This window comes from Panthera onca, chromosome A2 (assembly GCF_046562875.1).
Source record: "Panthera onca isolate mPanOnc1 chromosome A2, mPanOnc1 haplotype 2, whole genome shotgun sequence".
NCBI classification, from domain to species: domain Eukaryota; kingdom Metazoa; phylum Chordata; class Mammalia; order Carnivora; family Felidae; genus Panthera; species Panthera onca.
In genome coordinates, this window is record NC_138340.1 from 119,226,952 (window position 1) to 119,299,040 (window position 72,089).

A 72,089-nucleotide genomic window follows, 5' to 3' on the forward strand; every position below is an offset into this window, starting at 1 on the left:
ATTTCTAGAAATATAATAAGTGGGTCAGAAAGTATATACATTTTAGAATTTAATGGTTATTGTCAAATTGGTAGAACCCCTTTACAAGGGCTTTGGCAGTAGCCATTAAAATAAAAGATGCATACACTTGTTTTTTACATGGCAGAATATTTAATGTCTGTAGATGTGCCTCACCCTCCCATTCTTGTTGTGATTCAACAGCCTCCCCAAACTGGCAGTACCAGAGAAAACATGGGCACTTTTTCTCAGCAATATTAAGGCGCTGGTTCTCTTGACTTGGAAATGATTGCAGGTGAGATCATTCCACAGCATGCCTCAGGCCCCTCTGCTCAAGGAAAGTAGCCCCCCCAGTTCTACAGGACTCCTGAGGTCTTCTGTTCTTCTGCAGCCTGGCATTGGGAGCGGTGCCACCGGGGATAGTGGTAGGCTTGGGCACTGCAGAAGTAGTCCCCATGTACAGCGAAGAGCATCATGGAGGTAAAGATCTTGTAGCCAATGTCAGCAGGTTGCTTGGCAGTTGATATGTTGTCCCCACCTAGGACTCAGCTCTGGACATGAGAGTGGGCACCATGTGCCCAACACAGCACAGATCCACTCCACTGAGCCAGATACATATATAAATTCGAGTTAGTTAACATCGTGTAATAATGATTTCAGGAATAGAATTTAGTGATTCATCACTTACATGTAATACCCAGAGCTCTTCCCAACAGTGCCCTCCTTAATGCCCCACGCCCATTTAGCCTGTCTCCCCACCCAACACCCCACCAGCAACCTTCAGTTTGTTCTTTGTATTTAAGAGTCTCTGAGGGTTTGTCTCCCTCTCTGTTTTTATATTATTTTTTGTTTCCCTTCCCCTATATTCATCTGTTTTGTTTCTTAAATTCCACATATGTGTGAAGTCATATGATATTTGTCTTTCTCTGACTGCCTTATTTCACTTGGCATAATTTACTCTGGTTCCATCCACATTGTTGCAAATGGCAAGATTTCGTTCTTTTTGATCACCGTGTAATATTCCATTGTATATATGTATACCACATCTTCTTTACCCATTCATCAGCCAATGGACATGTGGGCTCTTTCCATACTTCAGCTATCGTTGATAGGATGCATACACTTTTTAAACATCATAGTCAAATGGATTGTTTTTCCTTATCCTCTTCCATTAAAATAAAAAATGCATGCATTTTTTATATCATAGTCAAATAGATTTTTTTTCCTTATACCACTCCAGTTGCTCAAAATTATACTATATTTTAGATTGATTAACAGACTGCGGCTTTATGTGAGTTTTGTTTGTTTTCCTGGAGTTTCTAATTGCCTTGCTTTCTATTTTTTTTTTTCCTTTGTGAAATGGAACATGCCTTCTTCACCACATCCAAATATCTTCCAACACCTTATTTATTCTATGTGTAGCATAGAATTTATTCCTTTTTAATTACATTTTTTAGTATATATTTTTTTTAGTTTCCACTGAATAGTTGCTCTAATTTGGAAAAACTTATTTCTAGATGTGCAACATTAGCAGTCATTTCGGATATCTGTTGACTAAAGACTGAGTAGTTCCATGTTTTCTGTATTCTAGGTCATTTTCTTTCTGATTTCCCTCTTTGTTTTTTCTCAGGTACAATGAGTAACTTCTCATGAAAGGGAGCTCTGAGTCCTTGAATATCTTTATCTTGTTTTATTGCTCACTTGACAGTTTGACTCCAAGTTTCGAACTCCAGAACGTCTCTGAGATTCCACTAGACAGATTTACTCCTCCTGCCACTGATTGTATCTGGGTTGTGGCTTCCCTCCCTCTGTTTAATCCATCACATTGTTCCATCTCTTTTCTGACTTCCATAAATTAACAAAACAAAACAAAACAAAACTGTCATCCGTTGGTGAGTCTCATCCTACTCTCTTCATTCTTGTGGTTTTATTTCCTTTTTTGATTTTTATTCCTTTACTATCATATGAATTGCATCCAGATCAAACAGTGCAGTTTGCCATTCAAATGGGAAGCTGCTCCCTAACCCTTCTGATTTTTTTAGAGCCTCAAAATAATTGCGTTGGTTGTTATCATGGACAAGGATTCACCTGTCTACTTTTTCCACGAGAAAGTAGCCCGTGGTGAAATCTAACCACTTGTGTAGTCATGTAAAATTGAACTATATGGGTGGGAATAAAATGTCATCTTTTGGAAATATTAAGCACTTAGCATTTCACAATTGTTTTAAAGTATTACCACAGGAGCACCTGGGTGGTTCAGTCGGTTAAGTGTCCAACTGTGGCTCAAGTCACGATCTCGTGGTTTGTGAGTTTGAGCCCCCCGTCGGGGTCTGCACTGACAGTGCAGAGCCTGCTTGGGATTCTCTCTGTCTCCCTTTCTCTCTGCCCTTTCCCTGCTCTCTCACTCTCTGTCTTTCTCTCTCAAAATAAATAAATAAACTTAAAAAAATAAATAAAGTATTACCATAGACGTTATAGGAATCTACTTGCCTATTTACTATCAAAACATTCAAGGAAATAACTGAATGAGTATTCCTTTTAAGCATTAGTAACAGCCTGACCTTTTTGTAGCATTGATAGTGTATGATTCGGGATGAAGTCATATTAGTCTGGAACTAAGTGGGCGAGTGGAATGAAATGATGCATTATTTATATTTTGTTATTATTAGCAATCCATTATAAACATATAACCTATGAGCAGTGGTGTGCTAGTAAATATTTAACAGCCAACTCTTCAGGGGTAAAAAAAAATACGTATAAATATGTTTATTATAAATGTGTATAATATAAAGGATGCATGGCATACAATTTATAAATAACAATAAAATCATAAATAACAAAAACTTTTATTGTAACTTCCACATAGCCAATGGGTTCATAGAGAATGCTTTTGTTGAGTTTTGCTAAATTTTTGTATCTGCAGCCAACCTATGGTTACGGTTGGACTATGATTTGGCAAATGGAGTTGCATCTCAATCTGCTCTTTTCCTAATAAATCTATTGTCATTAGATCTGACCCATGTCATCAATTGTTCATTACAGCTTTGCTTAACAACTGGCTTGCAGAATTATTGCAAATGTAACAATCAGCTCTTGCAAATTGGCACAAGTCAACTCCAGTACACCACTCCCTATGACCTCCACTTCTCTGACCTAGGGATCAAAATGAGGACCCATCTACATTTGTTATCCAAATAATACTTCTGGGATATTGTGAAAATATCTTTCTTCTCCGTAATGCCTGCTCTCTAACCATTCTCCATCTCCTACCACAAGAAATCCATACCTCAGGGACTGGATGGTTAGCCCTACCTAAAGACCTCCAGAAGAGAAAACTAGAAATTCAGCTGGTTGATCAAGGTGGCATATTGGGCTCAGGCTAGGCTGTTGCTGGTGTCACAGCCACATGGTGGCACTATTGAAACACAGGTATCACAGCTGCCTCAGTACCCCTCCATACACCCATCCCATCCCCCAGCTTGCTCCCAGCCTTGCAAAACTTGACAGTGAACCAGCCTACATCTCCTCTAAAAACCTAGCATCCCTCTCCCCTTGCAGACATACTTCCCTTCAGCACAGGAAATTCCATCCATGCAAGCAAGAGCAAGCCTGTTGGCATGCTGCCTGCCTAAAAGTGACATAACAGGCCTTTCCTGTTTCATCCATCCCAGCCACTTCTACTTGTTGACCACTGGTTCTTAGACCCTGTCATCTATATGTCACGGGGAGCCTCCCTGTCTCAGATTTACCTGTGATGTAAGTAAATATTTGAATACCAGTCCAGGGCCTGGGAAAGCTCGTGCCCTTTTTATAATTTATATGTCCTTACTTGTGTCTTTCTACCTTTCACTGTCCACTGTATATCCACGTAGGCTGCTAGGTTCTGGTCTATATTAGACCCCAGTGGAAAAATTCCATTCTTTATCATCTTCCAGAAGAAACTGAACAAAACTGAGGACTTTTGTATTTGGGCAACGTCATCGAAGTGATCCCAATTTATATGAATTGGCCGGCCATGGGCATGTGCCTACCATGGACCAGTGTATGGTCAGGAGGATGGGATAGTATAACCAACTAGACCTATACCACATGCCAACTTCTATGATGGAGGAGTGTAAGTGGCCGCCCAAACTGTGAGAAGTGAGGGAAATGGAAATTTCCTCCAGAGGAAATGGGGAAATAGTACCCGAAGAGGAAAGACAGCAGTGCCGAGAAAAACAAAAGCAGCAAACATCTACTACCAGTAGAGACCCGGCCCTTCCTCCGGACTAGTTCTTTCTTTTTGGATGTTTTTACAATTCCTGGAGAATAACAGAGAAAGTTACACTCTGTGGGAAAGAATTGTAAAATGGAAACTTACTTAACATAGAGGAATCCCGAAGGATGTCCTTCGAAGCATTCCTTTGACATACTAGCTTTTCTTTTACGAAGCTTAAATTTTCGTACACTTGGCATTCTCTAAGTCGGGCACAATTTTTGCATGCTTTCAACCCCTCTGACCTGTGGCAGTACTTTAAGTTTTTGCTTAACGTGATAGGATAACTTAGAACCTTCAGTGGAAACATCAAATCAAAAGATGACTCGTGCTGCTTAGGCAGAGGCAAAAAATAATAATTAAATAATCTCATTGCCGTTTCCTCGCTGCCACTATTCTAGCTTTATAATGTTGTGTCTCATAGGCTTTTTCATCTCTAGAAATTCTGTGTCCAAATATGAGACTTAGGCCTTGGAATGCGAACTATTCCGATAATGGGAAGCATTAAAATAGTTCCCTTTGACCTAGTGAGTTTGTGGAATACCTACGGCTGTTTGAGTGTCTCACCACTGGAAGGCTACCTTGTAGGTTGTATCTTTGTAGCACAGACACTTCTCTTCCAAAACAGACTGTGCTCTGGGTACTCATACTCCTGGCATAGATGAAGAGTCTCCTTTTAAAAACACATGGCCGGGGGCGCCTGGGTGGCTCAGTCGGTTAAGCGTCCGACTTCAGCTCAGGTCACGATCTTGCGGTCCGTGAGTTCGAGCCCCGCTTCGGGCTCTGGGCTGATGGCTCGGAGCCTGGAGCCTGCTTCCGATTCTGTGTCTCCCTCTCTCTCTGCCCCTCCCTGTTCATGATCTGTCTCTCTCTGTCTCAAAAATAAATAAACGTTAAAAACACATGGCTGGGCACCTGAGTGGCTCAGTTGTTGAGAGTCAGACTCTTGGGTTTGGCTCAGGTCATGATCTCGCGATTTCATGGGTTCGGGCCCCATGTGGGGCTCTCTGCTGACAGCACAGAGCCTGTTTGGGATCCTCGGTCTCCCTCTCCCTCTACCCTTCCTCCACTTTCCCTGTCTGTTTCTTTCAAAAATAAAAAAAACTTAAAAAAAACACCCATACACACATGGCGGGGCACCTGGGTGGCTCAGACAGTTAAGCATCTGGCTCCTGATTTCGGCTCAGGTCATGATCTCATGGTTGTGAGATCCACCAAGAGTCCTGCGTGGAGCTCTGAGCTGGGCACTGGGCATGGAGCCTTGCTTAATTAAGATTTTCTCTCTCCCTCTCCTTTTGCCCCTCCCCGTGCTCTCTCCCTTTCTGTCTCAAAATAAATAAACTTTAAAAAGATGGCGCTTAGATTGTTTTAATGCAATTTCCAGATTCTCACCTTCCATTTGTCTCTTTCCTCAACAGACCTCCTCCAGAGGCCTGCCAGATCTTTCCATGTTCAATTCACCCATTTCCCACCTCACAGAAGACATAGTTCTCTTCCAACTTGAGTCTTATCTTGGCGCATTGCTCTGGGCTCTAAAAACTCTGGGAGGAACCTCCAAGTGGATAACAAAACTTGTACTGCCTCTGAGGGGGCAACCTCCCAGGAAAAAGCCCTAAAGTCTTACTTTATCTAGGCAACAAACTCTTGGCAAGTCTCCACGCCTTCTCTATCTCTCCTCTGTCTCTGTCACGGTGAAATTAAGATTCAAAATGATATCTTCCCAATCATTTAAATATTATAATGATAGACAGTAAGTCTGGTTTAGCTGATTGGTTTGACCACAAAGACTGGCTTCAAAAGCGATACATAGTGGCCCCTGGGGAGCTTAGTTGGTTGAGCGTCCAGCTCTTGGTTCTGCTCAGGTCATGATCTCACGTTTTTGTGAGTTCGAGCTGCCAGCACAGAGCCTGCCTGGGATTCTCTCTCCCTCTCTCTCTGTCCCTCCCCTGCTCACACTGTCTCTCTCTCTCTCTCTCAAAAAGAAATAAACTTAAAAAAAGTGATATGTATCTATGACTTATCCTCAAAAATTATATATATGTAAATAACTATAGGAATATATATATAATAAATATATAAAGAAATAAAATATATACACAAATAAATATAGAAAATGACATTTCATAAACTGAACGAGTGAAACCGACAGTTCCAACGACATGATAAAAAGCAAAAGTGTATATTCAAATTACAACACACCAGGAAGTACATTCTTCACAGTGACTTAAACCTAAGGTAAATATGTTTAGATATCAATGTAAAATGTTGAAGGGACCCTATATTTTTCAAAATTCTTTCAGGCTTACATATGCAAAGAATTTTGAAGATCTGTGGTCTAAAGCACCAGGAAACTACCTCAGCAATTTAAACTCTTCATTAGGAAAATATAACCATATAACTTATAGCTATAATTAACTATGAAAAATGTCCTGTTTAAAGAAGGATGTAAAAGAATTAACATCTTAGTAAAAATTCATACTTAACTAAGCTAACATTTTTCTTATGTTGACTTAATTTTTTTTACTCTTGAGTCTAATCAAATGTGGGTTTCACCCTGTTAAATATAGAATTTGGCCAGAGGACATACTAAAGCTTTCCATCCACCATCTTTCAGCCTGTTTGTTTATGCTCGGTGGGAAGTGACTAGTGCTTAAACTCTATTTTCCTGATGTTTAAGCCTATGAAGCCTATATTTGAACCCCCACAAGACCAAAACTTTCCAATTACAGTTCTCCTGGTGGTGGTCCTCCCCACACACTAAATATCAAAAGAGAAAATAGCAATTTTTCCAGTCTCTGGTAGATCCCATGCCTTTTTTGACCCTATGGAAAAGAAAATTCCAAGAGCGCTGCTAACTTTTACCTTCCCTCTCCTATCTCTGTGGCTTAGATATCCTTAGGGTCGTTTAACACAACACGATGCAAAATTAATTACTGAGGTTTGATTCTATTAAATTGCCAGATGGGTTTACTGACCCAGAGCCAAACTGGTTTTTCTACGAACTCGAATTTTCCTCTCTGTTTCTAATAACTGAAAGACGTTGAAACATATAAAGACATTGTAAATCCTTAGCAGCACAGTTTTCTCTACAAATGTACCCTCTTACCCATTAATTAGCTGCCAAGTGAGAGCAAAATTTAGCCAAGGACAGAGAGATCCCTGAGAGCAGGAGAGAGAGAGGAGGCGAGGTGGTTACAAAGGGCAAAGGGAGCTGTTTGGAGACAGAGTGAGTGTTCCAGGGACACGCTTCTTATTGCCCAAGCTTGCCTCTGGCCTGGCCAGTCCTGGAGGACAAGGCCTTCTTTAGTCACCACATTTAGCCTGGTGTAACCTTGGTTTGGGGAGAAATAGTCATTTCTTAATATGCATTTGGAGCTGAAGGTTTCCTTTAATTTTATTTTTCTTTGTTTAATTTTTGTTTTCTAGCTGCATTGTGGGCAGAGCCCTTAAAAAAGTAATAAATGGGCCCAACTGTATCTCTGGGTACAAAGATCCAGCTTTCAGAAAGATACTCTCGTTATAGGATTTGAGGGGTTTTCTCCTGGTTTCACAATACATTCAATGTTATGGCTGTTTCATCTACATTTTGCAATTGCATCCTGTAAAGATTTTCCTGTCCACTTATTTGGGGAATAAAAACTCCATCAAGTTTTTTTTGGTTTTTTTTTTTTCAAGAAAATAATCCCCAGGGGCACCTGGGTGGCTCAGTCGATTAAGCATCCGACTGCGGCTCAAGTCATGATCTCATCGTGAGCTCAAGCCCCGCGTCGGGCTCTGTGCTGACAGCTTGGAGCCTGGAGCCTGCTTCAGATTCTGTGTCTCCCTATCTCTCTGCTCCTCCCCTGTTCACGCTCTGTCTCTCTCTCTCAAAAAATAAATAAACGTTAAAAAAAAAAAAGAAAGAAAGAAAAGAAAAGAATCCCCAAAGGGTAATTACGTGTTTCCTGTGGTAACAGGAACATTTTCTAGTCTCATCAGCAGAGACTGAAAAGCACAGTGAATAATTGCCAATGATGACAAAGCCATAAATAAGCAACGTTAAGAAGGTGTGGATTCATTATCAGTAGATGATGCGATGGTGAACTTGTTATGGAGAAGAAACAACTTAATTATTCATGTGATATGTTTTAAAATGATAAGAGAACCACTGGTTTGTCGAGTAACTCTTCGCCAGCTCAGATTAAATGAAGATTTAAGCGCAGTTAAGTGCCTGCACGTTCACTTGAGAGTAGGCAGAATCTTTTAACAATCTCATACGAATAAGAACACGGAGGTCACTGAGAACTTGCTGAGACTTTGTCTACACAAAGCATCAAACTGGTCCGTTTTGAGACAACAACTTGCAGATCTGTTTTCAGTATCACGAAGGAATAACCTTCATTTTTAAATATCGGCATGGTCTATTTTGTAACTCCTCTGCGGCCCTAAAAAGATTCCCTCAATTCCTCCATAGGCACTGCTGTTGGTACTGCAGTTACTATTAAAAGCTTCTGTTTTCCCTAGACTTTTAAGGTTAAACTAATAAATATTGAATTATATTCTGACTTACTTCTTCAAGGTACCAAATCTAGTTTCCTTTTAAAGAATGAGAGGATAACGCACCAAAAAGCAAATTGCAAACCCACAGAATTGACGAGCCACTTTAGTACGATATAAGAGGAAATGTGGAATAAGAAAGTAGAGGCAAAAGAAAACGAATGTCTGGGGAATAGATCTTGTTTGGAACACAAATTCAAAGCATTTCCTTTGATGAACTTCTGATCAAGATTGGCCGAGTGAGTTTGCTCAGAAGGAACATCTCCGTACAAACCACTTCCTGCCCTCCACAACATGATAGAATGTTGAGCAAATTCTGCTGAAAGTCACCACCAAGCACCAAAATGAGATGGGTAAAATGGAATACAAAATATAAAATGGTGTGCCTCTATGTAAGTGTAGAGAAATAAGAAAAATGGTAAAGTTAAATTTATATGTTTTGTGTCGAGAGAGGTTCACGGTATGTTAAGTAAAAAACAATTTATGCAGTAATGTGTGTAATAGGATTCAATTTCACAGAAAGCAGGTAAACTTAAAAATCAGTCAATTTCTCTTTTCCTTTTCTGCGTGTGTGTGTGTGTGTGTGTGTGTGTGTGTGTGTGATGAACAAATTGCATAGGTTTGACTGTAGTATGTAATTTGCGGAAAGATACTTGCCACTCTTCTAACATGTTTACCCTAGACAGATAGCAGGGATGGAACAGCAGGTGAAATCAGTTTTTTCTTTATAAAACGTTGTATTCTTTCAGTTGTTACAACCAGCCTGTATCATTTGTATAATTTGGAAACCTCCAAACTAAGGAAACTGTAGAAAATTACACAGGCTCTGTTTTACATAGTTCCTAGTTCAGGATTCCATTTGTAAATTTTCTAATTACAAAAGTAATCGATATTCATTTTAGGAAGTCTGAAAAATATAGAAAATCACACACACAAACAGAGAATAAATCTCATCAATAATCCCAAACCCTAAACATAAACATTATGAATACTTTTACATAATTATTGTTGGTCTTTTTTTTCTATGTGTGTCTATGTGTTTGTGTATTTTTTTTAAAGTTGCATACTGTGCATGACCCACCTTTTAGAAACCTAACAAAAGTACGTTCTCCCAATAATCAAATCCTTTAGCAGTGATTTAGTGGCCACAATATACTACAAGTGTCGCTTAGGACTAGATTCAACTATAACAAAATGATTGATTTTTAATTTTTTTTTAACGTTTTTATTTATTTTTGAGACAGAGAGAGACAGAGCATGAACGGGGAGGGGCAGAGAGAGAGAGACACACACAGAATCGGAAGCAGGCTCCAGGCTCTGAGCCATCAGCCCAGAGCCCGACATGGGGCTCGAACTCATGGACCGCGAGATCGTGACCTGAGCTGAAGTCGGACGCTTAACTGACTGAGCCACCCAGGCGCCCCTGATTGATTGATTTTTAAATGTGTACACTTTTCTCCTGTTTGTTTGTCATAACCCAGGTTTTTAAAATTTTTTTTAAGTTTATTTATTTATTTATTTAGAGAGCAAGAGAGCACGAGCAGAGAGAGAGGATCCCAAGCAGTTCCCACACCATCAGTGCAGAGGCCAATGCAAGGCTCGAACCCACAAATCATGAGATCGTGACCTGAGCTGAAATCAAGAGTCAGATTCTTAACTGACTGAGCCCCCCCAGGCGCCCCCAAAATAACAGTGACTTAAACACAAAAGTGGGGGGGGCCACCTGGCTGTCTCAGTTGGTAAAGCATGCAACCCTTGATGTTGGGGATGTAAATTAGACCCCCATGTTGGGTGGGGATTACTTAAAAATAAAATCTTTAAAAATAAATAAATAAACACAAAAGTAGGCAGATCACAGATGTGGATTGGCTCCAAGAAGTCAAAACTGGCTACATAATTGCAAGGGCTGGTGCAAAATGAAGATGTGGATCCTCTGGTTTAAAAACTAGAAGTTCCATTAAAAAGACTAAAATACAGCCTGGGTGGCTCAGTCGGTTAAGCGGCCGACTTCGGCTCAGGTTATGATCTCGCGGTCTGTGAGTTCGAGCCCCGCGTCGGGCTCTGTGCTGACAGCTCAGAGCCTGGAGCCTGTTTCAGATTCTGTGTCTCCCTCTCTCTGTGACCCTCCCCCGTTCATGCTCTGTCTCTCTCTGTCTCAAAAATAAATAAACGTTAAAAAAAATAAAAATAAAAATAAAAATAAAATAAATAAAAAGACTAAAATACAAAGATTCTTCTTTTTCTTTTTTAGGGCACCTGACTGGCTCAGTCAAGGAAGCATGCAACTCTTGATCTCGGGTTGTGAGTTCAAGCCCCACATTGGGCATAGAGATTATTTTAGAAAAAAATAAAAATAAAAAGCTTTTTTCAAAAACAAGATTCTTAGGGTGCCTGGGTGGCTTAGTTGGCTGGGCGTCCGACTTCAGCTCAGGTCATGATCTCATGGTTTGTGGGTTCGAGCCCCACGTTGGGCCCTGTGCTGACAGCTCAGAGCCTGGAGCCTCCTTCAGATTCTCTGTCTCCCTTTCTCTCTGCTCCTCGCCCACTCATCCTCTGTTTCTGTCTCACAAAAATAAACACTAAAAAATTTTTTTAAAAAGATTCTTATTGGGGCGCCTGGGTGGCTCAGTCGGTTAAGCGTCCGACTTCAGCTCAGGTCACGATCTCGCGGTCCGTGAGTTCGAGCCCCGCGTCGGGCTCTGGGCTGATGGCTCAGAGCCTGGAGCCTGCTTCCGATTCTGTGTCTCCCTCTCTCTCTGCCCCTCCCCCGTTCATGCTCTGTCTCTCTCTGTCTCAAAAATAAAAAAACGTTAAAAAAAAAAAATTTAAAAAAAAAAAAAGATTCTTATTTACTTCTGATAACTCCCTCTTGACTTGTTATGGTGTTTTTTAATTTTCTACATAATGGCATTCTGAGTAACAAAATAGAGAAAAATTTAAATTGCTTGTATGAATTTTACCTTTCGTCTTTATATTGAGCAATGCCAGTTTTAATTTTTTTTTTTAATGTTTATTTCTGAGAGAGAGAGAGACAGAGCATGAGTGGGGGGAGGAGCAGAGAGAGAGAGACAGAATCCAAAGCAGGTTCCGGGCTCTCCGAGCTGTCAGCACACAGCCGGATGCGGGGCTCGAACTCATGAACTGCGAGATCATGGCCTGAGCCGAAGTCGGATGCCCGACCTACTGAGCCACCCAGGCGCCCCGAGCAATGCCAGTTTTAAATGCAAACATAAGAACACTTAAGTTGTATGTGGAATCACCGAAATCACATAATGCATATATCATAATCTGTGCAAGTATTTGTACTTTGTTCTTACCAGGACAGTGACAACATTGCACAAAATCAAATCAACTGGTTTTCTTTCACTTCTTGAAACACACACCTCCTACCAACACTTTCTACCTTCAACTCACTGATGAGTAAGAAGGACTGAAAGGAAAAGGAACTATGGGTTGCCTATCTGTCTTCCTTTTCCTTTTCTGTCATCATTTCCAGGGGAAGTTGTTGACCACTGCAGGGAAGTAATAAGAGTCAGAAATGATATAGCAGCATTCCTTGATTGTCATGTCTCTAGGAATGCCATTGTCGTCTTTCCGCATAGAAAGTTCTGGTTCAAATGAAAGTGTAGCCTCTCAGGGATGTCTGAGACCCAGCTTAATCAGTTCTAGATGTAACAATCTTTCCTTCAACTCACTGAGTCTTGGTGAACTCCTGGCTCATTGTGGGACCACAGGAATTCTGAGCTCTTGGGGCTGTATGCAAACAGTGCAACAAGGAACAGGAAACAAGCATATGGCACCCACCATCTTCTCACCACGCACACGCTCCGTTGCTCTCTCAGACATCAGTTAAAAAACACAACTTCAGGGGCGCCTGGGTGGCGCAGTCGGTTAAGCGTCCGACTTCAGCCAGGTCACGATCTTGCAGTCTGTGAGTTCGAGCCCCGCGTCAGGCATCTGGGCTGGCTGATGGCTCGGAGCCTGGAGCCTGTTTCCGATTCTGTGTCTCCCTCTCTCTGCCCCTCCCCCATTCATGCTCTGTCTCTCTCTGTCCCAAAAATAAATAAAAAAACGTTGAAAAAAAAAAAAAAAAACACAACTTCAGGGATGCCTGGGTGCCTCGGTCAGTTAAGCGCCCAACTCTTGATTTCAGCTCAGGTCATGACTGCATGGTTCATGAGTCTGAACCTTGAGTCAGGCTCTGTGCCCACAGCCTGCTTCGGATTCTCGGTGTCCCTCTCCTTGCTCCTTCCCCACTTGCGCACATGCGATGTCTCTCTCTCTCTGAAAAGTAAATATTTGGGGCACCTGGGTGGCTCAGTCGGTTAAGCCTCCGATGCTTGGTTTCAGCTCAGGTCATGATCTTGCAGCTTTGTGGGTTCAAGCCTCGCGTCAGGCTCGGCGCTGGCAGCACAGAGGCTGCTTCGGATTCTCTCTCTCTCCCTCTCTCTGCCCCTCCCCCACCTGCGCGCGCGCGCGCGCTCTCTCTCTCTCTCTCTCTCTCTCAATATAAATAAACTTTAAAAATAAAAAAGAGAATCTCAGTAGACCATCACTCCATTTAAATAAATAAATGCGTGTTAAATAAATAAATAAATGTTAAAAAATTTAAAAAGAGATAAAGAGGGGCGCCTGGGTGGCTCAGTCGGTTAAGTGTCCAACTTTGGCTCAGGTCACGATCTCGCGGTCCGTGAGTTCGAGCCCCGCGTCAGGTGAAAGATTGTTAGATTTCAGATTCTGTGTCTCCCTCTCTCTCTCTGACCCTCCCCCGTTCATGCTCTCTCTCTGTCTCAAAAATAAATAACCGTTAGGGGCGCCTGGGTGGCTCAGTCGGTTAAGCGTCCGACTTCGGCTCAGGTCATGATCTCACAGTCTGTGGGTTCGAGCCCCGCATCAGGCTCTGTGCTGACAGCTCAGAGCCTGGAGCCTGTTTCAGATTCTGTGTCTCCTTCTCTCTGTGACCCTCCCCCGTTCATGCTCTGTCTCTCTCTGTCTCAAAAATAAATAAACGTTAAAAAAAAAAAATTAAAAAAAAAAATAACCGTTAACAAAAATTTTTTTTGAAAAGATAAAGAAAGAAAACACAACTTCAAAAACAGAATTATTAAGAATTTTAAGATAGGGACAATAGAGCATTAAGCTAAGCCGGGCTCCTTTCATGCCCATGAAGGTGGCATGTTCAGCCAAGTCTTCAAGGATGCGGACTCCTTTTACCTTTCTCCTCCTTAAGGCTCTGTGTGTGTAGGGTTTCCACCCTCAAGGTCATCTCATGACCTGAGTAGTCCGCTGGAGTTCAGCATGGGCAGAAAAGAGAAAGGGAGAACTGCAAAAAGCCAACTCTCCAGGCTGAATCAATGCCCTTAAGGGACCTTCTCAGAAGCCCAGCTCTGCTTATCTTTTTTTAGCCAGAGCCTAGTCCTGAGGCTATGCTAACTCTAAGGGCTGCTGGAAAATGGAGTCTCTGTTGGATACTCCACCACTCTGAATGAAATCAGGCTATTACTAAAAAATAAAGATTAACTGATATGGATAAGCTACTAATTGTCTCTGCCACGCCACCATAAAGATGTAATTTATTTCATCAAGGCTTAATTTTTATTTATGGGGATCGTTTCTGATTTTTCACCATGATCAACGTCATTTACAAACTTTAAAATTGTATATTACTCTAAATTTAAACTCATTCCTAGATAGCTAGCACATTTCTTTGGAAGAACCTTCCCGTTATTAAATCGAACTGAACAATATGTACTTAATTAAACTTGCAATGGTAACAAGAGCAGGTTCGGGTTTGTTTTGGTTTTTTTTTTTTAACACACAAAAAGGAACAATTAAACGTTTATATTGATATTTGTCCTGACATAAACACTGCATGTAGCAAGGAATAGCCAGCTAAAGATAAAGATGTGGGAGCCCCTGGGTGGCTCACTTGGTTAAGCGAGCTGACAGCTCAGAGCCTGGAGCCTGCTTGGGATTCTGTGTCTCCTCTCTCTGCCCCTCCCCCGCTTGTGTGTGTGTGCACGCTCCCTCTCTCCCTCAAAAGTAAATAAATATTTTTTTTAGAAAAAGATAAAGACACGTTAAATGATGTGGCTTTTATGATCCTCTAATCCTGCACAGAATCATTAATTTATGAATGTCTAGGGGCGCCTGGGTGGCTCAGTCAGTTAAGCATCTGACTTCGCTCAGGTCATGATCTTGCAGTCCAGTCCGTGAGTTCGAGCCCCGCGTCGGGCTCTGTGCTGACCGCTCAGAGCCTGGAGCTTGCTTTGGATTCTGTGTCTCCCTCTCTCTCTGACCCTCCCCCGTTCATGTTCTGTCTCTGTCTCAAAAATAAATAAACGTTAAAAAAATTTTTTTTAAATTTATGAATGTCTAGATGACACAAAGCAAAAATGATATAAGCAGGTCCTGAAGGTTGCTGATCTTTTTGGAGAACACTTACTGCTACCTGAATCAATCTGCTGTCAATATCTGCATTCGTTGTATCATCTTTATGCTAACACTATCGTTAATATCTATCTCCAATATTGAACATCAGGATGCTTTCTACCATCTTTTTTTAATGTTACCTAATTTCTAATATTGAGTACGTGATTGTGTAGTGTCATCTTGCTTTAATGTTATCTGCTTGAAGCACACCAGAATACCAAACCTAAGTGAGAAGGCGCTGTTACTCATTTTCACATTAGCATTAGCATAGCATATAATCAGGCTGTTCTTTCATTGGTGAAAACTCGTTGTTGTTTTTTTTTTTTTTTTTTTTTGTTCCGTGCTGGTAACTCAAGACTAAAATAACTTGAAAGTTCTTAGCTCATTTGTTTGTCACATCTTTGCCAAGCTTATCAAATGATTTCCAGATGAAATGAAAAAGATTTTTTTGGCCTCCAAAACACTTTTATTTGAAGTAAATAACTATGAAAGAATTTACTTATTCTATTTTTTAACCAATTCTTAAATAACAAGAACTTGTAATATATTAAAACAGAATGGCCTCTGCATATTCAGATCCTAATGTGAAGTTTTCCTGAATGAATTTGGGTACAATTAGGTTTCAGAAATGGAACCATTAAAATCTGAGTATTATGAGCAAACTATTATTTATAGAGTATGGTTCTACATACTCTAACATTTTGTCCTTTACATATAAATATCTGGGTACATGCACCATCTGAGTGTATAAAATTAAACTACCCGAACACCTTTAAAAAATTAGAGTAAAATGTAAAAAATGGCTATAAAAAGAAATTCATTAGAGATTTCAAAATATCCGTAAGTGCTAAATAAGGTTTCCAGAAATCGGTGATTATGCTGAAACGTGTCACAAGGGGAACTGTTAACAAGTGTTACTTTGCCAATGGTAGGAAGATTGCCAACCTTTAATTGGCTTTAAAGTTGGTGTTCTATCAATGGTGTATTGTAAAAGGCAATAATGCCCACATTTATGATCTAAGTCTGAAATGGGAACTCTAGATTTGACTAACTGTGGCACTATACGCTAGTCCTTCTAATTAAAAATATTCAAATGCCTGCCTTTTCAATTTGATCAGGATGTTTATTATCATGTTTTTAACAACAGCAACGAAACAAAAGATGTTTGTCCATACTTTACAATACACAATAACCAGTCAACTACCCACCCCCCTTGTTATGCTATGCATTACCTATTTTGTTCTAATGAAAATAGCTCTAATGAGAATAGCTCTTTCTAAGGCTATTGGGAAGGTGGGATTCTCCTGAATGGAACAAAAATCTGGCATGGCACCATTCTTTGGATTCTGTAGGGAGGGTGTCCTCATTAATAAATGCAAATGAGAGATCATATTCTCTCTAATAAGCGGATTCAATAATACTCTGCCCATTGGCTTCTGGATTTCTTTTTTCCTTTTTCTTTTCCTTTTTTTTTTAAGATTTATTTATTTTTGAGAGAGGGCAAGCAGGGAATGGGAAGTAGAGAGGAGGACAGAAGATATGAGGCGGACTCCATGCTGACAGCATGAGGTCACAAGAGAGGCTCAATGTGGGGCTCGAACTCACAAGCTGTGAGATCATGACCTGAGCTGAAGTCGGACGCTCAGCTGGCTGAGCCACTTAGGTGCCCCTCTGGATTTCTAAGTGTGAATTCCTAACTGTCTGCTAGGACAGTGCGACAGAACTCCTGAATAACAAGGTGAACAAACAAATGCAAAGTCAATTTCCAGTCAAACCAGTAGGAGGGGAAACCCCAACAGAAAGATCACTTTCAATATGCATGAGGTTTCAGAGGGCTGGAAAAAGATCCAGAGAGGATTTCACTGAGCAGCTGACATTCAGTCTTCAGCTGACTAACCGGGCAGTTTTGTCCTGCTGACTTGAATAGCTTTGTGAATTAGGGAGAGTTTGCAGCTTTTCTGACTCTTGCAGGTTACTGATTCATCAGACTGCCTTTCTATACCAGCCACTTGTTTTCCACTCTCTAATCTTCCTCCTACCCCATGTGACAGCGCACACTCCATATTTTAGCTCCTTGGCCATAAGAAACCAGCAAGGCACATTCAGTGACCATAGCTACAAGGCCCCTGTGGCAGATACTGTTGGCTGCTTTCCCAAGGTCATACCTCCTCTCCCGCCTTCCTCGCTGGCAGGACCGCCTCCCACAGTAGGGGCAGACAATGCCGAGTAGTTGCATTCTCAGCCTCTCTTGTGACCTTAGTCCTGGCCTGTGACATAAGGGCAAGTCGGTTGGGAATTTCTGGGAAAGAAAAGAAAGAAGTTTCTCCATACTTCCCTCCCCAGTCTTTCTGGTTTTGCTGTGATTGCATAGAAGGGGTGAAGCTTGAATGTCAGAGGACCATCTTGTGACAGTGGTCAAGAAATTGCACGGGTACCTGGGTGGCTCAGTCAGCTAAGTGTCTGACTTCAGCTTAGGTCATGATCTTGCTGTTTGTGAGTTCAAGCCCCACATCAGGCTTTGTGCTGGTGGGGCGGAGCCTGCCTGGGATTCTCTCTCCCCCTCCCTCTCTGACCCTTCCCCATTGTGCTCTTTTTCTCAAAGTAGAAATTTAAAAATGTATATATTAAAAAAAATTTTTTTAATTAAAAAAAAAAAAAAGAAATGCAGAAAAGCCAGCTTAGAGCTCTTTGAACTTCTGTTTTGTGACAAAAATAAGTTATTTTTTAATGTTTATTTTATTTTTAAGAGAGAGACAGAGCGAGCACGAGTAGGGGAGGGGCAGAGAGAGAAGGAGACACAAAACCCAAAGCAGGCTCCAGACTCTGAGCTGTCAGCACAGAGCCTGACTCGGGGCTTGCATCCACCAACCGTGAGATCATAACCTGAGCCAAAGTCAGACACTCAGCCGACTGATCCACCCAGGTGCCCCTAAAAATAAGTTGTGTTTAAAGCCACTTTAATTTTTATTTATTTTTTTACTTCCACCCAAAAGCACCTTTACTAATTTCTTTTTACTATTTTTTTTAATTTATATTTTATTTTATATTTAAGTAAACTCTATACCCAACCTGGTGCTTGAACTCATGACCCGAGATCAAGAGTCACTGGCTTCACTGACTGAGCCAGCCAGGTGCCCCTAATATTTATTCTTAATATCAATATAGCTTGCCAACGTGAACAGATTCTGTGATGATTCGAATTGCCTTTCAGACAGTTCATGGTATCTACTTGGTTATTTCTCAATCTAGTTTCTTTGATGCTATAGAAAAACAGTCTTCGACCAAAGGTATACAATGCCGTTTATTGAGCTTTAAGTAAAATCTGAATGGAACAATGGTGTGTGAAACAATGGCTTATCCTTCATGACAAAATTCACTCACCCCAACACTAAGTCAAATTTGATCTTTCTTTGTCTTTGATACTTCTGTACATATAAGGCAGAATGCCCGTGGACATAAAAATGTTTCTCAGAAAAGATGTATTTTTTTTATCATTGTGGGTAAAATAGCTCGTGGGATGTAAAATGGAAAAGATGAGAATCATAGCTACCAAGAGCTACAGATAGTGATAGAAATTCAAAAAGAAAAACCAAAATTGATGTCCGTATTTTGTTCACGCGACTCATTCTCATATAATCACAAATTATAATAAAAAAAAATCAGTTTTTAAACCTGGAGTTTTGTGGTCACCTTAGAATGTTAGCAAAAGAAATCTTTGCATCTATTTTCAGCTAGGAAATTTGGCAAAACCTACTGTCTCCCATAAGCATCACAATTATTTGCTTAGTCAGAATAAAATATGGAAAGGATGTTGAATGTGTTTGGGAATCGGCTTCAGAGTCAGAGCTCTGTCTCCTGAAGTCATCGCTGAAGTCATGTGGAAAAAGTCGCGGTAATCTACCGACTGAGCCACCTGGGTGCCCTGCAGTAGATATTATTGACAGCACGTGAATCTCCCTGTGAGCTTGGAAAATTTGAGTGAACCCCCCAGCAGCATATGGGGTTATATCACTAAGGATTAGGCTCAACTGTTGGCCGCAGAGACCCAAGTATAGTGGTTTAAACATATTGTCTATTAGCTCTTTTAAAATACATCCAAACGGTACAAACTCCCATGACAATAAAAATAGAGTTGAAGCAAAGATAGCTTTTCCTCTAGGGAGAAAAAGCATAAAATGTGTAGACCCAAACCTGTATTTGGTTCTACCTCTGGTACTTACTAGCTACACGGCCTCAGGCAAGCTGCTCTCTGAGCCCTAATTTTCTCTTGAATAAATGGGAAGAATAAAATGTGCCCGGCAAAATTATGGTACCGATTAAATGAGATAATAAGTGGGAGTTTTTATAACATATCTGCTGGAAAATGATTTTTTAAAATATTTACTTATATTAGAGAGAGAGACAGACAGACAGGGTGCAAGTGGGGGAGGGGTAGAGAGAGGGAGACAGCATCCTAAGCAGGCATCAAGCTCCAAGCTATCAGCACAGAGCCCTACGAGGAGCTTGAACCCACAAGCCATGAGATCATGATTTGAACTGAAGTTGGATGCTTAACCAAGTGAGACGCCCAGGTGCCCCTGGAAGATGATTTGAAAAGAAGATGTCCACCAGGGGCATCTAGCTGGCTCAGCTGGAGGGGCATGGGACTCTCCATCTCAGGGTCATGAGTTCAAGCTCCACACTGGATGTAGAGGTTACTAAAAAAAGTAAATAAACTTACAAAAAATAAAAATAAAAAAATAAAAGAGGAGTCCACCGAAAAATAGAAAATAAAATAAGTAAAGTAAGAAAAATAAAAAATAAAAAAATTAAAAATAAAAAAAATTAAAATAATAAAATAAAATAAAATAAAATAAAATAAAATAGTCCAGGACTGGAGCTGCACTTAGAAGAGCTTCTAAGGATCAGCACTTCATGTTGAAAGCAAAACTAATTGGTTCTATTGATCTCAAAATTATCTGCAATGGGCTGCTGACTCGTCAGCACCAGGTGCTCTTGTTTCTTTCTTTCTGGGAGGCCCAGAACTTTTTCTGCCAGAGTGGTCAAGTTCTCTGTGATGGTTAATTTTATGTCACCTTGGCTGGGCCATGGTGCTCAGATATGTGATCAAACATTCTAGATGTTTCTGTGAGGGTGTTTGGGATGAGATTAGCATTTAAACTGGTATATTTTGCATAAGAGATTGCCTTCCATTATATGGGTGGGCCTCATTTAATTAGTTAAAGGCCTGAATAGAACAAAAGACTAACCTCCTCCAGGCAAGAGGGAATTCTGGCAGCAGAGGGACTTTGGATTTGAACTACAACATCAAGCCTTTCCTGGGCAATCACTCCGATGATCTTTGGACTTGAATTGCAGATTTTGAACTTGCCAGTCTCCATAATTACTGGAGCCAATTTCTTAAGATAAATCCTTTTCTCTCTCTGTTGTGTGTGCGTGTGTGTGTGTACTAAACTTTTTCCAGCAGTCTCAAAATTTTGTTTTCTGTGGTGCCTGGGTGACTCAGTCAGTTAAGCATTCGACTTCAGCTCAGGTCATGATCTCATGGTTCACGAGCTCGAGCCCCACATCAGGCTCTGAGCTGACCCCTCAGAGCCTGGAGCCTGCTTCGGATTCTGTGTCTCCCTCTCTCTGCCCCTCTCCCACTTGTACTCTCTCTCTCTCTCTCTCTCTCTCTCAAAAAATAAACTTAAAAAAAAAATGACCCCTCTTGAGATGTGTCATTAAAAGATCACTGTATTTGAACATCCAGATGACCAACTGACACATGAAAAAAAATGCTCAACATCAATCATCATCAGGGAAACACAAATCAAAACCACAATGAGATACCACCTTACACCTGTCAGAATGGCTAACATTAACAACTCAGGCAACAACAGATGTTGGCGAGAATCCGGAGAAAGAGAATCTCTTTTGCACTGCTGGTGGGAATGTAAGCTGGTGCAGCCACTCTGGAAAACAGTATGGAGGTTCCTCAAAAAAACAAAAATAAAACTACCCTACGACCCAGCAATTGCACTACTAGGCATTTACCCACGGGATACAGGTGTGCTGTTTCGAAGGGACCCATGCACCCCCATGTTTATAGCAGCACTATCAACAATAGCCAAAGTATGGAAAGAGCCTAAATGTCCATCGATGGATAAATGGATAAAGAAAATGTGATACACACACACACACACACACACACACACACACACACACACACACACAATGGAGTATTACTCGGCAATCAAAAAGAATGAAATCTTGCTATTTGCAACTACATGGATGGAACTGGAGGGTATTATGCTAAATGAAATTAGTCAGAGAAAGACAAAAATCATATGACTTCACTCATATGAGGACTCTAAGAGACAAAACAGATGAACATAAGGGAAGAGAAGCAAAAACAATATAAAAACAGGGAGGAGGACAAAACAGAAGAGACTCTTAAATATGGAGAGCAAACAGGGTTATTGGAGGGGTTGTGGGAGGGGGGATGGGCTAAATGGGTAAGGGGCATTAAGGAATCTACCCCTGAAATCATTGTTGCACTATATGCTAACTAACTTGGATGTAAACTAAAAAAATAAATTAAATGAACATTTTTAAAGAAGAAAAAAAAATCACTGTATTTGATATCACAAGATAATGACCCAATACCAAGAATATCGGTTATAATGAGCCTCTGTTAGGATGGTTAAGTGGGGAAAGAATGAACTTTTAGCTGGGTATAACTGTGCCTTGCCTATTCCAGCCTTGTTTAGGACAGACAATGCCTTCACACATAAAGTAGGGGTAATATAAGTAAAGTATTATATTAACTATATGTTTTATTCATACTACTTTTCAATATTAAGCTGGTGATTTCCTGGAATGCTTATGAATGTGCATATTAATTGCATTTCTAAAAGTTTTCTGCAGATTTTAAAACACAATTTATTAGCAAATATAGTCCACAGCCACAAATACTAACTACTTCCAACTGTGAATGTGTCAATTCATCATTCCTTGATACTTTTTCATCACACATTTTAGAATGGCATTCTCAGTGTTTGGTTGGAAAAACTTCATGTTGGTGCTAAAATAAAATTATTGAGCATGAATGTGATTTTCCTATTATAAAATACAAAATTATACATGTAATGATGACTCACTTATACAGGCAAACTAGAGTTTTATGTAGAAGAGAAAGAAGTGATATCTTCATTTATTATTTCTCTACTGTGAAATATGTATTTTGTGACTATATGCAGGCCTTTAGATTATAAAGTAATAATTAATTTCCCACTAACTATAATAGATGTCTTTTGTGCATTTAGGTGTTTTTGATCACTTAAAGCTTACCGCTTTATTTTTAACTTTTGCATTCTAAACAGCTGAAATATTTTTTTTAATAACTGAAATGGTTTTATGAATTATCTTGTTAATCTTCATAATACTACCCAGAGCAAAACTGGGAATCAGTCATAGTTTTGGGGGAACACAATGTTAATGTAACATGTATTTATATTTATTAATATAAGTATATATGTTATATGTAAAATACACATTTACTCTGAGTATGCTTAATTCTTCACATTTTTACTTAAGCACAGGATAAGTAACAGAGACAAGTAAATGAATGTCTTTTATTCATTTTTATGCCATTGGTAACTCACACGTAAAACTTAGTGTTTATGAAGCTCTAAAGACACTGATGATTAAATTTATATGAAACATACACAAAATAGGACTATATTTTCCCTATGTATATAAATGCATAGAAAAATCTGGAAGGATACATGCTTACCTGATAACAATGAACACCTCCGGGGAAGTAGGGCTGGCATCAGGATGGAGGTAATGTTCTAAGAGGATTTTAGCTTTATCTATAGTGTATATATAATTTATGATTTTAATAATTGAAAGATTTTTTAAAATGAAAAATTTTAATGTGATTGATTGCTAGCAGTTTATTTGTCATGAGTCCCTATAATCCTACATTCATCAGTCACTAGATGACCCTGGCCATCTAGTGCATGGATATGTAGACTCTTTTCATCACAAAGGAATGGGCATTGTAGAGATTTGTTCTACATGAGGCTCCTGCATACATAGATGTTGGCTGAGAAAGAATAATTAACACATCTCTCTCTCTCAAGGCTCTGTTTGCAGGTTTGTTGAGAATAATCATGATTTAAATAACAGTTATGTATTCAATGTCTATTCTTTTTTTTTAATTTTTTTTTAATGTTTATTTATTGTTGAGAGAGCAAGACACAGTGCGAGTGGGGGAAGGGCAAAGAGAGAGGGAGACACAGAATCTGAAGCAGGCTCCAAGCTCTGAGCTGCCAGCACAGAGCCTGACGTGGGGCTTGAACCCACAAACAGTGAGATCATGATCTGAGCCAAAGTCGGATGCTTAACCGACTGAGCCACCCAGGGGCCGCTATTCAATGTCTATTCTGTGCCAGGACCAGGGTAGACACTGGACATCCAAAGAGGCATAAAAGTGATCGTGCCCCTAAGGACAGGTGGAGAGACTGGGGAGACATACATAAAAGAATACAAATACAGTACATATGGTGAAAGAAAAGCTAATGAACATCTGAGCCCAGTGAATGGGGAACACACGGGATGGGGTAACAAATGGTGCTGAGGACTGAGGTGAAGAAGGAATTGGTAAAGAGTTGTAGTGATAGTTAGATGGATTCTTGAAACATAAGAAGGCATGTGGTAGGCAAACAAGAAGAAAATGGGCACGACCAGGAAAAGAATTGTTAAACTCCCTAATCAAAGATCACTAGGGGAACCTGCTGATCGTCCAAAACTGGGTCTACACATAGTGAGCAAGTCACAGTACCACCATTAGGGCACCTCAAAAGGTAGGAGTTAAGGAAGGTTGCTTACTTAGAAGTTGCCATTTTTCATCAGATGGGTCTTACTTAGGTGGCAGCTGGTAAGTGTGGTCTGGGCAGAATTTGGTGAGAATTTGTAAATGAGGCGAGCTGTTGAAAGAGCCAGTGGTCTCATTGATAGAGTACCTGAGCCAAATTCATCGTTGATCTCTGGTCTCACTTAGAAGATGTGAATCAGAAGGAGCTGGGGTTCAATCAGTTCAATCTTAGAGAGTGTGTGTGGCATGTTTAGCATATACGGGTTAGCACAGTAGAGTTTTGTGATTGTGATGCATTTTTCAAGTCACATTTCGGTGTCATCTTAGGACCTATTCGTGCAAATGTACAGAACGTGAAAGGCCATGGCCTGATTACAAATGTCGCATGAAAGTAATTACTGAGATTGGGTGTCAGCCTCGGGGCCAAACAGTGATAAAAGTTTTCTGTTCCTCATTATCTAGCAAGTCCCTGGGTCTTTCCTGGTAGCAGGTCAGCCATGGCTTCGTGTGTGGCAGGAGGGCAGGAACAGGTCTGTGAGCATTCTGATATCAGAGACAGAGAGAGGTGTCCGGATAGGTTGCCAAAAGGAGGAAGGCCTGGGATGAGGATCTTAAGCCAATAAAAGAGAGAATAAGGAATAAAGCTTAAGGTGAACAGGTGGGATTCTTGGCGATGTGGTTACATGTAACACCAGAGACCAAGAAGACAGTCAAAAATCCACACACCAGATAAGAACTAGATGGTCTTCCAAATCTAAAACTTAATGTACCAAAATCATAAAGAAAGGGGGAAAAAGCATAAAGGTGGAAAAGGGCAAGGTAGAACAATCAGACATAAGGATGAGGAGATGGTCATAAAATATACAACATTTTATCAAGGGCGACTTGATACTCACTGATTGCAACATCCCCTGATGGGTGGTCATCTGCCCCCTCTATGAACTACTTTGAAAGAGGCCATATACTTGTGTGTGCGTGTGGACAGTTTTAATCATTATCTGAGCTGAAACTGCATCATCTGTAATTTCTGCTCTTTATTTCTGCCTCGGCCACTATACAGCATATATCTTGTCTTCCACCCAAGAGGCTGCATGTTTTTGAAGAAAGTAATCAATGTTATCAACTCACCAAAGTGTTCCTTCTTCCTGGCTGAAGTCCATTTAAAAAATTCCTTTCTGGGGCACCTGGGTGGCTCAGTTGGTTAAGCGTCCGACTTGGTTTTGGCCCAGGTCATGATCTCACTGTCAGTTTGAGCCCCGCATCCGGCTCGGTGTTAACAATACAGAAACTGCTTGGGATCCTCTCTCTCTGCCCCTCCTGCATTCTCCCTCTCTCTCTCCCAAGATAATTAAATAAACTTTAAAAATAAAATTTAAAAAAATTCCTTTCATTTTTATTCTGATATTCTGTGCACAGAGAAATATTATGTACAGATAGGAATAAATTGTAAACGTATGTATAACTTTTGACTTCTTATAGTTTTGATATTAATAGATATTTTCATAGCTCATAAACTTTTTACTTTAGGATACTTTTAGATGGATAAGAAAGTTACAGTAATATTATAGAGTTTCCATTTATCCCATACCTCACTTTTCTGTTATTAACATTTACTAAGGTACATTTGTCATAGAAAATGAACCGATATTGTTAACTAAAGTCCACACTTTATTCATTTCCTTTAGTTTTCATCTAATGTCTAAAAGTCCATTTTTCACATGCCAGATTTCTAATCCTGGTCAAAGAGGTGAACAAAAATAAGAAAAGCTGGGGCAACCTCATAGATAGACATGAGGTCCACACCCAGGAGACTATCTAGTAAAAGCTATAAACTTTATTAAATTAACTCATTTAATCCTCCCAACAATTTAGGAGGTAGGTGCTCTCATTATCTCCATCTTAAAAAAAAATTTTTTTTTAATCTTTATTTAGTTTTGAGAGAGAGACAGTGTGAGCAGGAGAGAAGGAGACACAGAATCGGAAGCAGGCTCCAGGCTCTGAGCTGTCAGCACAGAGCCTGACGTGGGGGTTGAACTCATGAACTGTGAGATCATGACCCGAGCCAAAGTCTGACCCTTGAATGACTGAGCCACCCAGGTGCCCCTCGTTATCTCCGTCTTTAAGAGGCTCAAAGAGATAAACTTACCTTCCCAGAGTCACGTTGAGCCAAACCTCCAGTCCAAGTGTGTCTGACTCAGCAGCATAGCTCTGTCCCTCACTGGTATATTTCCAAAAAAAAAAAAAAAAAAAAAATGGTATTCTGTGTCTGGAATCCATGATCCACTCATTGTTCAGATAAGATGGCAACATGAGGGCCATTTAGCCATCTTCTAGCTGTGGGTTTACTTATTTAACACACATAAAAAATTTTTTTTACCTCCTACTATGGAGAAGAAATGGCTGTATTTTGTAGGAGGGACTTTGGACAGAAGCAAAGACTAGGGACACGGGTCCCGATAGTAACCATGAGTGTGAAATGTAAACATTTTAGTAGTCAAATTCTTTACTGCAATTGACAGGCTTCCGAGAACAATAAATGTAGGGAAATTTTGTTTAATCATGTGATTGGAGTTGGCAATAACGAATGCCCCTAAATAGAAAATCAATAGTATCCAGGTCCATAAATGTATTATTTCTACTTCTGTCTAAAGTGAATAGGACATTTATCAAGGGTCAGAGATAAACAGGTGATGCTTATGAACCTCAGTGTTGAGAACCACTGGTTTACTAAGTTCTGTGTGAATGAGAGATTGTATAAAAGAAAGTCCTTTTTAAATCTTTGGATATAAATTGTCTGCTTAATTGTTCATATAATGTAATTGTAATATGGTAAACACGTAGTGATGATGTTAGCCACCATTTATTGGGCCTTAAGTGCCTGACATTCATTTTCTCATTTCATCTTCAAAGGCTCTGTGAGAAAGATATTCTAAACACAATCCCACAAAGAGTGAACTGAAGCTTAGAAAGATTAAGCACTTAATGTCAGTAATTTAAAACTGAGCCAAGGTTTGAGCCTGGGTCTGTTTGATGCCTGGATGGGGCCTGTGGTTTTGCCTGTGGTTCTGCCTGTGGTTCATCTGCTCAAACAGGAGCCTTAGGAGTTGGGGAAAATGTGATGACCAGTGGTCGACCTTGAGGTTCACCCTCTAGGTTTTAGAAATGAAGATGTCCTTCAGAGAAGAAACAGAAATGTCCAGCTAGTCCTGGGATGTAATAATGTGCCATGGTATGAAGGTTCTTTGGTCCAGATGCAAGCTAAACTTTGGGGCACCTGGGTGGCTCAGTCAGTTTAAGTGACTGGCTCTTGATTTTGGCTCAGGTCATGATCTCAGCTCAGGTCATGATCGCACAGTTCGTGAGCTTGAGCCCCGCATGGAGTTCTGCACTGGCAGCATGGAGCCTGCTTGGGACTCTCTGTTTCACTCTCTCTCTGCCCCTCCCTTGCTTGCACGCTCTCTCTCTCAAAAATAAATAAATTAACTTAAAAAAAGAAGAAGAAGAAGAAGAAGAAGAAGAAGAAGCAGCTAAGCTTCTCCTATGTGTGGATTGATGAGTTTTATATGATTTATTCCCATAAACCTATAATATGGTTTGTTCACATCGATAGGGCAACCTGTTGGATATATCCAGGTATGAAAAAATGAACTTTACCTACCCATGAGGGTAGGAGGAATGTAAAAAAGAATGGGGAGATGGAAACATAATACACAGGGAGAAGAAGGAAGACATTACGAGGTGGTTTTGAAACCATCCAGCTTTGTCTTCCTATACTGAATAATGATGATAATAACAAACACTTTTTATTTTTATTATTTATTTATTTTCAATTTTTTTTTTTAACATTTATTTATTTTGAGAGACGACACAGAGTGTGAGAGGTGGTGGGGCAGAGAGAGAGGGAGACCAAATCTGAGGCAGGCTCCAGGCTCGAGCTGTCAGCACAGAGCCTGACGCGGGGCTCGAACTCACGAACCGCGAGATCATGACCTGAGCTGAGGTCGGCCGCTTAATGGACTGAGCCACCCAGGCGCCCCATGTATTTTTTATTTTTTAAGTGTTTATGTATTTGTTTTTGAGAGAGAGAGGGCACAAGCAGGGGAAGGGCAGAGAGAGTGAAGGAGACATAGAATCCAAAACAGGCTCCAGGCTCTGAGCTGTCAACCCAACACAGGGCTTGAACCCACAAACTGTGAAACCATGACCTGAGCCAGAGTCAGATGTTTAACCCACTGAGCCCCCCAGGCATTCCAGCAAACGTTTTTTAAATTGAATTAGAGCTGGCATACCATGTTACAGTTTCAGGTGGCTCATTTAGGTCCACAAGTCTATACAACATGCTATGCTCACCGGAGATGTAGCCATCATCTGTCACCATACGACACTACTACAATATCATTCACTGTATTCTCTCTGTTGACAAATACTTTTTGAGTACTTACCACATGCAAGCATTTACACGAGCACTTTGCAACTCTACCCAGTCCCTGCCATATAGATAGAAAAAATAGGGTTGGAAGAGGTAAAACGTTCTCCTAAAGCCAGTCATGCCTGTCCGACTCAAAAGCTTAGAAAGTGTGACATTTCTTAATCTATGTACGTATCACCCATGGTTCCGCCACAGGTCTTTCACACCCTCCTCCAAGAAGGCATTGGAAATAAAGGTGTGGAGAGAAGGTCTGTGGAAGATATGATACAGAGTTTCTCTGGACAGGACTCTGAGAGAGGGTGTGGGACAGGGCAGTTGAGAGCTTGGCACGGTTTGGCTCCCGTAGGGTTGGAAATATGTACTCTGTTAGCTTGACTCTAACTATGAACTTTGTGTTTTCCTTGCTTGTGTTTCTTTGTCTTCAGTTTCCTTTGGAAAATTCCAGCCTGCTTTGCTGGGCTGACAGAAACAACGTGCTTTTTGTTCATGCTTGAGCCAGAGAGTCAGGAACAACAATTTCTCTGTCAGGGTTGGAGGAAAGGTTGGAATAGGATGGAAGGTGGTAGGGGGTTAACCATGGACATCAAAGGGAGAGAAGCCCAAAAGGGAGACCCACATGCACAGACACTCCTGGCTCCTTTTCTCCGGTATTGTGCCAAAGGGAAAGGCATTGCAAAGGGGCAAATACCATGTTGCTTAATTTGTACTGTGCTCCCTCTTGACTGTAGATTCTCTCCGTCAAACAGGCATCCAGTGGAGCGTGTGTAGAGGTTCTTTGGGGCACCATATAGGAGGGGTCTCCACTGTTTCTCTGATTTGGGATAAACCAGCCCGATGCATTTTCAAGCCCATCAACCCCTTCTTCTCTCCGCCATATAACCCTTCTGACCCCCTTGACGCTGCTCTTGCCCCACAGGCAGTTTCTCTTGAGTGGGGTACCCGTGAGATAGCTCCAGCCTGCCTATCTTTGTGATTGCACACTTGACCAGAGAAATTCCCACGTCCTTGCCATACCTGTTGAGAATCTGACTAATTAAAACAACAACAAATGCACTTTAATGGACGCATTGTGTTTTACTAGCTAAGCCTACAATAGTGCCCTCTCTGAGGGGATTCTTCAGCATTCTTTAGCCATTCTTTAGCAAAGGGACAGGCCGCTCTTCGCTCTTCGAATGTCCCTTCTCTCCTCCTTGTCATCACTCTCCAATTCTTTTTCCCTCTGCTCAGACAGGCATAGAGGGTAGGTACGCAATTCCGGGGCATGATCCTGACTTCAGCCAGAAAATGGCTCTCTTCTTCCAGGCACTCCCCAAATTTATGAACCTACCAGTGGTCCTGTTAGTGTTCCCTTCACTTGGTCCGGGTGGAGGGTGGGAAAGGAAGAAGCAGGGGGAAAAAGCACGGTGGAAAGAGGGAACTCATAATCCCAGTATATCTCCTAGAATTTTGGTTTTCGTGTATTAGCTGCTGGGTGTTTGGGGTGCTAGCTGGCATAGCAAATCCAGCTTTGCTTTCAGCAAGTTCCAAGGGCACACATCTGAAGGCTTTCTTCAGAACTGAAGGTAGGAAGTGCAATCGCCTCTTGTCCTCAGTTCTGGCACCTGATGTTCTCACCTTTGGGGCAATCAGAAGCAACAAGAAAAATCTTACTCAGCAATCAGAGGTGACAGGAAGAATCTTCTTCAACGTTCCAGTATGTGTTAAAGCAACAGTAAAGATGCAGAGATGTGCTTATCTCAATCGTAGAGCTGATGGACCATGGAGTAGTAAAAGCAATGACAACACTAGCCCACAGTAGCTGTTAAACCAGTGGGAGCCATTACCGTTTGACGATCTCTAATTTAAAACCTGTAGGGCCAGCTACGTTCTAGAATTCAGACGTTTAGGGATTTTAAAACGGTACTTGTATATATTGTGTGGCTATTCCAGAGGGGTCTGGAGCAAAACCCTCTCATCAAATACATTAATGTCTCTGCAACGAAACGTAGAAATCATCACAAGAACTGGTTAAATAAAGACTTTAAATAGCCTGATGTCAGTTCAAGCGACGATGCGCCCTTAAATGAGTTCAGACTAGTACACGGTTTTGGCATCTACTGAGTTTTGAACAAGTTGTCAGCTTCCAGAGTTCCTCAGATTTCAGTTTTAGATAAAGGACTGTGGGTTTGAATTAATCATACCAGGTCATTGTTCCGGGAACTGGAAACCAACAAGCCAAAACACTGGACTATAGCTTATCCTCGCTGCTGATTCCCAACAATGCTTCATTAATCTGGCCCTTCACAAAATAAACTGTGTTCACTTGACCCATTCATATTTTACTGAGCTAGCCTAAAACAATGCCCTTTCTAAGTGCAGCAGCTGTTCTGCCATTCTGGCACAAGTATTTGCTGTCTGGTAGACATACCTTTCGGATGACTGTCATGGTGCAGAGATTCAGCAAAATGGTGCCTTGCTGGTTAACATTCATACAACTCTGAAACATGCCTAATTATTACCAGGGAGTGTCAGGCACAAGGCTGAGTTCGTTGGGAATTTGGCCAACCTTAAAGGGGATAGAGCACACCTCTTAGTTACCAGTTCCTTTAAAGTGTTACGTTCTGGCTACTGTCCGTTGATAATAAATGCCCCGGACCTTGGCCAAGCTCCAGGCAATCAAGGATGCCTTCTGCTTTTGAATGGCCACGTTTTTTTTCTTTTTAAGTTCTAAAAAAGGTAGAGTAAAAACTATTCATCCACAGAGTCCCCAGACTACTTGAATTTATTGTTACTGTGAGATATTTACTACCAATTAATTGACTCATTTAAAATAATACACCGTAGAAAGCTTCATGTGATGCTAAAAATATTTTTAGTATTAACTTATTAGAGCAATAAGAGTGATATTTTTAGCACAATTTAAAAAGTGCCCTAGGGCTTTGGAATTGAAAGAGTATGTTCATAATTTCCATGGGGTTGGCATGAAATATAATTTTCAAGAAATGCATGGGATGATAAACGCTCAATTCAGAATACGAGTTCTCTCTGCAGGGAGGGGAACGCAATCTCTGAGGAACGTATAGGGGCTGACAATTGCACCGATAAAATTCTATCCTTTAAACTGGATTAAGGGTACATGGATATTTATAATTCTTTACGTTTTTTCAATGTCTAAAATATTTCATGATAAATATTTGTATGATTTGCATGAACTCATCCAGGCTAGGGCAAGAGAAGCACAACATAGACTTCCTGTGTCAAATATGTTGATACTGATGAACTATTTGCTATTCAGCCATCCTTCCAAGGATTTGCTTAGTGTGTCCTACAATGTTTGTTTCATTTTGTTTTTTGTCCTTCAATGTTTCTTGATCATTGAATGCCCTCCAGGCTCTGAATTCTTTGTAGGGGTTACTTGGGAGACAAAGGGAAGCATCTGTGGAAAAGAATTATGTTTGGAATGTGAAGTGTGACATTTTATCCTGAGGGAGATTGAAAGGACAGTAGAAACTCCTGGTCTGCTCCAAAGCCGCTGCTATCACATTTCTGCCCCATCACACTTCTCCCCCCAACAGTCTGCTCTTGCACGGCTCCTCCTAGCCTTACCTTTGTGTGCTGCAGAAGTTGGTCATGCTCTCTGCCATTGAAAGTGAGGCACCATTATTACAGGGGAGTGGCCTTTCCCAGAATCCCAGGCTTTTTTCCATAAACATTTGTATGCAAAGGAGCCAGAGTCCCATCCGTCAGCTTCACAAGATGTGGGAATCTGATCATTGGCCTACTTTGTCTGCAGAAAAATCTTCTTGAAAGCAAATGTTAAGCAAACATTATGAAAATGCTTATTTAACACTGTTTACATAAACTTTAGTATATTAAACAGTTTCTCATATTAACATTTTGCTCGCCTTTTAGATATTATCCCAGTAATTATGTGACATTCTGTTATAAGGGTAGTGCAGATAAGAAACCTCTTGGATATCATGTACACACGTTATGTATGTTTGCAGTGTGATTGTTCTTCGAATCTTGGAGACGTATATTTATTTCTCTAAAGTAAAATATGCTACATTTGAAATCCTCAAATAAACTTACGATTTCTAAAATTTATTATTTCATAAAGAGGACAACTAGGTTGTGTTGGTGATGTTTATCCTCTGCTTATGGGCTGGTATTTGGGGGAATGGACAGCTCTAAGGCCTTCTGGCTCAGTAGCTGTCTCTGCTATGAATCCACCCCAAAAGAGGTATTGGGAATAATAGCAGGACCCAAAACAAGGAAAAAGAGGAAGTCAAAGTCTGGTAAGAGTATCTAGAAATCTCTGTTGTCACATTAAACAGGGTAAAGGAGGGGCACCTGGGTGACTCAGTCAGTTAAGCATCTGACTTCAGCTTAGGTCATGATCTCATGGTTGGAGCATCGCATCAGGCTCTGTGCTGATGGCTCATGGAACCTGGAGCCTGCTTTGGATTCTGTCTCCCTCTCTCTCTGCCCCAATCCCCCATCCCAACTTGTGCTCTGTCTTTCTCTCTCTCTCTCAAAAAATAGACACTAAAAAGGGGTGGCTGGGTGGCTCAGTTAGTAAAGCGTCTGACTTCAGCTCAGGTCACGATCTCACCGCTCATGAGTTGAGTCCCGCATCCTGCGTCGGGCTCTGTGCTGACAGCTCGGAGCCTGGAGCCTGCTTCGGATTCTGTGTCTCCCTCTCTCTGACCCTTCCCCAGCTCACACTCTGTCTCTGTCTCTCTTTCTCTCAAAAGTAAACATTTTAAAAAATAGACATTTAAAAAAATATTAAACAGGTTAAAGGAAAGAGAACTAGGGTCATGGGTCCTACAAGGCTCTGGTTTTGGTGAACAAAACCAGGACCCTGGTTTTCTTGGTTCCATGGGCCAAGGCCTGGTCAGTTTTTGCTAATCTACAAAAGTGGGGAGAAGGACCAATCTATAGCTGTGGAACCCAGAGTAAATTCACTTCTGTTGGAAAAGCAATCCAAAACTATGTTCTTTGAAGGATAGGGTGGTTACATTATCCCAGGAAAAGGAGACCCTAGTGTTCAATTCTGAAATATCATAATGGTTCATGTTTCTAAGGGTTAAATTAGCCAGAGTACATTTGCTTGTAGGCAATGGCTTTGAAAGGAGCTGATTTTAAAATGGAAGCTTTTCTCAGACATTGCAGACCTGGTAACCTCAGAATAGTAATCTGATCATTTTTTTTTTTTTTAGTGCTCCAAACTGGATTGGGAATGATAATAACAAACCTATATAGCACCTTAGCATTTACAACTTTCTCCTGTCCTTAAGTGTATGAGAGAACTCTGGGCAGAGAATCAATCTGGGTAGGTAAAGGTACTCAATACGGAGGTTCTGATCTGGCTTTGATGGGGACTCTAAGCTGAATAACATATACATTCATTTATTTCATTAATATTATTTGAGTTTCCCTCATGTGCCAGGCACTGTGGAAGGCATGGAAACGTTGCAATAAATGAAACAAAGTCCCTATCCTAATGCAGCCTACATTTTTACAAATGAAAATATGGCATATTGTAGCAAGTGAGAAGTGATAAAAAGAAAACCAAAGCAGGATAAAGAGCTAGAAAAGGAAATCAGGGGAAGAGGGATCTGTTTTGCCCAAGGTAGTAAGAGAAAATCCCTCTAAGGTGGTGACATTTGAGCAGAGGCTAGAATAAATCAAGGAAGTATGCTATGTGGCTGTCTGAGGGAATAACATTCCAGGCAGAGGTAACAGCACATGCAAAGCATATTCTGAAGCAGAAGTATATGTACGTATATTACTTTTTATTATAGAAAATTTTAAACATATGCAAAAGGAGAGAGAATTGTCCAATGAACTCCAAGTATCCATTACTCTGCTTCCAACCAATTGACCAGACTCCACCACCGCCCCCCCCCCCCCATATTGGGTTATTTGAAAGCAAATTCAAGCCATCATATAAATACTGAGTATGTATTTTCAGCGTAAGAACACTCTTCTTTGACATGCCACAATACCACAATCATACGTAAAAATTTATCAATAATTCATTAATATCGTCTAATATTCTCTAGTATTCAACCTTTTCCAGATTCGTTCATATATATTTTTTTTCTAGTTGGCTTGTTAAAATCAATTAAAAAGAATTTTTTTTTAATGTTTATTTTTAAGAGAGAGAGAGACAGAGCACGAGCGGGGAAGGGGCAGAGAAAGAGGGAGACACAGAATCCAAAGCAGGCTCCAGGCTCCGAGCTGTCAGCCCAGAGCCCGACGCGGGGCTTGAACTCACGGACCGTGAGATCGTGACCTGAGCCGAAGTCGGACGCTCAACCGACTGAGCCACCCAGGCGCCCCTAAAATCAATTTTTAAATAAAGTTATCAGAGTTGTCGGAGAAACAGCAAAGAAGATTGTGTGGCTGGAAAAAACAGAATTCAATACCTCACAAAGGGCGACAAAAGCACTGTCAGAATCAGAACATCAGTTCAAGTAAGTGAGAGAAGGCGATCAGTGGTCAAGCAGATAAAAGGAGCAGGCTTTTATTTCTCTTTAGGAGGAGTGTCGCCCTGTGGGCCTACCTCCAGGACACTAGGGGATGAGATTGCCCCACCCTTGAGGTCCTTAAATTCCTTGCCCTGAGAACCTTTTCAAAGTGGCCAAACAGGAGACAATGCCCTTTCTATTCAGCACTAAACTTAATTCTCACAATAACCCTGCAAGATAATAATTGTTATTTATAAGAAATGCAACTAGGGGAGCCTGGGTGGCTCAGTTGGTTGAGCTTCTGACTTCGCCGAGGTCATGATCTCGTGGTTTCAGAGTTCAAGCCTCGTATCAGGCTTTCTGCTGTCAGCACAGAGGCCGATTTGGATCCTCTGTCTCCCTCTCTCTCTGCCCCCTCCCCCGCTCACTCTGTCTCTCTCAAAAAAGAAATAAACATTAAAAAAAAAAAAAAGAAAAAGAGGGGAGCCTGGATGGCTCAGTCAGTTGAGCATCTGACTTTGGCTGAGGTCATGATATCGCCGTTTGTGGGTTGGAGCCCCACAACGGCTCCGTGCTGACAGCTCAGAACCTGGAGCCTGCTTCAGATTCTGTGTCTCCCTGTCTCTCTCTGCCCCTCCCTCACTTGTGCTCCTTCTCTCTCTCTCTCTCAAAAATAATTATTTTTTAAAAAGTGAAACTGAGGCTCAGAGAGGTCAAGAGAATGGACCTGAGTGCTGGCCTCTGTGGCCCCAAAGCTGATCTTAACTTTCCGATATTACGTCAAATGTTCATCTGTTTGTTGTCTGTTTCCTCCCTGATGAGAATGTAAGCTCAAAGAGGCAAGGACCTTGTCTGCCACTGATTGTCATTTTCCTGGGCCCAGGAAAGTGTCTGGCACACAGGTGAGACTAAAAATGTTAATTGAATGGATGATGTATATGTTACATAACCGTGAGTCTCACAGGGGTCAATTCTACAAATTTCAGTGTCTTCATGGTTCAACATGAAACTTGCCATCCTTCTCTACCTCCTTCAATGCCTTCTGGATCCACAGCTCTGGGATGGCCTGGAATGTTGTCAGGGTTGCACAAGGCGAAAAGAGCTCAGGATTGCTCCCACGTGAGATACGATTTTTACCTCCTAGGTCTCGATAACATCAAACATTGATGAGACTGGGTTAACAGGAATTCTTGCATACCGCTGGTGGGAGTGTGATAGAATTACTTTGAAAATCGTGGGCACTAGGGGCGCCTGGGTGGCTCAGTCGGTTAAGCGTCCGACTTCAGCTCAGGTCACGATCTCGCAGTCCGTGAGTTCGAGCCCCGCGTGGGGCTCTGGACTGATGGCTCAGAGCCTGGAGCCTGCTTCCGATTCTGTGTCTCCCTCTCTCTCTGCCCCTCCCCCGTTCATGCTCTGTCTCTTTCTGTCTCAAAAATAAATAAACATTAAAAAAAAATTAAAAAAAAAAAAGAAAATCGTGGGCACTAACTTGCGAAATAGGGTCTCATTCCTAGAGACCCCTTGAGAGAGAGAGAACCAGCAGGGGAGGGGCATAGAGAGGGGGGACAGATCTGAAGCAGGCTCCTCGCTGACAGCAGTAAGTCCGATGGGGGGCTCAAACCCACGAACCATGAGAGAGTGACCTGAGCCGAAGTCGGACGTTTAACCGACTGAGCCACCCAGGCACCCCGGTATCATTTTTATAAAGCATAAAACAAGGAAAATGAAACAATACAAAGTTGAAAGGTCTATACATATGTGCCAAATCCTTTTTTTTTTTTTTAAGTAGGAAATATAAACACAGTTCAAGACTGTGGTTCCTTCTAAAGAGGAGGCAGAGGAATGAGGCAGGTAGAGGCAAAACACTGATAACGTTCTAGTTCTCCTTAATTTTGTGTGGTGTGTTCATGCTTTACTATGATGCTTCAAGGCTCAGATATAAATTATGTGGCTTCCATTGTATGTATCAGATGTCAAATAATTAAATAAACAAGCCAGTTCAGGATGGAGCTGTGTCTTAGGGCTCGTGTCTGTCGTCTGCACAGCCATCTGCTGGATGCTGGCAGGAGTGTATCTCTGGCATCTGGAAGCTGTTGTTTACTGCATCATGGGTGCCAAGAGGTGAGCTGAATCCCTTAAGTGAGAAACGACACTCACTCAAACTTGGAACTCCCAAGTACATATCCAGTAATTACACACCAGAAAGCAGACTTCATTCAAGGAGAGCATTATTTATTTGTGTGTAAGCATTCCCTTACTGTTCGACAGTGTAGTGATCCTGCCAAGAGATACCAGGGATTGGAATGTACTCTTTTTTTTTTTTTTTTTTTTTTTTTTTTACGTTGATTCATTTATTTTGGGAGACAGAGAGAGTGCAAGTGGGGGAACAGCAGAGAGGGAGAGAGAGAGAAAATCTCAAGCAGGCTCCGCACAGTCAGCGTGGAGCCCGATGTGGGGCTCGAACTCACACGCCGTAAGATCATGACCTGAGCTGAAGTCGGACTCTTAACTGAATGAGCCACCCAGGTGCCCCTGGAATGGATTCTTTAATAAACATTTTCCTTCATGTCATTGTGCTGCATAAAGCTGAAAAGATCACGCCTTAGATTCACGTAGCCTCTCCCACATAGATAGGGAGGCACACAAATTCTCAACTACACATGAAGTATCATTATAGGAAAGTCACAGATTTCATCACTCTTTCTAGTAATTTTAGGAGTCTTGCAATCGGTACATGGGGTAACTTCATTAATTCTAATTAAAGGTCAGAAATGAAAATCAAAAACACACAGAGAGGCTTTTCCTTAATGAGGAATTTTAACGACATGTGACCTTAGCTGTGTGACAAAGACCGTATTTGTATTGCAGTCTAAGGTGTGGGACTATTTTGGAGAGTATTAAAAGTGCTCTGAAAAGGGAATTTCTTCATTATTTTTAATAAGTTTTAAGTAGATAGGAGAAATGGGTGAACTGTTTTGTTTTTTAGTTTAAGCAAACTGAATTTAAAGAGTCTGTTAACTGGGGCGCCTGGGCGGCCCAGTCAGTTAAGTGTCCAACTTCGGCTCAGGTCATGATCTCATGGTGGTTCATGAGTTCAAGCCCCGTATTGGGCTCTGTGCTGACAGCACAGAGTCTGGAGCCTGCTTCAGATTCTGTGTCTCTCTCTCTCTGCCCCTTCCCTGCTTGCTCTCTCTCTCTCTCTCTCAAAAATAAATAAATGTAAAAAAGTAAAACTAAACTAAAAATAAATAAACTAAAAGTAAAATAAACTAAAAAAATTTAAAAAGTCTGTAAGTATGCTTACTCTCCTTGTAATGAAAATGAAGATTTATAAGTCACCCTGAAGATATGATTAATGTGAATAAGCTCGTAATTTAGACACTTCTATTTCTTTATGTTTTCACTTGTGTGTCTTTATCACATGAGCAGATAATTGCTAAATCTTGACCTTAATTTTTTCAAATTAGACACAGTGCCAATCACTGATTCAGGCTACAAGGCAGTTTTCTTACAAACTTAATAACAGCTTTTACCAAAACAAATGAAGAAGTTTCGTGTGTGTTACATATATCACATATGCATACACATATAAAAATGAAAAAATATATATTATTTAATTTTTTAAAATGTTTATTGTATTTTTGAGAGAGAGACAGACAGAGCATGAGCGGGGGAGGAGCAGAGTGAGAGGGAGACAAAGAATCCGAAGCAGGCTCCAGGCTCTAAGCTGCCAGAACAGAGCCCAACGGCGGGGCTTGAACCACAAACCGTGAGATCATGACCTGAGCCAGAAGTCAGATGCTCAACCTACTGAGTCACCCAGGCGTCCCCATGAAACTATATTTTAAAAAATACTCTAGAACATTTTTACTGAATGTGAGGCATACACTTTGGGCCTTCCAGTATAGATGGGAATTTGAAGATAGACATAGAGGAAAGAGCATGTTAGGTGGAATGTAAAGGGGGGAACACATGAAACATATTCCAGAAAGTGTGGGTCCAGTCTGAGTTTGCAAGAGGAAGTGGTAAGGGTTGAGAATGGAAAGTTAGATTGGAATCAGGCAGTGACATCCTTGATTGCTGTGCTGAGATGTTCTATATAGGATTCACAAAGTCCCAGAAGATAAATTATTAGATGTCTGTCACTCAGCCTCACTCAACTCTTCCGTTCCGTGATGTAGACCTGAGCCACCGAAATGACTAACTTATATTCCCCGTGTCTGTCCATTCCTTGAGCTGGTTAAAGGCGAGAACAACAAATTGCGTGTGTTTGGAGCAACACAGAGAGCTTGTATCATTGAGTTCAGGGACCTTGTCTTATTCATTCAGTCTTGCACGAAGGTTGGCATGTGATTAGTGCTTAATAACTGTTCTTTTTTTTTTTTTTATTTTTTTAACGTTTATTTATTTTTGAGATAGAGAGAGACAGAGCATGAATGGGGGAGGGTCAGAGAGAGGGAGACACAGAATCCGAAACAGGCTCCAGGCTCTGAGCTGTCAGCACAGAGCCCGACGCGGGGCTCGAACTCACGGACCACGAGATCATGACCTGAGCCGAAGTCGGCCACCCAACCGACTGAGCCACCCAGGGGCCCCAATAACTGTTCTGATAGTTATCTCGTTGATCACTTGGTAGAAATCATTAAAAGAAAAACCAGAGCCCATATATTTCCCTTTTTTTAATTACATTTTTTAAATTACAAAAGGACACTGAGTAGACATAACCAAATACAATGTATTGTATTGGTTTGAAAAAAAAAATAGGTGCAGAAAGGCATTTCTGAGACATTTGGGAGATTTGAATACAGTCCAGATATATGAGGATATAATGGACTCATTACTCATTTTCTTAGGTGCCTGAAACTAACTTTCAAATGTTCAGCAAAGAATATACACACATATACACACACACAGGTAAAGAAAATTCGTGAGACCATCATGAATTGTTGAATCTGGTTGGAGGGTATGCAAATACTTATCTTTACTATTCTTTTAATTTTTCTGTATGTTTGAAGTTGTTCCTAAGTAAAAAGTTAGGAAAATTGTTAATTTCAAAAATATACCCCATCAGTCGGGGTTCTTGGTTCCTAGAAGGAGACTAACTCTGGTTAATTTAGGGAAAGGTTTTTATTTAAAAGACCGTGAGTAGCTCACAGATCCTTTGGGAAGGCTCGAAAGTCGTAGGCCGGCTTGCCCTGTGAAGACCTCCTCATCCTGCCCCTGCCAACCTCACAGCTGGTTCTGCTAACCCTCTGATGCTACAATTACTGCCACTCTTCCTCTGGAAATAGAATGTCGCTGCCACCAAGCTGCTGCCTCTCCTGGGCCCGAATGGATTCTGGAAGTATCTGGCTGGTGTAGCGCGTGCCCTGACCGCAAGGAAGCAGGGGAAAGCATGTAGCTTGCATTTCAGTTTCTAGAGTGGATGTTTGGCCTACTTCATAAGGTGGGGGATTCTCCAGAAAGAGCAGGTGGTTCAGATGTGGATGGGCCAACGACAATCACAAAAGTCAACTGTTTCTGCAACTGATAAAGAAGTCTAGAGGGGCACCTGGGTGGCCCAGTCGGTTAAGCGTCAGACTTCAGCTCAGGTCATGATCTCAACGGTTCACGGGTTCAAGCCCTGAGTCGGGCTCTGTGCTGACAGCTCAGAGCCTGGAAACTGCTTGGGATTCTGTGTCTCCCTCTCTCTCTGCTCCTCCCCTGCTCACACTCTGTCTCTCTCTCAAAATAAATAAAGATCAAAAAAAATTTTTAAATATGGCCTCTCTGAAACCTACTGTTGTAGTATTTTTTGATTCATATATCAATATATCATTGCTTGTCTACTTCATTCTTTTAAAGGCTGCATAATGTGGGCATATCAAAATGGATGTAAGTATTCCTTTATTGATCAACATTTAGGTTGTCCTGATTTTTCCCTATTCAAACAATATTTCAGTAAATGTTTTTGTGCACATTATCTTTGCGCTTATGTGTAAGTATTTCCAAGAATCCTAGAAATGCATTGCTGGGTCAAATTGTACAAGCATCTAAAATTTATAGATACTGTCAAATTGTCTTCCTAAAAATTTTGTACTAATGTACATCCCATCTCTCTAACATGAGTATCTCTTTCTCTTATCAGTCTCTACATTTGTGACTATTAAATGGCAAAAAGTATTTTATTGAGATTTTAATTTCTATTTCCTTGGCCATTAGTAAAGCTCGGTATCTTTTCATGTGTTCATCAGCCATATTTATATTTATCTGGGTTGCCTGTTTATATCTTTTAACTCATTTTCTCCATTGGTTAGTCTTTTTCTTGATTTGAGGGTGCACTTCATATAAAAATCCTTTGACGTGTATGCTACCAACGATCAGACCTTTGTCTAAACTAAGACCCTAGGAACGTAGAGAGCAGTGGAAATGCTGCGTGTGTGTGTGTGTGTGTGTGTGTGTGTGTGTGTGCATGTGCACGCACACGAGCGTGCATACTTCTCTGTGATTAAAAAAATCAATCTAGGGTATAATCTGAACAAGGCCTGTAGCCTAGGTAATAGTATCATGCCAATGTCAATTCCCTTCCTCTAATATTGTGCTATCTAGTAAATTAAATATTACCATTGGGGAAAGCTGAGTGTTTTAGTCTGCTAAGTCTGCTGTAATAAATTAACGCAAACTGGGTGACTTAAAACAACAGAAATTTTGGGGGTGCCTGGGTGGCTCAGTATGTTCAAGTGTCAGACTTTGGCTCAGGTCATGATCTCACAGTTCATAAGTTCAAGCCTGGCATCATTTTGGATCCTCTGTTGCCCCCCTCTCTGTCTTCTTTCACTTGTGTACTCAAGCACGCACACGCTCCCTCTCTCCCTCTCAATCTCGAAAATGAATAAACATTTAAAAAAAAAGCCACAGAAATTTATTCTCACATTTCTGGAGGCTACAAACATGAAATCAAGGTGTTGGTAGGGCTGCTCTCTCTAAAGACTGTAGAGGAGGATGTTTCTTAGCCTCTTCCCAGCTTCCGGGACTTGCCAGTAATTCTCTTTCCTGGGCTTGTACAGATATCGTTCTAAGGTCTGCCTTTGTTGTCGTATGGTATTCTGTGTCTGTGTTCAAATCTCCCTCTTTTTCTAAGGACACCAATTATTGGACTAGGGCCCACCCTAGTCCAGTATGACTTCATTTTAACTTGATTATACCTAATAAGACCCCATTTTCAAATAAGGTTGCATTCATTGGTACCCCGGATCCTAGGATTTGAACTCATATTTGGTGAGGGGCACAATTCAACCCACAACACTGGGCGAACTACTGGGTCTCTGTACCATTGTTTGCAACTTCCTCTAAGTCTATAATTAATTCAAAATAAAAAGTAAAAAAAAAAAAGTCAATCATATCTCAGTAACAAAACAAAACAAAAAAACAAAACAAAGCCCTCTCTGGAAAAACAAAACAAGATTATTAACAATTACAAATAAAACAAATTATTAATAATTACTTCTTTAGAAGATTTTATTTAACACATCAATACTTCTTGCTTTCCTTGGAATTACTGTGTGTGATTTTCATAATTTATTTGATTATAATTATGTAATTTTGTAATTCATTAAACATTTTTAAAAGATGTTTTATTATTTATTTTTGAGAGAGAGAGACAGAGTGCGAGCAGGGGAGGGGCAGAGAGAGAGGGAGACACAGAATTTGAATTTGAGCTGTCAGTACAGAGCCTGATGTGGGGCTTGAACTCACGAATCATGAGATCATGACCTGAGCCAAAGTCGGACACTCAACTGACTGAGCCACCCAGGCGCCCCTAAAAATTTTTTTAATGTTTATTTTTTTATTTTTGAGAGAGAGAGAGAGAGAGCATGCATGTGAGCAGGGGAGGGGGAGAGAGCAAGGGGGACAGAGGTATCCAAAGCGGGCTCTGCACTGTCAGCAGCTAGCCTGAGGCTGGGCTTGAACTCATGAACAGTAAGATCATGACCTCAGCAAAAGTTGAACGCTCAATCGACTAAGCTACCCAGGCGCCCCTTAAAATTAAAAAAAAAAAATTAAAACCTGAGAGTAAAAGCACCGTCCTGCCTTTAAAGTGCTTCGAACTTAGAGCTTAGCCTTTAGAAAAATAACTTCTGTAGTAGTGCACCTGGCTGGCTCAGTCAGTTAAGCTACTTGGCTCTTGATTTCGGCTCAGCTCATGATCTCATGAGCACTGGGCTCCTCGCTGACAGCAGGAGCCTGCTTGGGATTCTCACTCTCCTCTCTCTGCCCCTCCCCCATGTACACGCATGGGCTCTCTCTCTTAAAATAATTAAATAAACATAAAAAAAAAAAAAAAGAACGATAGCTTCAATAGCCCTGCGATGGGATGGTGAAGGAATGATTGAAGCTAGAAGCCGAAAGACTAAATAAGAGATGCACAAATTTATCAAGATGAGAAGAGTTGGGGGGGCACTGGTGGGGATGCAAGGAGAGGATGAATGTGAGAAACACTCAGAAAGTAACATGCACACGATTTGGTGACTGATTGGATACAGTGGAGGAAGTGAGACAGAGGAGGTGAGGAAAACTCTCAGATTCTTGGCTGGAAAGACTGGGTAACTGGTGATGCCATTCACGGCAGCGATGTGCTAATGAGTCTCCGTTTGCCCCACCAGAGCTCTTCTCCACCCTTTACCCCACTGCTTTGTGGCCCAGGGAGCTGACCTCTGTGGACATGGTCACCTGTGCTCCTTTGACCTTTGCTTTCAGGTTGGGTTTGGCCAATGGGTATCAGTAAGAGATCATGAAGACAGACATAGTGGTCATGGGTGTGGCCACGGCTTCTGTCTGGAAGCCCTTTCTCCACCTGCAGGTAACATCTCCTTCCCCAACACCTTTAGGCCTGATGGGGGATAACTGCTTCCCTCTGTTGCTAGAGAATCCTTACGGAATCTCTCAAACTCTTTACTACACTCCCTTCAATGACTTCTTTAGTGTATTATCTGTTTCCTGCGGGACTTTGAGTTTATGATGTTTGTGCTGAGTTTACGATGACGTACGAGTGGCAATGTGTACATGGGGTTGATGTCAGCAGGAAAGTCTGGGCTGGAGATCTGGTCGTTATTAACACAAGTATTAGTATATTTGGCAGTTGAACATAGGTAATAATAACAGGAGAGAATTGAAAGCTGAAGGTACAGCCAGCTGGACTCTGAGAAGATCAGTATTCAGGGAGGCATTTGCAAAGTCAGAAGCATGCAAGTGAAACTGAGGACGAGTGTTCAGAGAAACAGAAGAATGACTGGGATGCAATTGCATCACGGAGGGGTGGTAGGAAACAGTTTCAGGAAGGAAGGCGTGGACGATAATATCAACAACATTTTCCTGTCCATTGAAAAGTATGTGGGGTGAGGTCTGAGAATTGAAAATCAGGTTGGGAAATCTGAGGGTTATTGATGACCTTATCATGGGACTTTGCAGTGGACCTGTGTGGGTGAGCACATTGTGTGAAGTGAGGAAAGAATGGTGAATGAAGAAATGGGGGCACAAGGTTAATGAACATGTAGAATATGAAGGGATGCCTGGGTGGCTCTGTCGGTTAAGTGCCCAACTCTTGATTTCGGCTCAGGTCATGATCCCAGTGTCGTGGGATTGAGCCCTGCATTGGGGTCTGGGCTGATAGCACAGAACCCACACGGGATTCTCTCTCCCTCTCTCTCTGTCCCTCCTCCACTCTCTCTGTCTCTCACTCTAATAAATAAAATAAAATAATGAACATGTAGAGTATGAATATTAGTCCATGGCTCAAGTCTGTCAAAAAAGCTAATAATTCATTGATCTGGTCCACCATTTCAATTTCTATTTTGGGTTCCTCAAGCCCAGTTTTATTAAGATTTTGGAATATTACTCAGTACTGAGATGGGGCAGGGATATTTGGAGACCCGACAAGGTTAGACAGGTTGGGTGGTTTTGTCCACTGACAGGTACCCTTTTACTTTTCCCCAGACCCAGGGAAATCCATTTCCAGAGTTGGGGAAAAGGATGCTGTCTGTTCTCACTCCACGTTTATTCCCCGATCCCTGCCTTCTTTTCAAGCTATTTTCTCTATATCCTAAATCCTCTCCCTGTTTTGGGGTTTGAGATCTTGGAAACAAATGCCAGAAAGATTTTCCTTCTATATCTCTCCCCCGTGGCAACAAACCTATGGGTTTGATAGTGGGCAACATTTGGGAAGGTGGCAAGATATAGAAGGGGGAAACACCAAAAAAAAAAAAAAAGAAGAAGAAGAAGAAGGTTAATATTTCAAATATATTTTGTCATATAGTATGCTATTTTTAAAAAAAATTTTAATGTTTATTTTTGAGAGAGACAGAGTGTGAGTGGGGGAGGGGCAGAGAGAGAGAGAGAGAGAGAGAGAGAGAGAGAGATTGGGAGAGAGAGAGGGAGACACAGAATCTAAAGCAGGCTCCAGGCTCTGAGCTGTCAGCACAGGGCCCAACATGAGGCTCGAACTCACAAAGATCGTGACCTGAGCAGAAGTCAGATGCTTAATGAACTGAGCCACCTAGGTGCCCTAGATTGCTATTTAAAGAACTTAAGTTGGGAAGGGAAGAAGAAAAATAGCATGATAGTTGGATATGGGATAAAAAAAAAGTTCTTCTGGAATGACAGCAATTGTGATTTTAAAAAGCACAAGAAGGGTCCCTTCTCTAAGGAGATTTCCCCATGGCTGTATGGAAATCTACAATGACAGTTTCATTTGTTCAAGCTCACAAGTCTTTTTATTTCTTTTTTCTTTTTTTAAATGTTTATTTTTGACAGAAAGAGCGAGTTGCGAGGAGCAGAGTTAGAAGGGGACAGAAGGTCTGAAGGGGGGTCTGCACTGACAGCAGCGAGCCTGATGCAGGGCTCAAATTCACGGACTGTGAGTTCATGACCTGAGTCACCTGGGCGCCCCATGCTCGAGTCTTATTTTGAGATCCCCATACTTGCATTAAGTCCCTCATAGTCACAGAGATTAATATTGAACTTAAGCTTCTTTTCTTTCCCTGTACAAGACTGCTTGCTGCCTGAGGGTTAGGGGTTGTTGAGCCTGGGAAAGAGTTCCTGAAGAGGAGGAAGAAGTGTAGAGAAGGAAGGATTCTAGAAGGGGAATTTTATCTACTCACAGCTTCTTAGAACTTGCTGTATTATATACTAACCAAACTCAAAAGTCAATTTTCACAATTAACCAATAAAGTGTACTACAAATCACTTTCTAAACAGACTCAACATAGGTACTTAGTAATAATTTCATTTTTCCCTTTGTCTTCATGGCAGGATCAGCATAGCCGTGGCCTCATCTGGGAATAAAGGCATTTCTTTCATCAAGGAAAACCAATGCTAAATGGCAATAAATCATTGTTCATTGAATTCTACAACCTAAACTATATGTTACAGAAGAAATTCTAGCCCCTATGCATCATAATTAACATCAAATAGTAGTACAAGATTGCAGCACAACAAAGAGCTACATGGCAATAACCCTAGCTGGTCAGAAATAAATCAACTCACTGAGCAATTAGTTAAGGGGAAGAAGGAAAAATAATCAAGACAGTTTCTACCTATGAAGCTGAAGTAATGGGCATAGTGGTTATATCAGTCTGGGTCCAATCAATAGAGGGAAACTACACAGTGATTTGAACAGGGAAACTTAAATAGAAAGAATTCTTGGGGGTGCCTGGGTGGCTCAGTCGGTTAAGCGTCCAACTCTGATCTAGGTCACGATCTTGTGGTTTGTGAGTTTGAGCCCAGTGTTGGACTCTGTGCTGACAGCTCAGAGTCTGGATCCTGCTTTGGGTTCTGTGTCTCCCTCTCTCTCTGCCCCTCCCCTGCTCACGTTCTGTCTGTCTGTCTCAAAAACATAAACATTAAAAAAAAAAAAAAACAGAATTCTTAACTCTAACAAGGGATTGAATTAACCAGACTAATAAGGTGTAAAGGGAACTCAAAGGATCGTAATAAAAAATGTAAAAGGAACAGACACTATCCCCATGGCTGAGACACATGCCCAAGCAAGAGCACCTCCAGGGCAGAGATCAGGAGATCTCATGGAGAGGGCATGGATATGAGTCATTGAAGGAAGAAGTTTCACAAAGAAGTACCTGTATTACTGAGCTAGTGGAACTTGCTGGAAACTCACTCTCTGGAACTAGCCAGAAATCCACCTTTTGGAACCTGCTGGACAGCCACTATGTAGAACTTGCTGGAAATCTGCCCTCTAGGGTTGTAGAGAAAAATGTTCATGAAGTATTTCAGGACAGGAATGAGGAAGCAGAATTCTTGTCTACTGCAATGTCTCTCCAGCACTTTCTACTGACAAAGCTTTGTATTAAGCCAGCTGGCAAAGGAAAAAAAAAAAAAAATTAAAGGACTTAGGTGCACTTTCACAAAGCAGGGAAAAAGGGTGAATGTAAAATGGACAAGCAACAAACTGGTAATTGACGTGGCAATAACCCACAAATTCTTTCCCCCCCACTCCTAATTTTAAGGAAAACATTTAAACATTAAACATTTAAAACAAAAATGTTTTGTTCTATGAGTAGGATGGGTATCAATCAGGGGAATGACCAAATTCTCCAATACAGATAAAATTTAAATTCCTTTTCATGGATCTCTTGAGTTCTTGGCAAATCATGAGATGTGGTCAGAAACCAGGTTAGCACCCGTGGGATGTGAATGGATATTAAGATAGATTCGCCTGTCTAGAGCACATTATGTACATTCTGGTATTAATGGAACCTGTTTTGATGTGATGGGGGCAGCATGCAGAATGAAGGGTGGTAAGAAAGAGTGGGGAATGGTGAGGAAGAATATTGACAATTCTTTTCAAAAGTGAGAAGTTTGGTTGTGAAGGTGAAGGCAAGAGGCAATAGCAGTTGAAGGAAAATAAGGAGGAAATTTTGTTTTTTAAGATTTTATTTTATTTCATTTAAGATTTTATTCAAATAATGTCTACACCCAACATGGAGCCTGAACTCACCATCCCAAGACTAAGAGTTGCACGTTCCGTTGACCAAGCCAGCCAGGCTCCCCTGGAATCAGGAAATATTTAAAAAATTAAATAGAAGAGGCATGCCTGGGTGGCTCAGTTGGTTAAGTGCCAGACTTCAGCTCGGGTCATGACCTCACGGTTCGTGGGTTCGACCCCGCGATGGGCTCTGTGCTGACAGCTAGAGCCTGGAGCCTGCTTCAGATTCTTTGTCTCCTTCTCTCTCTCTGCCCCTTCTTGGCTCACACTCTGTCTCTCTCTCTCTCAAAAATAAATAACCATTAAAAAAAAATTAAATAGAAGAGACAATGGGAAGGACCTCGTGGAGGCAGAGGGCTTGAATATAAGAGAGAAAATACAGAGTTCCTGAGAAGGCAGGAGGAGATGAAATCTGAAGTAAAAACATATTTCAACCTAAAATTTTGATTCAGCTTTTGTTAAAATTTAAAAGTTCAGGAGATTATATTAATAACATTTTTTCTTTTACTTTTTTGAAAAAAGGTTTATTTACTTATTTTGAGAGAGAGAGAGAGAGAGAGAGAGAGAGAATCCCAAGCAGGATCCATCTGGCAATGCAGAGCTGGATGCGGGGCTCAAACCCATGAACCCTGAGATCATGACCAAGCTGAAGTCGGGAGCTTACCAACTGAGCCACCCAGGTGCCCCAACATTTTCTTAAAATAACTTTTATTTGTTTTGTTTGGGCACCTGGCTGGCTCAGTTAGTAGAGCATGTGATTCGATCTCGGGGTCGTGAGTTCCAGCCCCACATTAGGGGTTAGAGATTACCTTTAAAAAAGTACCTTTATTAACTTTCATTACCACTGATATGCAAGCGAGCCCAAAAAATAAAGGTGTGTAATTTAAAACACTGAGAGGAAAGAATCTTCTTGACATGGTATCTTAAGAATTCAAAGAATTCTCCTCTCAGTAAGGAAGAGAGGAGAATATTTACTTCCAGTGACCTCCAGTTTCGTAAGGATCAGAGAGCACTGTTAGGAACAGGGTGGGGCAAATGTCTTACTCAAGTATAAATCTCTAGAGGCTCTGTTTCTTTTCTTTTCTGTTCTTTTTAAGGTTTATTTATTTATTTTGAGAGAGAGGAAGAGCTTGTGTGGGTGCATGCACACACGTGACCAAAGGAGGGTTAGAGAGAGGGAGAGAGAGAGAATCCCAAGTGGGCCCCAAGCTCAGCACACAGCTGGATGCGGGGCTCCATCCCATAATGGCGAGATCATGACCTGAGCTGATTTCAAGAGTCAGACGCTTCACTGACTGAGCCACCCAGGCTCCCCAGGCTGTGTTTATTAATATCATGAATTACATAGTTTCTCTCTTTATAGTGCAAGAAACTTCCCAAGACACTCATTTTATTCCTTTAACTTGTTAATTTTTAATGTTTTTATGATAAATCTTTTCTTTTATTAGTTGAAAGACAATTTGTATGTTCTACATCGTATATAATTTTATTTGAAACTTTAATAAAGTTATCTTTAAGTGTTGCTTAGGCTACATAGAAACTCTAAAGACTCTATATTTCTTTTTTTTCTTATTTTTTTAACCTTTATTTATTTTGAGAGGAAGAGAGAGACAGAGTGGGAGTGAGGTGTGACAGAGAGTGAGGGAGACACAGAATCCAAAGCAGGCTCTGAGCTGTCAGCACAGAACCTGACATGGGGCTCAAACCTATGACCGTGAGATCATGACCTGAGCCGAAGCTGGACTCTTAATTGACTGAGCCACCCAGGTGCCCCAAGACTATATATTTCTAGAAAATAAATTCTAAGTATAATCAGTTACAAAATAATTGTCAAGAAAGTTTGAGAATGAAAATGGTATAAAGGATACAATGCTCTACCTAAAGACTGCTAAGGTGGTTTTAGGTGCCTAGTTTAATTTTTAAAGTTTTTTTTTTTTTTTAAATTATGTATGTATGTGTGTGTGTGTGTACATATTTGTTGAAGTATAGTTGACATACAATGTTACATTAATTTCAGGGGTACAACATAGTGATTTAGCAAGCTTATAGGGGCGTCTGGGTGGCTCAGTCCGTTAAGCGTCCGACTTCAGCTCAGGTCACGATCTCGAGGTCCGTGGGTTCGAGCCCCGTGTTGGGCTCTGTGCTGACAGCTCAGAGCCTGGAGCCTGCTTCCGATTCTGTGTCTCCCTCTCTCTCTGTCCCTCCCCCCATTCATGCTGTCTCTCTCTGTCTCAAAAATAAATAAACGTTAAAAAAAAAAAAAACAAGCTTATAGATCATACTATGCTCACAAGCATAGCTACTATCTGTTACCATACAATACTATTATATTACCATTGACTGTATTCCCTATGCTATACCTTTCATCCGGGTAACTTATTCATTCCATAATTGTATCTCCCACTTCCTTTCACCCATTTTGTTCATCCTCCCACCCCAAACCCCTCTGGCAACCATCAGTTGGTTCTCTGTATTTATGTATTTCTTTTTGTTCATTTATTCATTTTTGTTATTGTTTTTTATTTTTTTAGCGTTAATTCATTTTTGAGAGAGAGAGAGAGAGGAAGTAGGGGAGGGGCAGAGAGAGGGGGAGACATAGGATCCAAAGTGGGCACTGAGCTGATAGCAGCAAGCTCGACGTGGGGCTTGAACTCACGAATCGTGAGATCATGACCTGAGCCAAGGTGGGATGCTCAACTGACTGAGCCACCCAGTGCCCCAAACTGTTGTTTTTTAGATTCCTTCTATAAGTGACATCATATATTACTTGTTTTTACTCTATTTCACCTGGCATAATATCCTCTAGGTCCATGCATGTTGTCACAAGTGGCAAGATCTCATCCTTTTCGATGGTTGAATAGTATTCCACCGTGTGTATACGTCACATCTTCCTTATCCATTCATTTATCAGTTGATACCTGGGTCCCAAAACATTCAATTTTAACACCAAAGTTTTTGCTTAGTACGCTCAGACATAACTTTTGTGGTAAAGCATATGACGATTCCAGAGTCTATAAACACATTTGTTATGGGAAATTGCACTTCATTTGTAAGATAGAAAATCAAAATATTGGATAGGATATTGAACATATGTTAACAAAATGAGAATCCATGGACTTAGAGTTGGATAAGAAGGGAAGTATTAAAAGGAGAAAGCTGAATGGATTAGAGATCTTGATGAGTTTGAGAAATAGAGTGGGCATATTTGAATAAGCAAGTTAGAAGAATAAAAGGTTGGGGCGTTGGGGTGGCTCAGTCAGTTAAGCATCTGACTCTTGATTGCAGCTCAGGTCTTGATCTCAGGGTCCTGAGTTCAAGCCCTCAAGGTTGTTGTCAAAGAGCAAGATGCTTAATTTTGAAGGTTAAGGAGTTACAGGTGGGGACAAGGTCCAAGGTATGAGCATGGAAATAGGTATCTGGAGTGGGGTGGAGGTTATTGGAGATGAGGGGGTTCAAGAAATTGAAAGCCCAGGGGCGCCTGGGTGGCTCAGTCGGTTAAGCATCCTACTTTGGCTCAGGTCATGATCTCGTGGTTTGTGAGATTGAGCCCCGCGTCGGGCTCTGCGTTGACCGCTCAGAGCCTGGAGCCTGCCTCAGATTCTGTGTCTCCTTCTCTCTCTGCCCCTCCCCCACTTGTGCTCTGTCTCTCTCTGCCTCTCAAAAATAAATAAATGTAAAAAAAAAAATTTAAAAAAAAAAGAAGGAATTAAAAGCCCAGCCTGTTGGCCTTCTAATTTTGATCTCATCCAAGGAGACACCAAACGGAGAGGAAGACTGCACAAGGTGATATTCTTCACTGAATGAGGAAGAGTGACTTGGAGATCAGCAGATGACAGAAACAAGGACAGAAGAGAGGGTAATAGCTCATTGGCATCCACCCCAAAGGAGCAAAGTTTTTTATAAACAATTGGGAGAGTAGCAGAGGAGAGGCAATGTGGGTAAGGAATAAGTACATCAAGACCATCTCCTAACAGAGTAAGAGAAGATAACCCTATTTACAGTGTTGGAATCCTCTCTTTCTCTATCCAGAACCCATCATTATTCATATCCTATCTTAAAAAGCTCTCTTTTTAAAACAAAGGTTTACAGATGTATTGATTAAAAAAATTTTTGTTTTTAATGTTTATTTCGTTTTGAGAGGGACAGAGACAGAATGCGAGTGGGTTAGGGGCAGAGAGAGGGAGGCACAGAATCTGAAGCAGGCTTCAGGCTCTGAGCTGTCAGCACAGAGCTCGACGCGGGGCTTGAACTCACAAGCTGTGAGATCATGACATGAGCCGAAGTAGGATGCTCAACCGGCTGAGCCACACAGGCACCCCAAACAGTTGTATTGATTTTTAAGGAAAGAATCATTTCTAGCAAAGGGAATCTTTTTTTTTTCAATATATGAAGTTTATTGTCAAATTGGTTTCCATACCACACCCAGTGCTTAACCCAAAAGGTGCCCTCCTCAATACCCATCACCCACCCTCCCCTCCCTCCCACCCCCCATCAACCCTCAGTTTGTTTCCAGTTTTTAAGAGTCTCTTATGCTTTGGCTCTCTCCCACTCTAACCTCTTTTTTTTTTTTTTTCCTTCCCTTCCTCCATGGGTTTCTGCTAAGTTTCTCAGGATCCACGTAAGAGTGAAAACATATGGTATCTGTCTTTCTCTGTATGGCTTATTTCACTTAGCATCGCACTCTCCAGTTCCATCCACGTTGCTACAAAAGGCCATATTTCGTTCTTTCTCATTGCCATGTAGTACTCCATTGTGTATATAAACCACAATTTCTTTATCCATTCATCAGTTGATGGACATTTAGGCTCTTTCCATAATTTGGCTATTGTTGAGAGTGCTGCTATAAACATTGGGGTACAAGTGCCCCTATGCATCAGTACTCCTGTATCCCTTGGGTAAATTCCTAGCAGTGCTATTGCTGGGTCATAGGGTAGGTCTATTTTTAATTTTCTGAGGAACCTCCACACTGCTTTCCAGAGCGGCTGCACCAATTTGCATTCCCACCAACAGTGCAAGAGGGTTCCCGTTTCTCCACATCCTCACCGGCACCTATAGTCTCCTGATTTGTTCATTTTGGCCACTCTGACTGGCGTGAGGTGATATCTGAGTGTGGTTTTGATTTGTATTTCCCTGATAAGGAGCGACGTTGAGCATCTTTTCATGTGTCTGTTGGCCATCCGGATGTCTTCTTTAGAGAAGTGTCTATTCATGTTTTCTGCCCATTTCTTCACTGGGTTATTTGTTTTTCGGGTGTGGAGTTTGGTGAGCTCTTTATAGATTTTGGATACTAGCCCTTTGTCCGATATGACATTTGCAAATATTTTTTCCCATTCCGTTGGTTGCCTTTTAGTTTTGTTGGTTGTTTCCTTTGCTGTGCAGAAGCTTTTTATCTTCATAAGGTCCCAGTAATTCATTTTTGCTTTTAATTCCCTTGCCTTTGGGGATGTGTCGAGTAAGAGATTGCTACGGCTGAGGTCAGAGTGGTCTTTTCCTGCTTTCTCCTCTAGGGTTTTGATGGTTTCCTGTCTCACATTCAGGTCCTTTATCCATTTTGAGTTTACTTTTGTGAATGGTGTGAGAAAGTGGTCTAGTTTCAACCTTCTGCATGTTGCTGTCCAGTTCTCCCAGCAATATTTGTTAAAGAGACTGTCTTTTTTCCATTGGATGTTCTTTCCTGCTTTGTCAAAGATGAGTTGGCCATACGTTTGTGGGTCTAATTCTGGGGTTTCTATTCTATTCCATTGGTCTATGTGTCTGTTTTTGTGCCAGCAAAGGGAATCTTTAATATAAACTCTGAGGAAAATCACCATTCCGAAAGATGAAAATGATTTATTTTGCCTGGCTTTCAAAACTCGTAATATTTCTATAACATGTCTATTGGAACTTAGTTTTTCCAATTTTCAAACCATGTTGTCCCACGTATTTGTCAAATTTGTGCCCTTTTAATTATTCTTTCCAATAAGCCCTTTATCTGCCTTCTCAGATCCTGTTCATCTTTCAAGGCCTAGTTCAGTTTAACAGAGTCTTGCTAATTCAAAATTAAGTATTTTGTATTGTGCCTTCTTTCTCCTTTACTACTCAAGGTCCATTTCTTACCATGCTTTGTTCTGTCTTCCCAGAGCACCTGGCAGAACCCAGCTCACATTCTATATGACCAAAAAGCATTTATCAAGAAACAGCATAACAAAAAAAAAAAAAAAAAAAAAAAGAAAGAAAGAAAGAAAAGAAAACAAACAGCATGGTACGGGGGAAAATGGATGAACTTTGAGAGTTACAGATTTGAGTGCAAGTCTGGTTTGCCCTTTTCATGATCATGGGCAAGCTATTTAACTTTTCCGAAGCTACATTTCCCTGCATATTGGGGTGATACTGTATAGGATTGCTGTGACGAGTGGAGGCATCCGAAATATCTGGCAGAGTGGCTGACCAGCACTGTGTACTAAACAGATGGCGATTGTTTTTTGTTAACGATCTTCTCCCTGCCTGACTCCTGTGCCCAAGCTCTTATATTCTGACTTGGTCTTCTTACTTCCATGCCTTCATCAAAATGCTTTACCAGCGGTCTACCTCCTCCAAGAAAAGTATACTGCTCACCAAGACTACACTGAGTTCTCTCATCTCTGAGTATCTTTTATACCTGTTTTATTGTCATATTTTAGAGTCACCCACATTTTCATAGATTCATTTATTTTCTTCCCTTTGTTATGAATCCTTCTAACAGAGGAACGGTGTCTTTTAGATATTTGCTCAATCTAAACACGGGACAGATGGTAGGTGATAGATTAGGAGAAATATCTAGAAACTACTTGAAATTATAATTGCTCCAGAAATATTATGAGATCCTAAGGGGTTTACTTTCCAATAATTCTTGGAACAGGTCTACAATCCCTTATTCACTGTTTTGAAGGTAAAATGTTCTCTTCACGTTTTGTGGCAAAACCTGTCTTGACCTGAACTCACCTGAATGCATCATAGCAGAGTGGCAAAGCTTGATCTGAAAAACCTGATCTGAATTGAAGACTGTGTGCTTTATCCTACCTTGTAGTGTGGTAGTCATAATTTTTCCTCAAAAAATGTTAACTTGATTATGATGTGCTGTTGCAGACCTTGTGCAATGTCATGGAACATAAAGCAAGTACATTTTTCGGAAGTCTAAAAAATTCTGAATTCTGAAACCCACCTGGCCCAAAGGCTTCATGTGTGGATCCATATCCCTTATGGCCCAAGTACACTGCTGTATCTACAATAGGCTAATTTTTAACAATTCAATTAAATACCGAAAGGATATATATTTAGCTTACTGGGAGAAACATGGTCTAAAAATTCAAGGGGCCATTATTAACTGGATTAAAGCAAGTTACAGTTCCTAAGGAAATACCTTCATGGGGAAAATAAGGTCTAAAAATTCAAGAAATTATCAAAAATAACAAAATAAAGTAAAAAGACTTGCATAAAAATGCTTTCCAATTATGGCTTTTCTTAAGCACATTGTTTTTCTGATTTCATTAACTGAAAATTGGTGACAATTAGAAATTATATATAAACAAGTAATGTGGTTAAAAAAGAGTGACACCTCTGAAAAATTGTGCTTATAAAATTTACTACTATCTTTACATTTCTTTAAAAAGATTTTTTTATTAAAAAAATTTTTTTTAATGTTTATCATTGTGAGGCAGAGCATGAGAGCATGAGAGGGGCAGAGAGAGGGGGAGACACAGAATCTGAAGCAGGCTCTAGAATCTAGCTGTCAGCACAGAGCCTGACGTGGAGCTTGAACTCACCAACCGAGAGATCATGACCTGAGCCGAAGTCAGATGCTTAACTGACTGAGCCACCCAGGCGCCCCCAAAAAATTTTCTTTAGTGTTTATTTATTTTTTAGTGAGGAAGAGAGACAGAGTTTGAGTGGGCGAGGGGCAGAGAGAGACGGAGGCAGGGAATCAGAAGCAGGCTCCAGGCTCCCAGCTGTCAGCACAGAGGCCGACGTGGGCTCAAACCCACCAACCTTGAGATCATGACCTGAGCCTGAGTAGGAAGCTCAACAGACTGAGCCACCCAGGCGCCCCTACTATATTTTCATTTCTTAAGGGATGCAGTTATTTCCACTACTAGAAGACTGCTAATAGTAACACTAGTGATCAGTGATATTATCCCACCAATATCATCATCTGTAAAATAAGGAGGTTGGTACTAAATGACCTATAAAGTTCTTCTGAAATTCTACCATCAAGTATGATATACAACAGAACCAAGTTCAAAGGTTTTTATAGGAAGCAATTGAGCAAACATTAAGAACCTGTATTATTGAAGGTATTGTAATATTTTTTTAATTTTTAATGTTTATTTTTGAGAGACAGACAGAGTGCAAGTGGAGGAGGGGTAGAGAGAGAGGGAGACACAGAATCCAAAGCAGGCTCCAGGCTCTGAGCTGTTGGCACAGAGCAGGAGGCCGGGCCTTGAGATCATGACCTGAGCCCAAGTCAGACACTCAACCGACTGAGACACCCAGGTGCCCCTGAAGGTATTGTAATCTTAAGCATGTGGAAGAAAAAAATGAAAGACTATGACAAGATTCTGTATGTTCTGTATTTAGAACATTTAATGTGAGGTAATTATCCTTTCTTTACTGGAGATATTGATGATTTTAAAAGGTTTTTTTTTTAAATTTTTTTTTAACGTTTATTTATTTTTGAGACAGAGAGAGACAGAGCATGAACGGGGGAAGGGCAGAGAGAGAGGGAGACACAGAATCTGAAACAGGCTCCAGGCTCTGAGCTGTCAGCACAGAGCCTGACGCGGGGCTCGAACTCACAGACCGTGAGATCATGACCTGAGCCGAAGTCAGACGCTTAACCGACCGAGCCACCCAGGCGCCCCTTAAAAGGGTTTTATAGCAAGAGGAATATGATGAAATAGAACAGAAACACTTGCTTCCGTGGAGTTTGGATTCAAACTGAATGCCTGCTATAGGAAGGTAAGAGACATCACAGTCAAAAGTGATTTTAGAAAATATAATTGAACAGAAAACACAGGACAAAATTTACACACACACACACACACACACAAAATAACAGATAATAAAAGCAAAATAACACAGATAATAAAAGCAGGTAACCACTCATAGAAGTGCGGGCAGAAAGAGACCACTGCTGGGACAAAAGGAAATCCTAGAGCATTGGAACTGTATCGCGTCTAGAACCGAGGTCTTCCAATGAACAAAATCTCTGTCAAGCAAGCACAGGACTGGACCAGGAGTTGGGCTAGAGCTCTCGAGTTAGGGGTTGCAGTCCTAGCCCTGTGGTCCGCTCCTTCACTTCTCTCGTTTCCCTACTTTGTCATCTATAAAATAAACGGATTCATTTAGACAGGATTTTTAAGAGCCGGGCAATGCCATGGTAATAGTCCATGTAACTTTGGACTACCCTTTCAACCTAACTGGTAAGTTACCTAACTTTCCGGTCAAAGTAATAATTAAATGAAAAACGCAAATCCAAACGGACCCTGTTTGACTAGGTCTGCGAGCGATTCCTGGGAGGCCGAAGAAAGAGGAGGAGTAGCCGAGCCGGGGTAAAAGGCCGGTCTGGAGTTTGGATCCGCCCGCAGAGCTGGTGAAAGGTCACGTTTGCAGAGACTTTTCAGCTGAATGGCCCGGCCCACCAAGCGCGGCGGTGGCGGAAGGGGCGGGCCCACAGCCGGAAGTGACGTGCCGCCGGCTTTTTTGGCACTGTGGGGAGGTGTAGCCGGTCGGGGGAGAGAGGTAGTGGTGGCGGAAGAGGTTCGGCGGCTGATGGCGGCACCGGCTCGGAAGCCTCTCTAACGCTCCCTCTGTCTTGGGGCTCCTCGCAGGGTAAGTGCCTTCCCCGACCGGCTCCAGCGACTTGTGCGGGGCCCCAGCTGGAGCTCTTTGGGGGCTCGCGGTACGCTCCTCAGCTCTTAAAGAGTCTAGGGGCCTGGCCAGTCTCGGGAATGATCGCCGTGGTGACGATGCAGCCAAATGACGATGCTTTCCTTCCCCAGGACAAACTTTTCCTTCTGGACTACGGTTGTAACGGGGGTGTGGGCAACTTCGGTTAGCAGTGGGGCTGGGAAAAACGACGGGTGGCCGCCCCACACGGCGGGGAGGCCCCGGGATAGGCCTTCGCGATTTGGGGGGAGCCCTGGGGGACGTGGGCACTGTGGCGGGGGCGAGTGACACGGGGGAGCCCCGAAGAAGAACCTGTCTTGCCCGAGGCCCATTCTGGGGTGTGCTCTGAGGGCAGTATGTGTGCTGCCGGCGTAGGCGAGCTTGGGAAAACAGGTCGAGTCCGAGGCTCGGGTTTGCTCGGGTGGGGTGAAACCCAGGTGTTTTGGTTTGTGTCGCCGTTGGAGAAGGAGGCGGAGACTCACTGCGCCGCCTCCGTTTGCGGGCGGGGGGCGGAGTTAGCTGTTGGGGCCGGATCGCAGCCTTCACCTGGGCTACAGGTCTGGTAAACGTTTCTTTCGTCTATTTATGGGTGGCTCCTACGCTTAACGTTCCGAGGGATCTCAAAAAAAGAAAAAAAAGTCTTAAGAGAGCCACACGTCTTCTTTTGCTTAGGCAACTTTTCTTGATTTCACAACTCTCCCTTTCCTCCACCCAACACCCTGCAGGCTCGCAAGTTGTGGTCTGGTCCCGACCGGTCTCCTCGCCTGGGGCAATCTTTGTTTGAATTGGGTGTGGGTGGGTGTGTGTGTGTGTGTGTGTGTGTGTGTGTGTGTGTGACTGTTGATACATTTAGTTCCCTTTTTAATAATAGGTTTATTTGAAAACACGGTGGCATTTGACTTTCTGTATAATAGGTTTTAAGGCTTCAAACGTTGCTTAGCACAAGGATTTACAAGGATTTAGACGGGAAATCTTACTCAAGTCTGCATTATACTCATTGTAAAAGTTCTACAAACAGCGCGTACTGTGGCACTAATTACGATTTTCGTGCTCGGTTCCAAATCATTTAAAGAGATGAATTCAATAACATGTTAATCTAAAAGTGGGACGATTGCCCCTCAAAGTCCCATGCAGGTAGAGAGAAGGGCCTGAGGCCAGGCCTTTGTTTTGTTCTTAAACTTGGTTTCTCGAAGTATTAAGTTAGAAATGACTTATTCTTTTCAATTTATTTTTTGCAACTTCAGACAACATCCTGTTGTTTTTTCTTGTAGTCACATTGAGTTGTATACCTGTTTACAGTTAATGCTGTAGCCATTTTAATGTTAAATATGAAACATTCTAACGATGCTCATGTGCTTTGGGGGAGTACATATGTGAGGTTCATTGGATTTTAGTTTTTTGGATTTTGGATATTACTAAGTAAAATTTTGGCTGTATGCTCTTCTGGCTTTTAAAGTTTATTTTGGCTCAAATCCTTACAGAAAGATAAAAATTCTCTTTATATGGGCCAAGATCATAGCTTTTTATTTTTTTTTCTCTCTCTCTCTCTCTTTTTTAAATAAAGTTTATTTTAAGGGGCGCCTGGGTGGCTCAGTCGGTTAGCCATCAGACTTCAGCTCAGGTCATGATCTCACAGTTCGTGGGTTCCAGCCCCGCATTGGCCTTTCTGCTCTCACTGCAGAGCCAGCTTCTTCCACCCACCCCCCTCAAAAATAAAAATAAAATCTTTAAGTAAGTTTATTTTGAGAGAGCGTGAGCAGGGGGAGGGGCGCAGGAGCGAGAGAACACCACACAGAGCGGTGCTGACAGTGCAGAGCTAGTCGCGGGACTGGAACTCACCAATCTTGAGATCAGGACCTGAGCGACATCAAGAGTTGGACGCTTAACTGACTGAGCCACTCAGGTGCCCCAAGATAGAGTTTTTTAGAAGCCACCTTTAAAAACAATCTACGGAGTAAATAAAAGTGGTATGAGTGACACCTGGGCAGAGTGTAGTGGTACTCAGCTGTAAAGAATTCTAGAGATAGGGATGCTGGTTGTAAGAGTGCAAATTAACAGATTGTTGGCTTTGCTTCTGCCTTCCAAAAAGATTTCAGATAACATTTTTCTGCTCTATAAACCAGCTGATAATCTTTGAGCTAAAGTATGAATAATTGGAAACTATTAGAATGTTAAACAGCTTTTCCTTCAGATATTTGTGTGTCCTATGGGACTGAAGTTTGGAGATAATTTTAAAAGTTCATATATTTTTAACTGAAGATTTTAAAGACTTTTTTTTTTTTGCTGAGTTTGTCATTCACTATATATAAGGTGTTCTATTGCAGGTCATACATGGAGCTTTTATTACTGATCTTTACTTACAAACATACGCAAAAGGAGAACAAACGGTGGAAGGAACGACCATTTTGCTAATCTTGTTTTATCTCCTCCAAAACATTTTTCCCCCTGGAGTTTTAAAAGCAAATAAATCCTGGACATCAGGATATTTCACTTATAATTAGTTTAGTGTCTTTAACTTGATAAGGACTTTGGGAAAAAAAAAAAAAAAAACCCACAATTACCACAATCCTATCACACAGAACAAAATTCAGAGTATATTTTCTAGTTCGCTTGGCTGAGGCTTACATTTTGGACTAGTCCAGCAAAATAAAATAAGTAGCAGAAGCCACTGGAAAAATACTACCACAAAAGACAGATTTGTTTTGGGCTTGAAAAAGTTCCAGCAGGAAGAAATACAACATTGAAGTGCTTCCACCTCTTCCCTACCCCCCCCCCCAATTTATTTTAGCTACTTAACTGAGTGCCCACTGCACGTTATTTGTCTTTTCCTTAGATATTGATGAATCCCCAGAATAACACAATTGGATTTTAGACCAAAGACTTAATAGTATAAAGTTTACAGCATAATTCATACAAAGCGACTCTAGAGATGTTCGGGAATATAGTAGGAAACATGGAAGAGGTCAATGCAGGCAGCAAGTGTATGCATTTCAGACTTGGTTTCCCAGCTGAATTTATTTGGTTCTTTAATTCTTGAGTCGAAAATTTTTGCTTAGCCTTCGTTTGCATCTTAGCGTACTCACGTTTCTGGAGATGTACTTTAGAGAATGGGAAGTAAAATTTGGTCTAGTCCTGCTGCTTCCATTTCTCTTTGTGTGTGTGTGTGGGGGGGGGGGGGGGGGCTATATTTCCTCTCCAGCTGAGGTGCAGTTTGTTCTTTTCCTCAGGATGTTAGTGAAGCGACACTTCCCAAGCATTACCACAAGGTGATGCAGTGACTTTGCACATTAACCTCTCCACTAGGCTTTGTGTCTCTGCCTGTTTGTGTGTGTGTGAGCGGGTGTGCATGGATATTGGGTAAATCTGCCTGTGAATCATCTTGATACATTGACATTCTCAGTGAATTTCAGCATTTTTTAAAGCTTGCCCATCTTTTCATTTCTTTATCTGAGTAAGGAGTGAAACAGGACTTCTATGGGAAATTTTTATTTTACTATTGGAAATGGATTCATTCATGTGGTAATTACATTCAGATTACATTTACCCCTGTTAAGTTTTTATGACTAGGAAATGTATTGGAATTTAATTTTTAAAGTTTGAAAAACTAGTAATGAGAGTGGAATGACTTGTAAAACATTTCTGTAGTTATAATTGCATTGAAATTTTTAAAAAGGGAGGAAGGAGTGTTGGAGAGAGATTAAGGTTATTAGGATCACAAATTATCTTAAGATTTATAATCATGAATATATTTAAAGTCTGATTTAGGGTTTTCTGTTAAAAACTTGAATTTTGGGGGGAAGGTTTAAAAATGCAGCTTTATGTTAATATGTTTATTTAAAACAGTGAAAACAATGCATTTATCTATACTAGTAAAATATCAATTAAAAGTTGTCTTCACACAGATTCCTCTTGAGTAAAGACTGTTGTGTGTACTTTTTGAGTCCTTTTTGATCAATTTATAAGCATATAAACAAACATACATAAATACATAGATCTGTACCTTCTTGCTATTTTTCATCTTTTCAGTGAAGTAAAAGTTTAAGATTGATTATGGATTTTTAAGACACTGTTGTAGTTGAGGTTAAACAAAAGTTTAAACTTCACTGCCTTGTTTGATAACATAATCACAGCTTTGTTAATTTAGTTTACTTTAGGAAACATGATAAATTTTAAGAAAAAGTTTCATTCTTAAACTGCTTTTAATTAAAAACATGGCAACTCATTCTAATCTAGCCTTATTTTCTCCTTAATAAATACCCTCCTCAGAGAAACCGAAGTATTCATTTTCTTTGTAGAAAAATATTACTGATTCACTTGTCTCAGTTTTGGTAGTTGAGTCTGCTAGAGGTTGGTTTCATTGATTTAGCTATAGCTTCTCTTACTGATATAACCAGTACTGAACAATATTTCAAAACTGGAATTGATGGGTTATTTTTTCCTTCTTTATGAAGCCATTGACTTGAAAAGAGATTATCATTAGTGACTTTATTAGCACCATGACATCCCCCTGAGCCCAAATTAGGTCAGACAATTCAAAGCAGCAAAGTAAATAACACTTCATTTATTTTATGCAGAGTTCCCAATATTTGTAAGTAAGTGCTACCTTTTTTCATTTTACTGAAGGCTTTGGCATACCAGCTGGGGAATACTAGTTAAGTCCTTCTGTGAAATAGGGCTGCTGGTCATAAAGCCTTTTTGTTAGTGCAGAGATCTTACCTAGAAGGATTGCTACTGAATGCGCTCTCCTTACCTTGGAATCCTGGCAGAGCTCACACCTAGCTAACAGTCAACCAGACTGGTATTCTAGCAGTGGCCTCTAGGCTCACCATTGACATTCTCTTTATGAGATGTCCAGTATATTGTTTCAGTAAAGCAGTACTTGAATAGAAGTTGAGCAGACACAAGAAGAAAAGTGGATATTTTCTGAAGTGTTATTATTTTGAAACTTCAAAAATTTGCTAGTATTTCAAATAGGTCAGCAAAAGAAACATATTGTAAAAGCATGTTGTCTGAGATCTTCTTAGCAATAAAGACTTTTTTAACCTTTATTTTTGAGAGACAGAGACAGAGCATGAGCATGGGAGGGACAGAGAGAGCGGGAGACATAGAATCCAAAGCAGGCTCCAGGCTCCGAGCTGTCAGCACAGAGCCCAACATGGGGCTCGAACTCACAAACCATGACTTGAGCTCAACTCAGATGCTTACCGACTGAGCCACCCAGGTGCCCCAAGACTTTTTTAATCGTTAAAATGAGTATAGACTAACACTGTGTTTGCCCTATAGAGACTTTATTGATTTGTGAAGTAAATGAGATTAATTTGGTTGGCAAAAATCTTGCCTCTTTTTTCCCCCATCACGGAGATTTCTGTTGTGATGACTAAGAAGCAAGTACTATAGGGATGTTGTCATAGTTTATGTGTACTGTAGAATCAATAATAATTGTACTGAGTCTGTGACACACGTATAGATGGCTTTTATGAGTAAATTCTCAGTTGTATCCTTTTTCTCAAAAAGTAGAGTACAAAATGTGGAAAATATTTGTGTCTTGCAGATTTTTATAGTTCATTTTCACCATCTCTCTTGTGCTTGGTGTTCACTAAGCCAGTGAACATTCACTGAATCTGTAATAGATTTTCAACAGCTATGTATTTCATTGGCACTATATGTTAAAAAAAAACCACAACAACTTAGTTTTTGAGAGAGAGGGCGCAGTTGAGCAAGGGGCAGAGAGAGAGAATCCTATGAGGAGCTGAGAGAGAGGGAGGAAGGGGTGGGACTGAGAGAAAGTGGGGCTAGTGTTTTACTCAAAGTGGAGCTCGAGCTCACCCAATGTGGAACTTGAACTCCTGAACTGTGAGATCATGATCTGAGCTGAAGCCAGATACTTGACGACTGAGCCACGTGGGTGCCCATAAAAAAGAACTTATTTTTAAATCAGTAAATCTATGGAAAGAGCACATGAACACTGGAAGCCAAGGTAGGATTATTAAACCCAGAATGAAAGGGTATAAAATCAGTATAGGCTGAAAGGAACAGATAAGCTGAGTTGTGTCAAGTAGACCAGCTGAGATTTTATGTGATTTGAGATATCTGAACAAGCGTGTACCAGAAGTCCTGAATGAAGACAGGCTGGGTCTGGGCATTTGTGGAAATGAGTGAGAGGTGGTAATGAATACTTAAGATTACTTGGGGAGGGGTGCCTTGGTGGCTTAGTTGGTACAGCATGAGACTCTTGATCTCTGGGTTTGTGAGTTCAAGCCTCTTGTTGTAGAGGTTATTTAAAAAATCTTAAAACGTCTCCCCAAGTAATCTTTATTTTTTAAAGAAAAAAAAATGCATGCACACACCCATACTTCCCCAGATCCTGCCTTCAGAAAGTCATTGTCATCTTTTCATTTTTTTTTGAGTTCTTTATTATTATTTTTTATAATGTTCTTTGAGAGAGCGTGTATGGGTGGGGGCAGAGAGAGGGGGACAGAGTATCCAAAGCAGACTGTGCTAACAGCAGGGAGCCTGATGTTGGGCTCCCAGCTCATGAACTGTGAGATCATGACCTGAGCTGAAGTCGGCTGCTTAGCTGACTGAGCCATCAGACACCCCTAAAGATTTTATTTTTAAGTAACTTCTGTAACCATTGTGGGTCTCTAACTCACAACCTTGAGATCAGGAGTCACATGCTCTACGTACCGACTGAGCCAGCCAGATGCCACCCAACCCCCCTTTTTGGAGACCCCCTAATGATTTTAATATGTAGCTCAGGTTGAGAATGCTGGTCTAAGGGATCACGAACATGGGTCAGGAATGCAGACACAGAGAGGTTAACATCAATTAATAGGAGCCTAAGACCTAGAGGAGGATGGGTCAGATTGAGGAAGAAAATTACTAAATTCCAGGGTTCAGCATAGAAACACTTCTGGTTCATTTGCTTTTGCTTGCAAACGAAACAATGGGCTAGGCTTTCCAAGAGAGTTGAGAGTTTTTGATTTTGGTTTTGTTTTTTTAATCCTTATGTAACTTTCTGAGTCATCTTATAACTTGTTATTTCCTGGTTGTGTTTTTATATTTAAGCACATTTAAAAAAATTTAACCACATTTTTTTTTTTTTTTTTTTTTTTTTTTTTGGGACAGAGAGAGACAGAGCATGAACGGGGGAGGGGCAGAGAGAGAGGGAGACACAGAATCGGAAACAGGCTCCAGGCTCCGAGCCATCGGCCCAGAGCCTGACGCGGGGCTCGAACTCACGGACCGCGAGATCGTGACCTGGCTGAAGTCGGAGGCTTAACCGACTGCGCCACCCAGGCGCCCCTTAACCACATTTTTAAAGACGAGTTCTAAGTATATATCTTGTCAATAATTATGGCATGCAAATTCTCATGTAATTTGCATTCAATGTTAGCATTTTCTGAAGGTGTAAGGTTTTTTTTTTTGTTTTTTTTTAGTTGGTTTCATTCAACTTACATGATTTACTTGTTACAGATTCACAATGACATCCTTTCAAGAAGTCCCCTTGCAGACTTCCAACTTTGCCCATGTCATCTTTCAAAATGTGGCCAAGAGTTATCTTCCTAATGCACACCTGGAATGTCATTACACCTTAACTCCATATATCCATCCACATCCAAAAGATTGGGTTGGTATATTCAAGGTAAGAACTTTCTGTGTATTTCTTCCACTTAGGTATTCTGTTTTCTTTTTAAGCAGGTTGATACGTAGCTTATATAAGCCTTGTCTTAACTCTGCATTGAGGGCCTTTCTTACAATTGTAAACTTAAACGTTTTGTAAACATGAAATATTTAACAGTACAGAGTAGTATACAACAAATACTGGGAACTTGAATTTGCCAGACTCACCTCTCTTTGATCAAAAGGTTCAGTGTCACTCCAGGTCTTGTGAAAACTTTTCAGAATCCTTTTTTTTTTTTTTCTTCTGTTTTCTCCATTCCTCACCTGAAAAAAGATCTTTTCCTTTGAGTTGTTATATCATTTACTGTCTCTTCCAGTCATTTGTAATTAGTGTTAATTATACAATTCTATAGCCATGTTACTCTACTATTCTACTTGCTTAAATATTGCTCATATTGTCTTATGCTTTTATAAGAGTTTTCTGTTTTACATGACTAAATAGTAAACTCTATGATGGCAGGTATCCTAGTCCTTAAATTTTGCCATTTTTTATAATATTTGTGAATTACATTGAGGTGATCATTATGGTGGTGCTTTACTGTGCTACAGATTTTCTGGCAATTTCATCTCTTTACAATGTAGTAGAGAACTAAAACAAGAGAATCTCTTTGGGGTGCCTGGCTGGCTTAGTTGGAAGAGCATGTGACTCTTGATCTTGGAGTCGAGTTCAAGCCCCACTTTGAATATAGAGATTACTTAAATAAAATTTTAAGTCATTTGAATATTCAAAATGTCATAAATGTCAACAGTAAAACTTTCCTACTGGGTTCCTCTAGATTCTCCCTCAGAATAAATTTATTTTAGATCTGATTTTAATGGTTCTGAAATTTTGATTGGTGTGTATAAGTTAAGCAGCAAACTAGAAAAGAAGAGTTGCTGCTAGAATTAGGGACATTGAGGGTATCTAGAAGTGAAAAATGGCTGTACAGAGTGAGGAGGGCAGAAAAACTATTGAACAAGGGGCACCTGGGTAGCTCAGTTGGTTAAGCGACTTTGAGCCCTGCATCGGGCTCTGTGCTGACAGCTTGGAGCCTGCTAGTGATCCTGTGTCTCCCTTTCTCTCTACCCGTCTCCTGCTCATACTCTGTCTCTCTCTCTCTCTCTCTCTCTCCCTCCCTCCCTCCCTCCCTCTCCCTCCCTCCCTCCCCCTCCCTCTCCCTCCCTCCCTCCCTCTCCCTCCCCCTCTCTCTCCCCCTCTCTCTCAAAAATAAACATTATTTTGTTGAATTTTTTTTTTTTTAAAGTTTGGCATGCAATGACATTTCCTTTTATTATTTTATTAGAGAGCGTGTGCGTAGGGGAGAAGGAGAGAGAATCTTTTATTATTTTTTAAATAATTTATTAATTTTTAAAATTTACATCAAGTTAGCATACAGTGCAACAATGATTTCAGGAATAGATTCCTTAATGCCCCTTACCCACTTAGTCCATTCCCCCCCCCCCCCCAACAACCCCTCCAGGAACCTTGTGTGTGTTCTCTATATTTAAGAATCTTTTATGTTTTGTCCCCCTCCCTGTTTTTATATTATTTTTGCTTCCCTTCCCTTATGTTCATCTGTTTTGTATCTTAAAGTCCTCATATGAGTGAAGTCATATGTTTGTCGTTCTCTGACTAATTCGCTTAGCATAACATCCTCTAGTTCCATCCATGTAGTTGCATATGGCAAGATTTCATTCTTTTTGATTGCCAAGTAATACTCCATTTGTGTGTAGAGACACACACACACCCACCCACCCACCCACCCCACCTCTTCTTTATCCATTCCTCCATCAATGGGCATTTGGGCTCTTTCCATACTTTGGCTATTGTCGATAGTGCTGCTATAAACATGGGGGTGCATGTGCCCCTACAAAACAGCATCCCTGTATCCCTTGGATAAATGCCTAGCAGTGCAGTTGCTGGGTCATAAGGTAGTTCTGTTTTTAATGTTTTGAGCAGCCTCCATACTGTTTCCCAGAGTGGCTGTGCCAGCTTGCATTCCCACCAGCAGTGCAAAAGAGATCCTCTTTCTCCACGTCCTCACTGACATCTGTCGTTGCCTCAGTTGTTAATGTTAGCCATTCTGACAGCTGTGAGGGTGGTATCTCATTGTGGTTTTGATTTGTATTTCCCTGATTGTGAGTGATGTGGAGCATTTTTTCATGTGATGGTTGGCCATCTGGATGTCGTCTTTGGAGAAGCATCTGTTCATGTCTTTTGCCCATTTCTTCACTGGATTATTTGTTTTCTGGGTGTTGAGCTTGATAAGTTCTTTATAGATTTTGGATACTAACCCTTTATCTGATATGTCATTTGCAAATATCTTCTCCCATTCTGTCACTTGCCTTTTAGTTTTGCCGATTGTTTCCTTTGCTGTGCAGAAGCTTTTTATTTTGATGAGGTCCCAGTAGTTCATTTTTGCTTTTCTTTCCCTTGCTTCCGGAGACGTGTTGAGTAAGAAGTTGCTGCAGCCAAGGTCAAAGAGGTTTTTGCCTGCTTTCTCCTCAAGGATTTTGATGGCTTCCTGTCTTACATTGAGAACTTTCATCCATTTTGAGTTTATTTTTGTGTATGGTGTAAGAAAGGGGTCCAGGTTCATTCTTCTGCATGTCGCTGTCCAGTTTTCCCAGCACCACTTGCTGAAGAGACTGTCTTTATTCCATTGAATATTCTTTCCTGCTTTGTCAAAGATTAGTTGGCTAGAGGGAGAGAGAATCTTAAGCAGGCTCCCCATTTGGTGTGGAGCCCGCAGGGCTTGATCAGTGACCTTGGGATGATGACCTGAGCCGAAATCAAGCATTGGATGCTCAGCTGACTGAGCCACCCAGTTGCCCTTTCAGTTTCATTTTGAATCCCTCCTTCCTTGATTTTGCCTGATAGAGGAGTCATTTACTATTTTTTTGTTTTGTTTCTTAAGTCAAATTCCAAAATGGAGACACACTCATTGTAAGCATTTTATGAAATCAGTACCTGTTTTGATTTTATGTGAGCTAAGAGTATCAAGTTAAACTGAGTGAGAATTGGTGTTTTGTGCAAGAATGGGTCAGGGAAGAATACAGTAGGGAAATAAGATTAAAGGAAGGGAGAGGCGCCTGGGTGGCTCAGTTGGTTGGGCCTCCACCTTGGGCTCAGGTCTTGATCTTGCAGTCTTCTAGTTCAAGCCCCGCCCTGCGTCGGGCTCTGTGCTCACAGCTCAGAGCCTGGAGCCTGCTTCAGATTCTGTGTCCCTGCTCTCTCTCTCTGCCCCTCTCCCATTTGTGCTCTGTCTCACTATGTCTCTCAAAAATAAATGTTAAAAAAAAATTAAAAAAAAATTTTAATGTTTTATTTATTTTTAAGACAGCATGAGTGGGGATGGGGCAGAGAGAGGGGGAGACACAGAATCCAAAGCAGGCTCCAGGCTCTGAGCTGTCAGCACAGAGCTCAACGCGGGGCTCGAACTCACCAACTGTGAGATCATGACCTGAGCCGAAGTCGGATGTTCAACTGACTGAGCCACCTGGGCACCCCTAAAAAAATTTTTTTAAAGGAAGGGAGGGGCATTTCTGACAGGAAAGTGGTATAAGCAAAGGCATTAAGTTGAGAATGTTATGAGTACAGGTTAGTTTGACTGGAACATATGTTTCATTTAGGGAAGTGGAGAGAGATAAGTGTGGAATTAAGCTTTAGTCTGTTAATGGAGGACCTTCAGTGTTAGTCTAAACTGTTTGTAGGTTTGTTATGGGTAGTGGTATGTCTTTGTATATGTAGGTATTTAGGCTGGTGTATGATAAATTGTATTTCAAGAAGATGAATCTTTCCCTTTTTTCCTTCAGACTGCTTATTCTGATTTTTAATTTTAAAAATTTTTAGTTAATGGCCTGTTGCCTAAGCCACAAGCTTATGACTTTCCCTTCATATTTAGTCAAACACCAGTTCCATCCATTTTACTGCCTATTTATTTCTTTATTTGTAATATCACTGCCGTAGACTTATGCCTCCTTATCTCTTTACAGGACTATTGCAATAGGTTACTTGTTTTCTCTGCTTTCATTCTTGCCCCCCCCCCCCAATCTATTCTTCAAACTACTCTATAAAAACTATAATATAAAATGAAAATCTGAGCATATCTTCCTTTGGTTTTAAACTCTTAAGTGGTTCTTTATCATCTATGGAATAATGCCAACATTAAATAACTTTACCACTGTGCCTTATAAGGCTTCTTTATATGATTTGATTGAAAACTTTATTTTTTTTGTCATTGCCTGCTTTATATTTTTTGCTTTGGTAATGCTAAACTATCTCTTGTGTACTCCAGAGACTATAACTTTTCTTCAAGAAATAAATATATAAGTGAATACAATTGTGTAGAATGCCCTTGGATTATAGAATTCCCTAGATAATACTTTAAAAGTCCATAGTAATTTCAGGCATACAGTAAAAATTTCAGAATCTATGGGAAGACTCAAGAAATCATGTTTAATAAAGTGGAATTGCCATGTTTATTGCATGTTTTAAACACTTTATGCATACTGCAAATTGCCCTCTAGGATGATTTTGATAGATATGATATTGACAGGCAAGCAGGGAGAAAGTGCCCAGATGGTAGCTCTAAGGGAGAAGGAATGAAAGGAAGGTGTGTGTGGTATGTTTTGAGAAAGTGTTAAGGAATTTGATTTGCCTGGGACAGGTAACAGTTTTAGAAGATAAATGGGGAGGACATCTGGTGGCTCAGTTAAGTGTCCAACTCTTGATTTTAGCTCAGGTCATGATCTCACAGTTTGAGATTGAATCCTGCTTCGGTCTCTGTACTGACAGCTTGGAGCCTGCTTGGGATTCTTTTTCTTTCCCTCTGCCCCTCTCCCCTGCTTGTGCTTGCGTGCATGCTCTCTCTCCAAAATAAATAAACATTAAAAAAAGATGAATGGTTGGTTTGGATTACGTTATGGATTTAATATCTGGCTGATGAATAAAGTTTAGAGGTGAATTTTTATTTTGGAGGGTTGAGTGAGATTAATTGGAATTAGAAGAGAATGGAGGCAGGGAAAATGTTTAGACTATCCTAATTTCCTAGGTGGGATAATGAAGGCCTACGGTAGAAAAGGGAGTCAGTTGTAGGTAATAATCCCTAAGTAGAATCCATGGGGGTTTGTCAGCAATTAGTTGAATGAATTTGGAGTGGAACTCATTCATGGCTTCGGTATATTCAGTAAGGAGGAACAAGGTTATGTGTTAAATAAGAGTTGAGGGGACTTGAGTATGCAGAAGATTTGGTTCTGCTACTGTGGAAGAATGTCATAGGGAATTGGAGATTGCTGAGCATCAGTTTTAGGATTTTATCCAGAAAGGTTTAGCACCCAGAATTATGAGTGAAGAATTCCAAGGTGGTAATCATTGAGATTGCGATTTGGAGAGGTAAAGGTGGGGGAGAGAATGGGAAGGGAATTCAAGAAGACAAAGGATACTAGGGTGGATTTAGGTGCTCTGTTGATATGATTAACTGATTATGAAGTTGGGTAGAGAAATGAATGAAGCTAGTCAAGGGATGTAGACTGGGTTGGAGATTTTTATTTTTTCCTTGTAGTTTCCCTCTCCTCTGTATGGACTGTTTTTGATTATAACTAAAATAAACACGTAACACTGGTTTATTTATACTTTGCAAAGATTTTTCATCAGAACATTATAGTTCCCATTTTACAGATAATGGAATGGAGGTCCAGAGAGAAGTGACTTACAGTTATTCATTAAACTTTGGAGCTGAATCTTGAACCTCATGTAAACTGGCATTCAAGAATTGTTTTCTGGGGGCGCCTGGGTGGCTCATTTGGTTAAGCAGCTGACTCTTGGTTTCAGCTCAGGTCATGATCTCACAGTTTCATGAGTTCGGCCTTGTATTGGGCTCTGGGCTGACAGTGTGGAGCCTGTTTGGGATTCGCCCTCACCCCCTCCCACTCTCTTAAAATAATAAACTTAAAAAAAAAATGTTCTCTGGCAGTTTGAGAAATCTGGTTATCTAAAATTAGCAACAGAGTTCCTAGTAAGTTCAACATGCATTTTATGAGTGATAGAGTTGAAGTAAAAATAGAGGAAAAGATTTAGAATTAGATCTCATGCTGTATTTTTATTGTAAATGCAACATTAATTGCAGTAAAATATATCACATTATGTTTGAGTTTTATTTTTGTTTTATTTATGTTTGTTTATTATTTGTTTTAATTTTTAAATTTATTTTCGAGCATGTGAGTAGGGGAGATGGGGGCAAGGGGGCGGGGAGAGAATCTTAAGCAGGCTCCATGCTCAGTGGGGGGCCCAGTATGGGGCTCGATCCATGACCCTGGAGTTGTGACCTGAGCCAGAATCAAGAGTTGGATGCTCAACCGACTGAGCTACCCAGGTGCCCCTAGTTGTTATGAATTTGATTTGGTTTTAGTTGTACAAATATATAAGCACAAGGAATTTACATTTAGATTTATGCTTAGTACAAATTAAATTACCTTATAATTAAAATAATTTTTAATAAACTAAAGGTCCATGAGATTTTTGGTTTTTTTTAAGACTTGAGAAGGAGACTTAACAGTTCTCATGTTTCAGATACTTT

The 72,089-nt window shown here is 40.9% G+C and overlaps 2 protein-coding genes across 3 annotated transcripts in view; one reads left to right on the top strand and one right to left on the bottom strand.

Moving 5' to 3' along the window:
- Positions 1-353: 353 nt before the first annotated feature.
- LOC145712664 (cytochrome c oxidase assembly protein COX14-like) lies at positions 354-28,461 on the bottom strand. The gene is made up of 3 exons (XM_081790574.1): positions 28,434-28,461; positions 4,239-4,298; positions 354-541 (listed from the first exon to the last, which is right to left on the bottom strand). Exons 1-3 carry the CDS (start codon positions 28,459-28,461, stop codon positions 354-356), a joined length of 276 nt encoding a protein of 91 aa, XP_081646700.1.
- Positions 28,462-57,651: 29,190 nt separating this feature from the next.
- TAX1BP1 (Tax1 binding protein 1) overlaps positions 57,652-72,089 on the top strand; it is an 89,810-nt gene continuing 75,372 nt past the window's right edge. For both annotated transcript variants that reach the window (XM_078441110.2, XM_078441114.2), the window contains exons 1-2: positions 57,652-57,792; positions 65,326-65,494. In XM_078441110.2, coding sequence (XP_078297236.1) covers positions 65,333-65,494 — 162 coding nt within the window. In that variant the 5' untranslated portion in view covers positions 57,652-57,792; positions 65,326-65,332. The remainder of the gene's footprint in view (positions 57,793-65,325; positions 65,495-72,089) is intronic.

Bases quoted from the DNA above. Each gene is read 5' to 3' on its own strand.
- LOC145712664 (XM_081790574.1), bottom strand. From the start codon at position 28,461: ATGGTGACAGATGATGGCTACATCTCCG. The intron at 4,299-28,433 runs GTGAGCATAGCA...GTTATTCTCCAG, and splicing joins AGATGATGGCTACATCTCCG to GAATTGTAAAAACATCCAAA. The intron at 542-4,238 runs GTAGTAGATGTT...TCCAGAGCTGAG, and splicing joins GAAGGGCCGGGTCTCTACTG to TCCTAGGTGGGGACAACATA.